General features: G+C 47.6%; 1 protein-coding gene and 1 non-coding gene across 7 annotated transcripts; one reads left to right on the forward strand and one right to left on the reverse strand.

Annotated features, from left to right (window-relative positions):
* Positions 1-13543: 13543 nt before the first annotated feature.
* Traf3ip1 (TRAF3 interacting protein 1) lies at positions 13544-50812 on the forward strand. 6 transcript variants are annotated; one of them, XM_032901642.1, is made up of 17 exons: positions 13544-13779; positions 16756-16824; positions 18626-18787; positions 19893-20030; positions 20124-20540; positions 24125-24196; positions 26345-26420; positions 30546-30662; positions 34738-34830; positions 36919-36939; positions 37985-38069; positions 38473-38556; positions 39270-39393; positions 39585-39621; positions 41994-42070; positions 47292-47515; positions 49007-50812. In XM_032901642.1, the coding sequence occupies exons 1-17, from the start codon at positions 13657-13659 to the stop codon at positions 49170-49172; spliced, it is 2085 nt and encodes a 694-aa protein (XP_032757533.1). In that variant the 5' UTR covers positions 13544-13656; the 3' UTR covers positions 49173-50812. The 6 variants fall into 6 exon arrangements, with proteins under 6 accessions (XP_032757533.1, XP_032757529.1, XP_032757534.1 ...); XM_032901638.1 differs by lacking the exon at positions 24125-24196 and having other exon boundaries at positions 30546-30641; positions 34768-34830; XM_032901643.1 differs by lacking the exons at positions 30546-30662; positions 34738-34830.
* LOC116899756 lies at positions 27750-27853 on the reverse strand. The gene has a single exon (XR_004387771.1). It is a non-coding gene; the product is annotated as a U6 spliceosomal RNA (small nuclear RNA).
* Positions 50813-60566: the final 9754 nt, after the last annotated feature.

Here is a 60566-nt window from a genome sequence, read left to right on the forward strand (position 1 = left end):
CCTTGGTGAGGGCTGAGGACCACACTCATCTGAGGCTTAAGGACAAATATTCAGAATGTAGTTAAGGATTGTGCTGGTTTAGTAAACCAGTGGCCGTAGGTTCTCCTCCAAGATCCGTGACTTCACTAGCCCTGAGGAGTCGGCTAGGTTTCCAGTGCCAGGCATGGCTTCCCTCTTGTGGAGTGAGTCTTAAGGTCAATTAGAGAGCTGTGGGTTATCACCCTAGTAATTAAGCTATATCACCTTGTTGCCAGTGCCTTTGTTTAGGCTGGGCCAGGTGTCTCTAGATCCTTAGTATCTTATTCAGACGATTAAAAAAAGCTCGTTCAGAGTAAAGTACCAAGAAGTTGTACTTAAAGAGACAGTAGAAAGTATTCTATGTGGGAGCTAAAATGCCCAAGAACGGTGGTTATTGTCCCAGACTTCTTTTATGGGGACTAAGAGGAGGAGGAGGGCAAGAAGAGGAAGAGGAAGAAGAGGAGGAGTTGGTGTCTAAAGGTTGCAGTGTAGGTGGTTCTCTGCGTTGACTGACAGGTTTAGATTATGTAAGTCTTTATTATACCTCTCCTTTCCCACAATGCATATGGTTGCAATCGTATGCACATCCAACATGCATAGGCATAAAGTAAAGCGGATGTTTCCCCCTAAAAGTTCATTCAGAAGATAGTTTGCTTTACTGCACATACACCCATAACTAGTTCACACTGGATCACCCTTCCCTTAAGTTCCCATGTGTCCTGGGTCATGTTTGAAAGGAAAGTAACCATGGGAGGGAAATTACCAAGAGGGAAGACCTAGTACACTGTTTGGATAGTGTGTGTGTGTGTGTGTGTGTGTGTGTGTGTGTGTGTGTGTTCTGTGCGTGTGCGCAGTTTGATGCTAACGGGAGGTACCAGGCTGGGCTGTGCATTATTTAAAAAGGGGTGCAGATATAGCTGGAGTCAAGTCTTTCCCCTCATTTTCCTGCTTTACCATTAAGTCACCTGTAGGTTTCAGAGTCCTCCTCAAGTAGGAGCTGGCTTAAAATAAGAACCATTCTCCTGTCTCCTCAAAAGTAAGCTTTGCTACATCTCAAAGTTTTGGTGCCTAAAGGTCCTGCCAGCTCTGGTAGGGCCTCCCTGCTGTGCTATGTCATGGCAGCTGGTGTTAGAGCAGGAACACACGAGGGAGAAGATCACGTGGTGAGACAGGAAGCTAGAGGAGGTAGAGGGGCCAGTCTTACTCTTTAAAATAACTCTCTTTAGAGACTAACTTGGGGTTCCTTAATTCATTTCAAGGGTAGAAACCCTAATGATTTAAGTGCTGACCACTGGGCTTCAGCTTTTAACTTAATTTTGTTTTGTTTTGTTTTGTTTTAAGACTCTGTGTGTGTGTGTGTGTGTGTGCATATGTGTGTGTGTGTGTGTGTGTGTGTGTGTGTGTTTGCCTGGTATGTGTCTGTGCACGATGTGCATGCAGTGCCCTTGGAGGCCAGAAGAGGGCATTGGATCCGAGGGGATTAGAGTTACAGACAGTTGTAGGCTGCCATGTGGGTACAGGGAATTGAATGTGGGTCCTCTACAAGAACAGCAAGTGTTCTTAACCATTTAGCCATCTCTCTACCTACTGGGTCCCACGTCTTAAGCAACACCTCCTCCTCCCAGTACCACTACACAAAGGGCCAAGCTTCTCACACATGAGGTCTTGGGGGGCGTGCTCAGACCATAGCCAAACCACAGAACCATTCTATCCAAAGTGTGTTTTTAATCTCTCTTTCTCTACTCCTTCCTTCCTATTTCTCCTGCTGCTCTTCAGCCTCTGCTTAGGTCAAATGCCAGGTCATATTTACACACACTCAGCCGTGAACTCTCCTTTAAACTATTCTGTGCTGTCTAGGATGGGACTTACCATCAGTTGGTGCTTACTCGGGCCTCCAAGTCTGGCTTCTCTTGCCTGAAACTGTCCATCTATAGCTAGGGGGGCTTCCTCTAGCCAAAGCCACCTCAGTGATACCTACAAGAGCCATGTCTGTGTCTATCCCTAGATACCCTAGCCTTTCAGATGTATTGCCCTGTGTGTGTGTGTGTGTGTGTGTGTGTGTGTGTGTGTGTGTGTGTGTGTGTGTGTGAAAGAGAGAGTGGGGAGAGCTAGTAAGTGCAAGGACTCCCAACGCCACTATCATTAAATGACTGACCCACTTTCTGTAACAATGTTTTTTTGTAGCAAGCCAGCCCTTTGTTCGGTTTGTATAGGAGCCCTGTGGCTGGTCTCCAGCAGTTCTGGGTGTGTTTTAGCTCCACGGAGCAGTCTTTGCAATTCAGAAGAAAGCTTCGGGGTGGCTCTCCAGTGACATCTCACCTTTTATCTTTCTGGAAAGTTTTGAAGACCAGTGGTTTCTTTTTTTTCAGATTTCAACGTCTCCGCAGGCACAAAGTCAACAGTGGACAATGGGAATACCCTGAAAGCGGAGCCCCCGGTTGCTAAAGGGTTCATTCTGGCCAGTTGGGAACCAGCTCCTGTCCCTACCTATCCCCTATGCAATCACCCTGCAGACAGCCAGTTCACCCTCAAACCCAGCAGAGCCCACAGTGACAACACGGGGACTAATCAGGGTAGACCAAGCATTGTGGAGGACCTTGTAAGTCTCGGCAAGTTGAATGCTTTTGCTTTTCTTTTTTTGTTTGTTTGCTTATAACATTTTACTGCACTCAATGAGAGCAGCCATTCCATGCTCCTCCCTCACGAGGACCCCCCCAAGAGTCCCCAGAACAAGGCTGGCCTCATTCAGCAGCATCTTCCATGGTGCAGACCTGTTTTTATTTTTTTCTCAATGCCAGCATTATGCCCAGCTCCATCTGTCCTAAATTTATAACAATTGCAAAGCACATATAAAATTTCACCTATTGGATTGAACAAAGAGAATGGCCTATATTGCTAAATGAATATTGAGAAAACATGCCTGGATCTCTGTCTCAGGAAAGACCAACTATGGGCGTCTCCTCCCCCTCTATGGGGTCATCTTAGAAGTGATGCTCCAATTGGCCAAGGTCAATAACTTCTGGAAAGCCCATGCTCTTGGGCCACACCTATCCAGTCCCAGAGGAGACCTGCTATCAGTTCTCACTGTTCTCCTCCACAAAATGGAATTGATGCTGGCAGCTCCTTTGAGGGTGTGTGTGTGTGTGTGGCAGGCATGTACCTGTGCGTTTGTATGAGTGCAGGTGTGCATGCACATATGGGTGTGTGCATGCAGAGGCCAGAGGTTGACATCGAGTCTCTTCTTCAATCACGCTTCGCTTTGTCTGACTAGCCAGGGTCTCTCACTAAACCTGGGCTAGCCACTTGAGCTACTGTAGCTAGCTGGTTTGCTCAGAGGATCCCCGACAGAAGGGCCACCACTTTTCTACTTTGTGTTCATGTGGATGCTAAGAATCCAGACCTCTGGTCCTCACACCTGTATGGCAAGAGCTTCGTCCACTGAGCATCTCTCCAACCTTGATTTTCTTCTTTTTAATTAAAAAAAAAAATCACCAAGCCAGGCAGTGGCACGTGCCTTTAATCCCAGCATTCCAGAGGCAGAGGCAAACTGATCTCTGTGAGTTCAAAGCCAGCCTGGACTAGTTCCAGGACATCCAGGGCTACACAAAGAAACCCTGTCTAGAAAAAAAAGAAAAAGTCACCATGGTAAAACATATAGCATGGGGGGCTGGAGAGATGGCTCAGCGGTTAAGAGCACTGATTGCTCTTCTAAAAGTCCTGAGTTCAATTCCCAGCAACCACATGGTGGCTCACAACCGTCTGTAATGAGATCTGATACTCTTTTCTGGTGTGTCTGGAAACAGCTACAGTGTACCCATAAAATAAAATAAATCTTAAAAAAAATTACAGCATGGAATTGGACATCCCTTCTTCTACTCTTAAGCACAGAGCGTTTTGTACAGCTGAGATTTGGTCTCACTAGCTGGGGACCAAACGCTAACAGCATCAGCCTGTCAGGACTGCCCACAGTCTAACTTCACCACCGTCCTAAGGGATGCGAGGTGGAATCCCATTATGGTTTGACTTCCTTTTCTTTCACACATTTATGCGTGTGTGCAACGATGGGTGAGCGCTTGCTGCGGGGCACATGTGGAGGTCACTGGGCAACTTTTGAGAGCCAGGTTTGTCCTTCCTTGCTGACCCTGATTGAGGCAGAGTCTGTCGTTCTTGTTTTTGCTGCTGTGCTGTCTACTCCAGACTAGCTGGCCTAGGAAGTCTCGTCTAGTCCTGGGAGTGCTGGGACGCATGCTACCGCATCTAGCTTTTTATGAGGTTCCTGGGAGTCAAACCCAGGTTGTGAGGCTTGTGCATGGTTTACCCACCGAATCGTCTCCCAGCTCCTTGATCCGCATTTCCCTGGTCACTAACACCGACCATCTTTCCGTGCACTTGGTCACTGGCACACCTTCTTTGGAGGAATATCTATTTGCACCCTTTGCCTCTTGTTATCTGGGGAGTTTTCGTGAGTTCTCTTATCCTGGTGTTCTGAGGATTAAATGAGACAATTCCTGACATTCTCACAGTGCGGCTTCTGCAACACGGTGGCTACTGCTGGCCAATAGTAAGATCTAAAACTGCCTTCGCGGCAAACACCACTCGACCAAAATGTAAGGTGGAAATTTCCAGCAATCTCCCACCCCTGCTCACTCTACCTTTCCAGGCTTCAAGGGGCCACCTGCTACTCACGTCACATTTCCCACTTCTTGGGGTTCGGGTTAGCACTATGTAGCTTGGCCTGTGCACATAACTGGGTCACACGGGGGAGCATGAAGTATTAGTTTAAGGTCTGATTTACCAGAGACAGAGTACATGGGAACTCTTGAAAACATGGTTAAACTTTATAAATCGTCTGAGAATGCTTCAGCCTATTCTTCTGCTCAGCACAGTATACACATGTGATAAGAAAAAGAAAAAGAAAAAGAAAAGAAAGAAAACTAAAGAATACCTGAGTTGCTTGTCCTGGGAGACTCATGGTGACTCCCATATCATCTGTCTCTGGAAGGCCACTTACCCAGGATAATATTTTTTTGTTGGATATTTTATGTGTTTACATTTCAAATCTTATCCCCTTTCCTGGTTCCCCCTCTCCCATGCTCCCTCCCCCTGCTTCTATGAAGATGATCCCACTCCCACCCACCCACTTCCTCCTCAACATCCTGGCATTCCCCTTCCCCGGGGGAAAGCATTCACAGGACCAAGGGCTTCTCCTCCTATTGATGCCAGACAAGGCCATCCTCTGCTACATATGTGACTGAAGCCATGGGTCCCTCCATGTGTACTCTTTGGTTGATGGTTTATTCCCTGGGAGCTCTGGGGGTCTGGTTGGTTGATATTGTTGTTCTTCCTATGCAGTTGCAAACCCCTTCGGCTCCCTCAGTCCTTTAACTCCTCCATTGGGGTCCCTGTGCTCAGTGTGATGGTTGGCTGCAAGCATCTTAATCTGTCAGTAAGGCTCTGGTAGAGCCTCTCAGGAGACAGCTATATCAGGCTCCTGTCAGCAAGCACTTCTTGGCATCAGCGATAATGATCGGGTTTGGTGGCTGCATATGGGATGGATCCCTGGTCAGGCAGTCTCTGGGTGGCCTTTCCTTCAGTCTCTGCTCCACTCTTTGTCCCTATATTCCAGGAAAGATTTTTGATGACTCTTTTCAGATGGGGACTGTCCTTGTCCCCAACCCCTGCTTCCTAGAGCTGCCCTCCCTGGCCTCACTGCTCTGACCTACCTACCAGACTCCTCCTCCTTTCCCTTTGCCCATGGACTTGGCTTTGAGCCTCCCAAACAACCCTGTGTATCAGTCCCAAACCATACTCTAAACACCCTTTCTTTAACTCTCTAGTCTTGGGATCAAATCAGTATCGTTGCGGAATGGGAACAACATTGGCAGAGATGCAGAAAATGACCCCCGAGGTGTTCAGTGCCAATGTGAAGCCAGTGCTATACGTAGGAAGCAAGCTAGAGTCCCATCTTTTTCATAGCTGGTGGCCATATGAGAATGCTCTGTCACCATGGTCAAGGTCTGTCCCTGAACTGTCAGGTCTGAAGGACTCCTACTTCGGTCAAAATCCACATCCAGCTGTCTGAGCCAATCCCCGTTGTAGTCTGTGTGGTTCTGAGTGTCGCTTGCCTGGTGTCTGCTGGTTGTGCCATACCAGCTGGGTTACCAGCAGCTCCTGTAGTATTTCATCTATTCTCTGTGCCAGGAAGGTCCCAGAGAGGTTCTGCTGGGACTTGACCCTAGTCATCTGTTGCATGAGGAGATTGGGCTGAATTCTGGAATAACCATCTACCGCTCACTGTCTTTGAGAAGGATTGCCTAGGGGTGGGGCACCTCAAGAGGATTTCTCTGATTTGGGAGAATCAGAGACATTTGCCTAGATATTACCTTCTCAGTCAAAGGGCCCCATGGCTTCTCAATTGGGGGTGTGGCCTTGGAGGTGAGAATTAAGCCTTCCTGGAACACCAGTCCCTGGGAATTAATTTCGTGTCTGATACTCAGCCAGTTCTGTTCTTTGGCTGCAAGAGTCTGTGCTGTCATGAAGGTCCTCAGCCTCCCTGTAGGCTTCTTCAACAGAATGGGAGCGTCTGAAGTCCTTCCAACTAGTGGCGATGGTGCCCCCTGCTGGTAAGACAACCTAACTTCAGCACAATGAAGGTCTCCTGCTCTTTCCACCCGTGGGAAACTGCCAGGTCTCCCGCTTGCTTCTTGCACCCTTGCTGATAAGCCTCATTTTAGGGTCTGCTTTCTGAGACCACTTCTGGTAGAAACTTCTGGAAAGTGGGCTTTAGCTCAACCAATTTCTTGAATACAGGGTACCTGGGGCAGTGGAACTGAGGCAGAGGACTTTGACCAGGTCTCCCCAGAGAGGATAGACTAGAATTCCACAGTCCTGACAGCCATGGGAGCAAGGGCTGGGATCTGATGGAGCATCTGGTGACATGTACAGCATCTGCGAGGCCACTGAAAGATTTCTTCTTTCGGCCCCTCACCCGTCTAGCCCTCTGATACGTCTATGGTGTCCTGACAAGACATTCAGGGTTCCAGCTGCCTCCTGGGAGCTTGCAATATGGACAGATGGGTTGGGACAGGTTGGGAGACAGCCAAGGTAGCTACTGACGCATCTGATCAGGGCTGTCTAGGTGGGACCACGGAGTCAGCAGGTCATGGAGGGTATGTGTATCCAGTCAGGAAAACTCCCTGTGGTCCTGGGGAGCCAAGGTTCGGGGGAATGTGTAGAGTACATGAAAAGACAGGAAGACTAGGAGCTCCCCAGGGTGTCTGAGGTTCCTCAGGTCTCAGTATTGGCCTGGGTGCATCTTCTGATTCTTGCTTGCCAAGATTTCTCACTCCAGCAGAGATCTTCAAGTTCACTGTGCCCTGATTGACCCGTATGCCTTGTCCTCGAAAATTACTGACTTTAGACACTGGTCAACTAAACTTTTCTGATAAACGTTGGCTTAGGACTTAAGCGGCAGAAGGGTTTTGACCTTTTATTTGAGAAATAGGATAACATATCTTTGTCCCTATCTCCCACAGAGAGAAGTGCTCTGTGATCATTAGTTTTAACCATTATCTGGGACAATCTACAGTTATCTGGGAAGAGAGTATGAGTGTGGAATTGTTTAAATCAGGTTGGTCTGTAGGGAAATTGATTACATTAATTGATACAGGAAGATCCAGCCTACCATGGGTGGCACCATTCCACAGGCAAGGGGTGCTGTATAAGGGTAGAGAAATGAGTTGAGTAGTGGTCTGTGTGTATTAATCCTTGCTCTTTGCACTTGACTGTGGACGGGTCACAGTCGAGTCATAGATGTGCCAACAGTTCTCTCAATCTCTGTGATCTCACTGCCATCACCTGGAACTGTGAGCCAACCCTTTCACCCATATCTTGCCTCTGCCTGAGTGTTTTATCATAGCAACAGAAAAATAAACCCAGGCATGTGCCAAAACAAATGATTCTGTATGTGTCCCCAAGGGTTTAAGTTACTCTCTCAGATCCCCAGTGAGTTGCACTGGGCCCTGACCCTGCCTTGGCCACCAGTGAGAGTCGAGTTGGGGTGGGGGTGGGTTCCTTTTCCTTTTAGGCTTCCACATGCATTGAGGTTGCAGGGCTCTCCCAAGCATCTTTTTTTTTTTGTTCTTTTTTTCGGAGCTGGGGATCGAACCCAGGGCCTTGCGCTTCCTAGGCAAGCGCTCTACCACTGAGCTAAATCCCCAACCCCTCTCCCAAGCATCTTAAGTGCAAATCCTTCGCTACCTGGTAAGGTAACTGAGGACTTCAAAGGCCAGACTTGTTTGCTGCTGCACAGCAAAAGGTTTCTGATGAAAGCTCTCTCTCTAATTCCAGTTTTTACGGCTGTGAACAGACACCGTGACCAAGGCAAGTCTTATAAAGGACAACATTTAATTGGGGCTGGCTTACAGGTTCAGAGGTTCAGTCCATTATCATCAAGGCGGGAGCAGAGCAGCATCCAGGCAGGCATGGTGCACGCAGGAGCTGAGAGTTCTATATATTCATCTGAAGGCTGCTAGTGGACGACTGGCTTTCAGGCAGCTAGAACAAGGGTCTTAAAGCCCACACCCACAAGGCCATACCTACTCCAACAAGGCCACACCTCCCAACAGTGCCACTCCCTGTGCCAAGCATATACAAACCACCGCAACTCTTAAACCCTGGAGCCATCCCTCCAGTCCAAACATGGTCTACTTTTGATGCTCAGAAAATGGCAAGGACGTATCTAAATGAAGATTAAGAATACAAAAAGCCTGGGCCCCTGATGGTTAAGGCTGACTCACAACCAAAGAGACCAGTGGAGGAACCGGCATGGCCTGGGTTTCTGTGCCAACAGACCCATGTCTCTCAGGCTGTAGATAGAGTTTGTTTACTTTTGTTGATCGGCCCATGAGCTGTTTATTTGCCCCCATCTCCCCATCTGGATTCTACAATGAACACAAGACTAGAAACAGCCACTGTGACCTTGGAACATGATCTGGAAAGTGGAAAGAGTGATCCCCCCACTGGCAGGTTTGGGCAAGTCTCAGAGACCAACTCTGCATAGGCCCTGAAACACAGCAAGGGCCAAATAAGCAATGGGTGTTTATTATGCAGTGTTCATTCATGCGTGAAGCATGCCACAAATATTTGCTGAGTTTCTGAAGCATGGGCAGTGTGTCCTGTGCTAACCTCTGAGTTTCTAAAGGGCTGGGTCTTGTCACTGTTTGAAGCCCTGCCTTTGGCCAGGGTCCTGGCATAGCCTCACTCTGTGTCCTGGAGGAGGTTGGCTTGGCTTGGCTGAACATACCTTTCCACTGCCTACCCAGTGTAAATGGGTTCCACTGGCTAGCTGTAGACCAGACCATGGGCCACACAGAGCCTATGGGGGAAGCTCTGGCTTACAGAGAGTATGACGACCTGAAGAGCTGCTATAACCACATGTTTGGGGGCTCAATTTTGCAAGCTAGGCATCTAAAGTCAAAGTGTTGATGGGGTTGGAATTATTCTGAGGAATGTCTCCTTAGCATCTATCTATCTATCTATCTATCTATCTATCTATCTATCTATCTATCTATCTATCTATCTATTTATCTATCTATCTATAATCTATATCTATATATCTAACCATATCTATATATCTATGTATCTATATGTCTATATATTATCTATATATCATCAAATACCTATATATCTATATCCATCTAACAATTCTACCTATCTACTATCTATCTATCTATCTATCTATCTATCTATCTATCTATCTATCTAATTTACCTTCTCCCTGTGACCTTACATGATCATCAATGTGTGTGTATGTGTCTGTGTGTGTGTGTGAATGTGTATGTGTGTGTCTGTATGTGTTTGTCTGTGTGTGTGAGTGTGTATGTGCGTGTGTCTGTGTGTGTGTGTCTGTATGTGTATGTCTGTATGTCTGTGTCTGTATGTGTGTGTGTGTCTGTATGTGTGTGTGTCTGTGTGTGTGTCTGTGTGTGTGAGTGTGTATGTGTGTATGTGTGTCTGTACGTGTATATGTCTCTCTGTGTGTGTGTGACTCTGTGTGTGTGTGTGTGTGTGTGTGTGTGTGTGTGTGTGTGTGTGTGTGTGCGCATCTACATCCTAATCTTAAGAGGATACCAATCAGACTGGATTTGGATTCAGGTCTACTCTAATGACCATTTAATGACAATCAACTTTTTAAAGTTCCTGTCTCCAAACCAAGGCACCTTCCAGGCCTTAAACTATGTAGATGTCTCCACATCTTAATTTTTAAATTTCAAGCACAATCCCCAAAGCCCCACAATACCCAAGTACCAAGCTTGGGTCATCTAGGAGAGCAGTAACTTCCCTTAGTCATGGAGGCTGAGATTCCTTTCTAGGCTATTATAGGCTGTATTAACTTTACAAATAAAGCTAACCAGGAGAGTAGTCAATCTAAGTAACTACTGACAGATAAATAGATAAGCAAACTGGGATATGGAAGAATATTATTCTGCCATAGAACAAGGAAATCAGCGTTGAGCATGAACCTAGAAAGCATTCCGTTAAGTGAAATAAGCCAGGCCCAGAGGACAAATATCACAGGACATCACTTACATGTGGAACTTAAAGTGGGACTCACAGAATCAGAGAGTAAATGGGCACTGGTAGGGGCTATAGGACGAGTCTGCCTTTCCGTTGCATAAGGTGAAAAGAGACCATGTTTATTTTATAGTATAGTGGCTATGGACCATAACAACACACTGTGTACCAAATTACCATCAAGAGACTAGATCTTACATAGCCTCATCAGAGAAAAGACACCTATGGGAGGCAGTGACAAGGGAATTACCCGAATTGAAACATTTTACCATGTACACAAATAACAAAAGGCCGTATTGTACTTTACAAAGCTATGCAGCTTTTGTTTGTGAAACCTACCCTAGTAAACAAAAATAAAAACAAATGCATGAATGACATAGTAAAAATAAAACAAATATACAAAATATAGCTTGCACTGAGAGAAAAGTGGCTAGCCATCTCTACACTTCAGCCCTCTTAGGAAGGCTGGACTCTTGCTCCTACCTGGCTCCTCCCTTCAGAAGTAAGCAAAGCTTGTGGCACCCCAAAATGCATTTTTGTAGTGAAGCCCTTGACTCTCGCCCAGAAAGGAGAGCTTTCCTCCTTCCCTGAAGAGAAGCTGTGGTCAGCAGAGCTTAAAGATGCTGGGATATGAATAGCTCAGAGGCCTTTGAGGGTGATGGGATCCAGACTCCAAAGTCCTGAAAAACGTCCAGGCAGAGCTTTGTGAGAGGGATATGCTTCTCCTCAGCGCTCTCTCTCTCTCTCTCTCTCTCTCTCTCTCTCTCTCTCTCTCTCTCTCTCTCTCTCTCTCTTCCTCCAGCTTCCACAAGACTGATATGAAGGTCAGCAATGGAGGTGTAAACATCTGGGACTGTACGTTAATAATGGGGACTTTGCTTTGTACCCCTAACTTAAATGACAGGCGAGGCCTCCCACTTGTGGGAGATGCCTGCTTGCTGCATGCCTGCTCCACAGACACACTTTTGGTTGCCACAACCAGGGCTGCAGACTTAGAGAACAAAAGCTGCAGGGTATTCAGTTTTGAATTTCAAATAAAAGAATGAAAAAAAAACTGCCATGAATTTCAAATAAAAGAATGAAAAAAAAACTGCCATAAATTTATGGTAAACTGTTTTACCTGAAATTCAGATGGAGTAGACATCCTGTAGGCTAGTAGACTAGTAGACAGGTAGTAGACTATCTCTAGGCTACATTTATCTTCTCTGTATGACTCCTGCTCCCTTCCTGCTTAACCAAATCCAGGCCCTTGCCCAAGCCTGACCCACATCCTGGGCTCTCAGCAGAAGTGAGGTTCAGCATCCTCAGTTCTTTGTCTCTGGAAATGTTTGCCTCCCAGCTGGGGGAGGTAGGGCCTGGAAGGCACTTTGCTTTGTGGCTTCTGTTTCCTGGGGTGAGTCACAGCCATCCTTATTTCGTTCATTCACTCAGAAACTGCTCGTATTGAAAGCCTCCCCTGCCAGGCTTTTGAGTCAGAAACCCCTTTTCCATTCTTCATCAGTTACCTTCTTCCATGAATGAGTCTTTACAGTTTTCTGCTTCATTTCAGAGGGTGATTTAGGCCCCTACTCTGCTGACCCCCCCAAGACTGATGGCTCCATGCTGGCCTCTGCATCCCAGATCCAGATATCTTTCTTGAAGCCAGGAATTGGTTACATCTTCTGGGACCTGCTTTCTTGGTGACCAGAATGTTGTCCACTCTTTCTTCAGTATGGAGGGGTGGTCTGGACCAGAGGCAGGGATGAGGCTCTGGAAGACGGAACTATACTCTTCAAAGTTGCTTCCCCTAGGTCAGTCCTCAGAGGGGTTGGTTGACAATACTTCCTGTCCTGGATTTTCTCAGAGACTTTGATACTCAGATAGGCTGGAGGCCTTCTGAGGGCCAGCACTCCAAAAGAGCAGCCAAGACGTGTATTCTGGGTCTCCACCATAGTCCACTTACTGTCCTGCCTCCACAGGCTGTGAGAGGATAAAGAATCACTTTCCCTTTGCTGTATGGTCTAAGCTCTAGGTCCTCAGTAGAATTTCTAAGGTCAGAGGTATCTTCCAAGTGATACCTGTGTTCCTGCTCCCATCTGGTCCAGCATCACAGACAAGCCGGTTGCTGACCACAACTTTTACTTCACACCTACAGCAGGATTCGGCCAAGAGTGAACTTTCTAGGGTAGGCGCTAGGTGGGTCTGTTCTTAGGGGCAGTGTTTAGAGACAGGACCTCTGCTCTCTGAACTCTGTCCACTCAGAGACCAACTCCAGCTGGGGCTCAGAGTGAGAGGGCTCTTAGGGAAGTTTCTGGCTCCCCGGGTGTGGCCATGGCAGGCAGATCAGGAGCAACGTCCTAATTGGGGTTCCACCAATTTGGGCGGAGGAGCTCAAGATCTCAGGCACAGCAGCAGCACCCGATCTTGAAGCGCCACCTCCTACATAGCCTCGGGTGTCGGCGTGGGTGGAGGTGGGGTGTGTGTGTGTGGAGCAGAAAACTGCAGCGTCTTAGCCTAAGGGCCTAGCTACTTCACAGCTTTGTGCCCGCCCTGGTGAACTAAGGACACAGAAAATGTGAAATGACACAGTCCTTCCCCTTGGCATTATTTTCAAGATTACCCAAGGCAGGGGTTACTAGGCAGGAAACAGGAATGAAGGGATGAATGGAGTCAAGTCCATTTTTCAAGTTTAAGTGAAGTGTTATTTTCCTAGTGGTTACTGTAAACGTTAGAAACAAATGATCGCTCTTTTCTCACACAGAATGGCCGGGTCTCTGTGCGGCACCCTACGGTGCGCGGGGCGGGCAGAGCCAGGTTCAGGTTCAAACAGCCACAGAGGTGGAGCGCGCTTGTCCTCCTGCGCAGCTAGAGAGGCCGGAGGGGATGGGCGGGGCCGGGCGCGCGTCCGTTGCCAAGGCCGCGCGGCCCTAGAGACCCGGTGCTGGTGGCACGCGCAGGCGCAGTGGCTAGCAGCGGTGCACTGTGGGATGGGAGACCGGCGCGCCGGGACAGCGGGCATCTCGGGGCACCGGGCAGAGGCGCGGTGCGCGAGGAGGGGCGCGAGCGGTCGCGGGCGGCAGCGCCATGAACGCGGCAGTGGTGCGGCGGACGCAGGAGGCTCTGGGCAAGGTTATCCGGAGGCCGCCGCTCACCGAGAAGCTGCTCAACAAGCCACCGTTCCGCTACCTGCACGACATCATCACTGAGGTAGGCGCCGACTAGTGCGGGTCAGGTCAGGATCCGGTTGAGATGGGGTGAGGGTAGGGGTAGGTGTGGGACGGGTTAAGGGTTCGAGTAGGGGCGGGACGTGTTGAGGATTGGAGTAGGGTATGGGACGGGGTGAGAGTCGGTGTCGAAGGTTAGGGTTAAGTGCGGGACCGAGTGAGTGTTGGGGTGAGGGTCCAGGTAGGGTAAGGATCGAGGTAGGATGCGCGTCTGAGTAGGATTCGTTTTGGGGTGAGACTCAGAATTAGGGTCGGGTCAAGATGAGGGACTAGGTAGCGTGAGGGTCGCGTTGAGGGACCGGGTAGTGTAAGGGACGTTGTAGGGTGACAATCAGGGTTCAGGTCAGAATGAGGATTAGTCTCAGATGAAGATGAGGATCAGGTCAGTGGTGAGATCTGTGTGACAGTCAGTCTCCGAGTGCCGAGTGCCGACTGGATTGAGAGAGTGGTGAGGGGTGGAGGTGCAGGTCCAGCTGAGGATCAGGGTCAGGGTTAGGCTCCAGTTGGAGTCAGGGTAGAGTAACTGGTGCTGGTCAAGTGGTTTGGGTGGAGATATAAGGCCTGGTTCAGGGTCTAGGTTTGGGGGTCAGGGGCTAGAGCCAGAAGCTGAGGCTGGGTGGTGGTGGAGGCCAGGGATGACATCGGTATGTGAGGGAGAGCCCTGGGGCAGAGTCTAGGCCCAGGGTCAAGTTGCTGTTAAGGAGCTGGAGTGTATGTTGGAGTTCTGAAATTGTGTTGTGCTTATACTTGAGGCCTGGGTAGGGTGTAGGTCTTTGTCTGGGGCCTGGGCAAGAGCTCTCAAAGGTGCCTTCCATGTTAGGTTCCCAGGCCCACTAGGTCTTGGGACTTCAAGGAGCATGTCTTCCATTTGTTAGTGAGTCTCCAGGGAGCTACATAACACTGTACAGTAGTCACAATTGTGTGGAGTCTGTTAGGGTTCTTGGTAACCCTAGAGTGTCACTGCAGGGGGTGAGCACAATTGGCATGGTATTCCAGAGGGTGCTGTGGAACTCGGGGTGTGGTTGGGACTTAGAACTGTCAGTCTCCAGAGCTCAAGGTTTCTCCTGGTGTTGACCCTCAGACTTTCTTGTCTCAGTAGGTTGAGCACTGTAGTCTACCTTTCTCTTTACTCATTTTGGCCTCCTACCTTACTTAGCTGGTAATGGGTACTTTCTCGGAACAGGGCCCCATGCCTGTCAATCTTAGGTGTGTCCAGAAATGCTCTGGAATCCACCCACATCCCAAGGGGCTCTGCTGCCTGGTAGCCTCCTCTCCCAGACTGGGAGGCATTTGTAGCCTATCCTGGAAGGTCTGAGGAAGGGACTGACCGTGTGGAGAGCCCTGTGAAACAGGCAGTTGCTACTCTTCAACAATGAAGGAGTGGAGAAGAGTTAGCCAACATGGCACTGACCTATCACAGTGGAAAATGCCAAGTCTGTGCTTTTATTCTGTTAGTACCATCAGCCCATGGCTTATTGGGAGCCTCATCCTCAAATCGCGCAGGAATGGAGTGGGGCTAGTGGGAAGGAAGAGGAATGTTGAAGTGGGAGTTGACTGTTGACCAGGTAGACAGGTGAGGAGCGAGGGAGGGCGCTTCTCTGTAGGCTTTAATGAATCTAGCCCGTCTGTTCTGGTATGAAGTATATAGCTGTCACCTCCTTGATAAGGGTGTCAGAGGTGACATACTTGGGAGTGTTTTCAGAACAAAGATAGAGTGCCTCCCTGAAGTTCTTTACTCTCCCTGATTATTGCATTCAAGTCTCTTTCATGAGTTAGCCACGGCTGGTTCTTCATTAAGCCTCCATTCAGACTTGAATGTCTCTTGTCACCGTTGCTGCTTACAATGTAAACTGCCAGCATCCTGGGAAAACCCGAGCAAAGTGAGTTTTCAGAAATGTTAGATAGGGATGCTCTGGTGGTCTGTGTGCCAGCCAGCTGTCTCTTCAAAATGACCCAGCACAAGCCCAGCCGAGCCCAGCAGTTCGTCTTTCTGTAGTTTGCTGTGAGATGGACTCTTCTAGATTAATTAATAACTAGAATGATGCAGCCAGAGTAGCTGTAGCCACATCCCTGAGGAGGTGACACTCACACGGGGATGTCTTGCTGCTGGTGTTTTTTAAAGCCTGCCTCCTGTACCCATGGTAACACGTTTCTATGTATTGCAAGTCTGGTCATAAAGTCCTTACTAAGCACCACATTCACATTCTTGGTGTCTTTTTTTTTTTTTTTAATTTATTTCTGTTACCTGTCTTACTGATTTTTTAGTAACTTGCACTTTTGAGAATCCAGGACCCTGGCTGGATGTAGGGGCATCGGTGGATCAGAAAATTATTGCCCTTCTGTAGTGGTAACTAGGGCTACAGGAAGAGGCCCTGTGGGAAGAGAACAAATATGTTTGGATGGGAGAATACTCCATTATGGTAGAAATGAGGGACTCTTCAGGAGCTTCTGGTTTCAGATACTCAGGCTAAGTAGCTCCTTTTCTTTCTGGAGTCCATTCCCGTGGCTTGGTCTGAGTACAGTGGGGAAGGGTTATGTGGTCAGGTCCTCTCAGGCCTAGTGTGACTGATTGTGGCGTCAGGTTCAGGGTCCTGCCACCCCACATGGCTTTCATCCGTCTAATGAAACCTGTTGGCCTGAACTTGGTGGTTGTTTTCTTTTGTTCGGTGTGTTCTTCCCAGCTTTTCCTTGCAGTCTCTGACCTCAGTGGGATGCTCTTCCAGTATCCCTTGGCCCTCCTTCCCCTACTGTGAACTTCCTAGCACTTGCTCAGTGATGGTAGTCTTGGCTGTCTCATAGCTGGCTGTTCTCTAGGCATCAAACCTTTGCTGAGGAAGGAGATGAAGATTAGAGCTGTAGGTGTGACTGGGTCCTGACCTCTCCTCAGTGGGGTTCAGTGGATGAGGTCAGTGAAGGGGCTACGGAGTGAGGTGAATGATGGTCCCTCTCTGTTTGGCAGGTGATTAGGATAACTGGCTTCATGAAGGGCCTCTACACAGATGCTGAGATGAAGTCAGATAACGTCAAGGTAGGTTCCCTTTCTCCACACTCTTGCTTTGCAGAATAGAGCCCATTTTATTCTGGGCTCTATTTATTTATTTATATGGCTGCACACTCCTGTGTGCCGTGTCTACGCTGATAGATGTGGAATCAAGGCTGGTGGATTCCTGAGTTATATGTACCTTCTCTTGTTTCATTTTCCCATTTGTGACAGTTGCATGCTATGCTAGATTTATCTACTGAAAAGCAGAATTAGGGGCTGTAGAGGTAGCTGGTAAAGTGCTTGCCACGCAGATGTGCAGACCTGGGTGGTATCCCCCAGCACCCATGTGAAAAGCTGGCTGACGTGTATACTGGTGATCCCAGAGCTGGAGAGGTACTCGTTGACCAGGTAGCCTAGGGAAATGGGTGAGCTTTAGGGCCCAGAGACGTTGTCTCAAAACACTGAATAGATGGTGTCCTGAGGTGAATCTCTGACCTTCGCATGAACAGGCACATGTATGTGTGCGCGTGTGAGTGTGTGCAATAATCCCACCTTTACAGCCACATGTATATGCATGCATATCCATCTATACACATATACATACAGAACATAAAGAAATGTGAAAAAAAGCAGTATTACAACCAGATGTGGAGATGCATAGCTATAAGCCCAGCACTCAGTGACTAATGCAGGGGGACTGCTGCAAGTTCAGTGAGTGCCTAGCCAGTCAAGTCTGCAAGACCCTACTCAAAAAGCAAAAGTACATCAGGATCAGTGGCTAGGAATGGTGATGCACTAGCTCTCGGGAGCCATGAGAGTCATGAGTTTGAAGCCAGCCTAGGCCACACAGACCATGTCTCAGAAGCAAAAGCCTGAACCAGATTGTTTATAGTTAATGCTATCCCATTTGTTCCATTGAAAGATTGGATGAGTAGATTTGGTTGTAAACAATGAAAGTTCATAAAGGTTATTGTCTTAGTTAGGGTTTTACTGCTGTGAACAGACACCATGACCAAGGCGAGTCTTATAAAGGACATTTAATTGGGGCTGGCTTACAGGTTCAGAGGTTCAGTCCATTATCATCAAGATGGGAGCATGGCAGCACCCAGGCAGTCATGGTGCAGGCGGAGCTGAGAGTTCTACATCTTCGTCTGAAGGAAACTAGAAACAGATTGGCATTCTTAGACAAGTAGGAGGAGGGTCTCCAAGCCCACCCCCACAGTGACACACTTCCTCCAACAAGGCCACACCTTCTAATAGTGCCACTCCCTGGGTCAAGCATATGCAAACTATGACAGTTATGAAAAGTCAGAAATTCTGAATTTGTCATACATCTAGAAATAGCTTTTCATATAAAAAGGCACCATTCTGGGTGAATATTGAATATACTGAGCCTATTGACTATATCGAATATATGAACTCCTCAAAGTATTTAAAATCAAAATTTTACTTTAAAACATCTTTATTTTTTGAAAATCTCACACATTTATGCAGTGTATTTGATCATATCTGTTCACCACTGCCTCCCTCCAGCTCTTCCGGTGTTCCCTACACTGTCTCCCTCCTGAGTTCTTGGCTTCCTTTTTAAGAACAAAGCAAAACTAAACTGTGTGTGTGTGTGTCCGTATGTATGTTACTGTGTGAGTGCGGTTTGTGGAGTCCAGAATAGGACGTCAGGGCCTCTAGAGCTGGAGGTACAGGTGCTTATGAGCCACCCGATGTGGTGCTGGGAACTGAAACTCGCGTCCTCTGTACGAGCACTGTACACTGTTAATTACAGTCAGAGCCATTTATCCAGCTGCAAGTATTTACTTTAATGTTAGTCTTTTCCATGGAAATATTTCAGGATAAAGATGCAAAGATTAGCTTCTTACAGAAGGCCATAGATGTGGTCATGATGGTGTCAGGAGAACCCTTGGCAGCAAAACCAGCTAGAATTGTGGCCGGGCACGAACCTGAAAGAACCAATGAGCTGCTTCAGTTGATTGGCAAGTGCTGCCTCAACAAGGTAGGTGGATGCCTGCCTTCCTGGTAGGCAGCTTGTCCTGGACTGGCAGAGCTGGTGTGGAATGCTTCCCTAGTTCCTGCATGTGAAGCCTGGGAAGCAGGGGTGTGAGCGGGAAGGCCAGTGCTGAGAGCTGCTCTGTCCCCTGGGTGGCTGTGAGGGATGCCGGAGCCAGAATCTGCTCTTGCTGGGGCTTGAGGTAGTTTTCTGTTGTGGAAATCCAGGTAACAGTTATCTCAGTTGGCACAGGTTTTGTAGTTTGAATACGTTAGTGATGTGCGGCCATCACTGTAATCTACCCTTCATTTGCAAGACTCACTCTCTGTACCCATTACCTCCCCCTCCTCCCACCCTAATACCAACCTTTCCCTCTCTGCTGCTGTAAGTCTGACTGACAGTCCATGTATGAGGCAGTATGTCACTAGCATGGTGTCCTCAGAGTTCATCCACAGTGTGCCACGGGTCAATTTTCTCCCCACTTGGTTAGCAATACTTTGCTGTGTCTGTAGACCACATTGTTTTTCTGTTCGTCTGTTAAGGGACATCTGTGTTGCTTCCACATTCTGGCTGTCATAAATCATGCCACTCAGAGCCCAGAGTGCCACTGTCCCTTTAGACCAGCTTTTAGTTCTTTTGGGGTAAACCCAGGAGTGCTGTGGTCATGCTGATTATTGTGTGTGTGATATTGGGAGGAGCACCACACTGTTTTCTGGAGCACGGCACGCTCTGCATCCCCAGTGGTTCACAGGTTCCACTGCTCCCTCATTATACCTGCAATTTTAGCATTTCTTTTGTAATAGCTGTCCTAAGTGATGTGTGCTCATTAGACCTGGGATTCTGTTTGATGACCTATGTAGTGCAGTGTGGGTTACTAGAGCCACATGCATGTCCACACTGACATTCGGATAGAGAGGAGACAGGATCATTAGCTTGGGTGTCATTAGTAATGGATCTCAAGCATTGTGCTTTGTCACTAACATTTTTGCTTACTAGTTTATCTCCAAATGTCCTTCATGGTAGGAAGAAATCTATTTAATGAGCTGTCCTTTAGTGTTCCATTCTCAGTGCCTGTACTCACTAACATCATCTTCCTTGCCTGGCCAACCAGCTCTCCAGTGATGAGGCTGTGAAGAGAGTCTTAGCTGGGGAGAAGGGGGACTCGAGAGGTCGGGTCCTGAGGACGTCGAAAGCACAAGAGCCCGACAACAAGAGTGTGAAGGAGGAAGAGTCCAGAACACAGAAAGAGGTGAGCTGTAGGACGCACGTCTTTGACACAGCAAGTCTGTAAACTAAAGTCAAATATTAAAAATGACTGTCATGTCCATATGCTTTTCTTCAGGAGAAACGAAGCTCTGAGGTGAAGGAGAGAAGCGCAAGTGCAGAGCACAAACAGAAGGAGGAACTGAAGGAAGACAGCAAGCCTCGGGAGAAGGAGAGAGACAAGGAGAAGGCAAAGGAGGCTGACAGAGACCGACACAGAGAACCCGACAGGGACAGAAACAGAGACGGAGAGCGAGAGAAAGTCAGAGCACGGGCCAAGCAGGACAGGGACAGAAACAACAAAGATCGGGACAGAGAGACTGAAAGGGACAGGGATAGGGACAGGAGGAGTGAGGGTGGGAAAGAAAAAGAGAGGCAGAAGGACCGAGACCGTGACAAGGGAAAAGACCGGGAACGGCGGAAATCGAAGAATGGAGAACATACCCGGGATCCTGACAGGGAGAAGAGCAGAGATGCAGACAAGTCAGAGAAAAAGGCATGATCATGATCAAGACTTCCTTTCCTCTTTAAGATTTACTCACTATTTTTATGTTTATGTGTGAGTGAATGAATATATGTGTACCATGTATGTGCAGGAGGCCCCGGAGGCCAGAAGAGGGAATCACACCTCCTGGTGCTGGAGTTAGAGGAGGCTCTGAGCTACTGTGTGGATGCTGGGAACTGAACTCAGGCCTCTGCAGGAGCAGCCAGTGCTCCTAACCCTGAGCCATCCCTCCAGCTCCGAGGCCTGTGCATGGAGAGTGTACTGTGCTCTGTAAATCAGCTTCTGCTCTACCTTTGTCTTGTAAAATACTGTTTATTTTTCTGCTTGTTTGTATGTGTCGATGCATGTCACGTATGCTAGAGACACGGGTGATTGTATGTGTGAATGCATGTCACGTATGCTAGAGACAAGGGTGATTGTGAGCTGCTTGATGTGTAGGCGCTGAGCCTGAACTCTGCTTTACCAGAGTTAGCAGGGACTCTTAACCACAGCACCAGCTCTTTAGCTCCTGAACCTATTGTCTTACTTAGGGCTTCTGTTGCTGCAACGAAACACCATGACCAAAATGCAAGTTGAGGACAAGAGTTTATCAGCTTACATTTCCGGATCATAGTCCATCATCGGGGGAAGTTAGGACAGGAACTCAAGCAGGGCAGGAACCTAGAGGCAGGAGCTGATACAGAGGCCATGGGGGATGCTGCTTACTGGCTTGCTTCCCATGGCTTGCTCAGCTTGCTTTCTTGTAGGAACCAGGGCCACCAGCCCAGGGACTACAATGGTGTGGGTCCTCCCCCTTGATCACTGAGAACTTGCCTTACAGCTGGGTCTCATGGAGGCATTTCCTCTCATTCTGATGACTCTAACTCATGTCAAGTTGACACATAAAATCAGCCAGGACATCTGTCATCCTTTTAATAGACTTTGGAAAACTTGGAATTGTGAATTGTGACTGTGTTTGATTCCTTGAAGTAATCCAAAGAGTTTCTTGCCAGGTGTCTGTTTGAAGAAATTTATTTATTTCTACTCTAATTGTTGTTATATATGGGTGCATGGAGTATGTAGGTGTGAGTGTGTGCGTGCCACAGTGTGGGGGCCAGAGCACAGCTTTGCAGAGTTGGTTCTCTCCTAACCTTTAGGCTGGTTCTGGACATCAAACTCCAGTTGCTGGGTTTGCATGGAAAATGTTTTTACTCCCTGAACCTCGTATTGGCCCAGTTCTTAAAAACTTTAAATGTTTTTGTCACTTATTAATAGTAGCTCAACCACTTAGCTCAGTATTCTTCAGTAAGTTTTCAGACATCTTTAGAATATCCTTAAGCACACATCTGGGTGGTACTTATGTTTACTGTTGAACTCCTGGCCTAATAGGGAACTGGCACATAGTAGGTATGCAGTAGACGTTAGGTGAAGCAGAGGGATTGTGGCGCTTCAGGTCTTGGGTCTTTGGATGGCTCTGAAGTGTTTAGAATACTGGAAGGTGGATCCAGGGAGGAGGCCAGTGAAACACTGCCGTCAAATGCCTTCTGTCCTCAGAGTTTGGCAGTCCCTGCCAGGCCTCTAGAGAAAGCATCAGCTGGGAGCAGGAGCCGTTTGTCGAGGCCTTGCTTTGTCTTGCCAGATTATTCAAAGGCTCTTCGCCTGCTATCCTTGTGCCATAGTCCACATACACAGCTGACAACAGTTGTGTGTGTGGTCTCTTTGGAGCATGGACATGACTCAAGGTCTCTCACATTGTAAGTGCCAGAAAACTCATCTTCCTGTAATTCCGGAACAATGGCATTTCGGGTAAAATTAAGGTTGGCCAGGGGTTTCTTTGGCTTCTCACTGCTTTCTGAGTCAGGTGACTGGGACTGGCCCTGTGCATGGGTTGCACACCAGTCACTTTTCCCATTGCTATGACAAATGTCGGCATGTCTTCCCAGTTGAGTTAAATCTAGGTGATCCTTCATTATGTGCAAAGGTTCCTCTCCCAGATGACTCTAGAGTCCAGTGGAGATCAACCATCCTAGGTCCAGACTCTTCCAGATGACCTGGTGGCCCAGTATGCACAGAGCATCCCAGGGAGGCTGAGAGCTACCAGCTCTGCAGCTGCTGGCCACAGGACAGCCGGGATCTGGGCTGGTTCTAAACCTACCTGCGGCAGTCTCTTGTTCTGTACTGCATCTCAGTGTGGCTGTTTGTGAGAGGAGTGGGCTCTGTAGGGATAGCCATGCAGGTGTTCTGACACTGCCGTTGTGGCTGTCAGCATGTCCCCCTCTCAGCACGGTGCACTGAGATTGCTGTGGTCTCATTGGTAGTTGGTTTAGCATTCTGCTGGGCACTTGGCTGTTTGCTATTAAGTCACGTTTTAACCTCCCACTCACATCCTGGAGTAACGTACTCAGTGTCATAATGTACCTGTGTCACAGTAACCTGGGTTCCTTTGCGAGTTTTAGAAATCATCTATATCTTATCATTGCCTCTTTTTAGTGGCCTAAGAAAACAGTTTTCATTGAGCTGTGTTTTAGAGGCACTAGTGTATTCTGATGTATTTTAGCTGTGTGAGGCAGTCCCTCGAGGGACAACCTTCCTCAGTTCTGACTCTAGATGAAGCATCACCTTGTCATGCTCACTGGAGCTGCTGATGCTGTGAATGCTAACAGAAAGGCAGTTCCAGAGAGGGGAGTTTGGATAAGAACCAAGTACAAGTGATAATTTGTTTCAAAGGATAGGCCCCCCTCAGTCAAGTGAAATTCAGTTCGCTGGGGTCTCTGGTTTTGTCTGTCTGGTTCTTCTGTTGTTGATCCCAGGGTACCTTTATTGAGCTCTGTGGGTCTGGGAAAACACCACTGAAGTTTACTGTAGCCACAAGTGCCTGCAGATGTGAGCTACTTCAAGACTCCTCACAAAGGACCTTCCTAGTGTTTGCTACAGTCTTGCCTGTCCCTAGTCCTGCTCTCTTACTGTCTAGGAGGAGGCAGAGCTGCCTGGTGGGAAGGAAGACAGGTGCAAGCATATGTGCAGTCAGCAGGGTTCCAGGGTGACATTAGAGCCTAGCCACGGGCTCAGCCTTTGCCCCTCTTGGGGCTGTGAGGCTGGCCTGAACTCGGCAGTCTTAGTGACCTCGTCCATACCTTCACCATGAACTTAATGATGACAGTCTGTCTCCTTTTGTCCAGATCTTTCAGAGAACTAATTTAAGGAATAAGATGGTATTTACAGTACTCATATGGTTCCCGACAATGTTTTCACTGTTGCTATGAAGAGTCTTTCCATTCTGAAGTTGTCCATTACTGGGAGACACTCAGAAAAGAGGAGTGAGCTTACAGTCACACCACATCTCACTTCTAATCTTGGGTAACTTGGCCCTACCTACTGCAGAGTGTTTCTAGGTGTCCTGCGACTCTCTTGGCGTTCTCTTGGGACTTCTGGGCAGAATGGCTGCCAGACCTGGAGTGATGATGCGCTCCTGTGTGAGAGATTATCTTGTTTGTTCCTCAGTGTATGTACAGTATCTTGGTAGTTTCCTTTCATTGTTAATATTATAGATTTTTAACAATTCCAAAGCGTAAAAAGGATTCTTCTTCTTTTTATAGTCAGCAAATTCAGGGGAGATATCTAAAAAGTTGTCAGAAGGATCTTTCAAAGATGTCAAAGCAGAGATGGAGGTAAAGTTTTAAAAAACAGTTGGTCTGTTGGTCCGTCTGTCTGCCTGCCTGTCTGTCTCTGTTTGCTTTTCTGTCACCATGATAAAACACTGACTAAACTAACCTAGGGGAGGTAAAGGCTTACTTGGCTTACACTTCCACATCACAGTCGGTCAAGGAAAGCCTGGAGGCAGGACCTGAAACAGAGACCATAAGGAGCACTGGCTCCTGCCCTGCTCTCAGGCTCTCAGTCCGCTGGTTTCCTGTAGTCTCTGCCTCCCTGCCAGATATGGCACTGCCCGTGGCAATCAACTGACGGAGGCAGTTTCTTTTCTTTTTTTCTTTTTTGAGATGGTGTTGCTCTATGTAGCCTTGGCTGTCCCAGAACTTGCTCTGCAGCCCAGTTTAATCTCAAACTCAGGTCTTGCCCGTCTCTGCTTCCTGAGTGCTGGGATTAGAGGTGTTTGTGGCAAGTTGATAATAGAAACCAGTATAGTGTGTGTGTGTGTGTGTGTGTGTGTGTGTGTGTGTGTGTGTGTGTGTGTGTGCGCGCGCGCGCGTGCGCAAATGTAACCGTTTGTCTGCCATGATGTTTGTATGTAGATTGGAAGGCATCCTTGGTATGAGTCCTCTGCTTCCAGCTTTTTTGAGACGGGGTCTTCGTTGTTTTTGTGGTGTCTACTTGAGGCTAAGGTTTAAGGTTTAAGTTTCCTGGAGTTCTCCTGTCTTCACCACCCGTCTCTGTAGGAACAGTGGGGCTGTAGATACTGTGCTGTGTTTGCAGCTCTTATGTGGATTCTGGAGTTTCAAACTCAGGTCCTTGAGCTTGAGTGGTGTTTTAGTTACTTTTCCGTTACTGTGATAAAAATCCCCTGACAAGCAATATAAGGGAGAAAGGGCGAGTATCAGTGAGTAGACAGCCAATGTGCTTGAGGGAACTGATCATAGTTTTCAGCTAAGTGAAATGGTGCCGGGAACAGTGAGGGCAGGGGCATCTTTCCATCTCATTGATCTACTGTGATCCCACAGACATACCCAGAAGCCCATTTCCCGGGCGATTGCACATCTATAAAGGTGGCAAATCGAGATGCAGGATCATTTGCAACTGTCACTTTTACCCACCGAGTCATCTTCCTAGTTTCTAAACAGTTTAAGAGATGTCCGTTTAAACCTGCATTGTAGCCGTGAGTGCTCTATCCTTTCTGATCTGCTGGGAGGAGAGCTGTCTCACAGATGCTCCGTTACAAAAGCTATCATATATTTGGCTTATTACCTGCTGGACAGGTGGAATGGTTTTCTGTGGGCATTTCCAGGGTTATGCCCAGCTTTGGGTGACAAGCATATATGTTTTTGTCATCTGGTAAGAGGGTCGGCTGGCTTCTGGGGAGAGGCAGGTGAGTCTGGGACCATGCAATATGTCTCCTTTGGCTGGTATGATCATGGCTACCCCGGGGAGGCTGCATTCATCATAAACACCACTGAAAAGTTGACACCAACTTCTGTAATTCATCTGGAAGTATTCAGAACCATCTGGTGCAGGTGGCTGGAGCAGGGCCTAGGAGGCTGTGGCGTTACGTGGGGATGGGAGTCTAGATCTGTGCCAGGCAAAGGGGGTGGTTGGGGGAGGAGAGTGAAGGAGGAAGAGGAGGGAATGCTTGAGAGGAGGGAGGGAAGGGTTGAAGGAGAGGACTGGTTTCTCTCTAGCTCTCTCTCTCTCTCTCTCTCTCTCTCTCTCTCTCTCTCTCTCTCTCTCTCTCTTTTTCTCTCAAATGCCCTAGAAGTTCTGACTTTCAGAGTTCTACAAATCCCATTGTAGTGCAGTGATGGGCTGCATCTCAGATACTAAACACCCTGAGGTGTTAAGCCAGTGAGGAATTGCCTACCACGTAGCACAATTCAACAAGCGTCTTGTCCTTGAGCCAGAGGACCGTGTAGCAACAGATGCAGGCTTAGCACAGCCTCATCACTGTTTCTCTTGGGAAGTGGTACAGACAGATCTCACTGCAGGGCAAGGAGGGGAGGTGTCCTCTACCTCCCACCTCAGGTGAGGGTGTGGTACAGTCCTTCAAGCCAAGGATATGTCCTGTTCATCCCCTTCCAGCAGAGCATGGGAAGTAACTCAGTTAGAGCTGATGTGCAATGTGCCAACTGATTCTTCTCTTCTTTAAGGCTGACATTTCTGTGGGAGCATCCAAGTCTTCAACGTTAAAAGCATCAAAACGGCGATCCAAGAATTCACTGGAAGGTACTGACTGCAAAACTGCCTGTGGGTGTAGCTGAGACGTAGGCTGGCCCTCCTGTGTCTGGCCAGGGTGTAGGAGATGGGAACTCTGGGGAGGAGTCAGCTCTGCAGCTGGAGATTGTGGCTTTTGCTCATGCTCACAGAGGGGCATGTGCACATGTGTGCGAGCTCGTACCACCCAGTGCAGGAGAACCTGGTGAAATCTAAAGGGCGGGTTGAAGTTCCTGCTCAGAATTACTTGTCAGTCATCTTGGTCTCACTGGCTCTTCCACTGTGGTAGAAAGAGTTTACCCTGCTGCAGACCAGACAGAGAGCTCACAGGCAGCTGCTGTGTCACTTAAAGAAGGAATCCTGTTGAGGGGCTGAGCTCTCAGGACAGGAGAGCCTTGGGGAGCTTTGTACAGTCGTTAGTGTTGGAGCCTTAAGTCACTGAATGCAAAGTGGCTTTTTACTACCAAGCAATAGTAGTTCGAGAAAAATCACCACCTCCTAACCTGTGACATCGTAAGCAGTAGGAGTATGGCACTCAGGACTGTTACGTTAGCAATCACCTCTCACCCAGCTTGCGATGCTGTGGTGACATTTTATGCCAAAAAGCCCTTTCTTTGTGAGAGACAGCCACAGAATAGTTGCCGACATGAGTTGAGGGAGATGTTAGGTCTCAGCCACAGGCTTCTGTGGACACCTCATCCCACTCCTTGCCAGTGCTTCAGGTCCCCGTGGGAATGTGATTCCTGGTGCGACAGCACTTCTCTCCGAGTACCTGTTCCAGCAACCTGAGCTCTGTGGAGAACGGAACAGGGTTTGTCTTCATGCAGCCCTCCTTAGGATGTCTGCAGGTTTAAACATTCTCCTCTCCTCCGGTTTCTTCTGTCTCCTTGGGTGTGGTTTCTGACCTGCCTGAGGGCTCTACGTTCCAGCTGCTTGTGGGTTTGGTGTTACATCTAGAGGTCTGAGAAGTGAAGACTGGTTTTATCCAGCATTTTTATTATTTAATCTTTTAAGTTAGTTACTTATTTTAATTTATGGTGTAGCTGGGGCTCTGGATTGTTCAGGATGGCATCCTGCTTTTCCTGGGCCTCTAGGACCCCGTGTTTTGTGTTAACTCCTGCCTCCTTCTATTCTTCTTTTAAAAGGAGTTTTATATAAACTGCTTTTTGTTTTGTTTTGATTTTAGAGACAAGGTCTTACTATGTAGCCCTGGCTGGCCTTGAACTCAGAGATACCTATGTCTCTGTCTCCTAAGGACGGGGATTAAAGGTGAACACATTAAAAGTGTGCCTGGGGTGTTTTATTTTGTTCTTTCTTCCTAATAATTTTTTTCTTTTTTTAAAAAATATGGCATGCTTCATGACTTTGCACGTCATCCTTGTGCAGGGCTCATGCTAATCTTCTCTGTATTGTTCCACTTCCACTTGCTCTTTCTATAAAGTAAGCAGGGTGACTTGTCAGGTCTTGACTTATCTATGTCTTCTGTAATTTGGAAAGTTGTGTGTGTGTGTGTGTGTGTGTGTGCGTGTGTGTGTGATGTGTGTGTGTGTGGTGTGTGTGTGTGATGTGTGTGTGTGTGATGTGTGTGTGTGTGATGTGTGTGTGTGTGTGTGTGTGTGTGTGATGTGTGTGTGATGTGTGTGTGATGTGTGTGTGGGATGTGTGTGTGTGTGTGTGTTTGTGTGCTTGTGTGTGTGTGATGTGTGTGTGTGATGTGTATGAGTGTGATGTGTATGTGTGTGATGTGTGAAATGGGAGGCGTGTGTGATGTGTGTGTGTGTGTGTGATGGTGTGTGTGTTGGTGTGTGTGATGTGTGTGTGTGTGTGTGTGTGTGATGTGTGTGTGTGTGTGTGTGTGTGTGTGTGTGTGTGTGTGATGTGTTGGTGTCTCTTAGTTGAGGTGATTGATGTTCCTTGTGTTGTTTAATTTTATTTACCTCCCTCACCCTGCTTTTTCTTGGTTGCTTTGTTTGAGACAGGGTCTTCCTATGTAGCCAGCTTCAAACACACTGTGTAGTTCAGCAGGCCTTGTCAACCTACTAAGAGCTGGGATTCCGTGCGTACATTATCACGCCCTTGCTTTCTAATATTTGCTAACTTGTAGATGCTGTGTGTGTGTGTGTGTGTGTGTGTGTGTGTGTGTGTGTGTATGTGTGTGTGTGTGTGGGTGTGGGTGTGTGTGGTGTGTGACACTGTCTTTCTTTCCCTCTTCCCTCTCTGTGACCCTCCTTTCTGTGATCCCCAAGTGAATTCACCATCAGGAAGAATCATGACTAAGCTTCACTGAGTTGGCAGCAGCTCAGTGGACTTCATCTTCCTATCTCACCAGCCAGCCACTGGGTCACTAGAGCCCTTCTCTCAGCAAGGCGGCACTGCACCAAACATTCTGCCTTTCTTGAGTGGGTCATCATTTGAGCAAATGTCCTGACTCTGAGGTGCCTAAGACATAGGGTGTGGGTGTTTGGTTCACATCATGAGCCTTGCGACCACTATAAAGAACAAGGGGTTTGGGTACCGTGTTTGGCATGGATAGACTCCTAGGCCCTTCTGGAATCACTATAGCCCTTAGAAGACTTTACAGGAGAATATGATGCTTACGTACTCAGAAGCAGTTCATTATGTCAGAACTTACTGAATTCATCTTAGTTCACTTGTTTGGTAAGTGCAGCCTTTGTAAGTTTAACACTTATTTTCATTGTGCAATTTCATGTCAGGAAGAAGGGACTCTAGAGCCAGTGAAAATAACCCTTCCCCTGAAAAAGAACGTAAGGCTTCCTACCGTAAAGCTAAGAAGGACCATAGCATGAAGCAGCTTGGTAAGATCTCATGAGCAGTAGTGAGGCTGGGGAGTGAGTGTCTGAGAATGGAACAAACTAGTCATTGTCTGGTCCTTGGCTTCTGGGTGATCTCTGACTATGGAGGGTGGCCACTCAGGGCTTGCCCCTTCATGACCTCAGGCCTCAGCCCCAGAGTGTCTCCCTAGGCTACAGTAGATGGGTCAGGACTGTGGGCTTTTGTCAGGACTGTCCCAGTCAGCTGCCAGGTCCTGCTCTAAGATAGCCATGGACTGAGGTTGCCCATTTGAACCTTCTTCTTGTTACTAGGCAGAATTCAAAGTGTAAAGAGATTGTTGGCGTGTAAACTTGTGTTTGTAGTAAGTCTTTTGAAGGAGAATAAACCCAAGAGAAGCGGGAGTGAGAGACTCAGGCAACAAGAGCCTCACTGAGACAGGCATCTGCTCAGCTGCCTGGGAAGAAAGAGGCCTGGACCAGGAGACCATGAGCTGCTGTAGGCTTGCCTGTATCCATGGCAAAAGCCCCACTGTAGACAAGAGTGGAGAAGGGGACAGTGTTGTAGGAGGGCCCATGTCAGCTGGCAGGGCTCCAAGAAACTGTCTTCTTGGCTGTGTGGACAGTAGGCATGAGTGGAAGGCCTTGGTGTAGTTTTCACAGGGCAGAGATGAGATTTAGCTCTGAAGGGGACATGGAGGCCGGAAGACTTAAGGAGCTTGTAGCACTGAGAGATGGCGGTGACTGAAGATAGAGGAGTAACTGCAGCTCGGCCCCAGAGCCACAATGGAAGCCGGGGAGAGTTAGGTAGATTCGTTATTACAGCGGGGGATTGAACGCCTCCAGTTAGGAAAGAAGGACTCGAAGGGAAGAACCTTCTGGGAGACTGGGGTGGAGGTGCTGTTGGAGGGTTAGGTGTCAGTGCCAAGACCTCTGGGACAGTCAAGTCTGACATACGCGAAGCAGGGGGGGTGTGCCTATCTGTGTGCATGTCAGAGACAGTCATGGAAGCAGGCGAGACCACAGCTGAACGCTCAGTCTGCAGGGACGGTTACAGTGTGGCCTTTAGATGGTCGTAAGCCCAGATGCCTGGAGGAGCAGAGAGCCTACCAAGACTCAGATTGGAAGGTGGGGGACAAGAGGAAAGTTGAAGAGGGCATGCATATTGGAGAGGAGAGGGGGGTCTTGTCCGGCCATCTGCGGGGTGTTCTGGGCAACTGAGAGTTGGGCACTGAGAGGACAGAAAGCTTGTTGGTGACCCTGGTAGGCCTTGTAAGCATCCTAACTAAAGCAGCCCAGATACAAACTCCTACAGCATTTTAATCTGCTGTTAACTGTTTTATGTCAGGAAGGAAAGAGGATAATATTTCAGCTAAGATTTTAGACTCCATAGTGTCGGGACTAAATGACGAACCAGATCAGGAAACGACAGCTCCAGAAATAGGTAAGAGAAATGCATCCTTCAGTTTGATTCCTCCCGGGTATGGTACAAAACAGTCCATGTCAGTGTCGATGCTAAGAGAGAAGCTGTTCTTCAGTTCAAACTCTTCACCATTTGACACAGACTATTTACGTGTCAGTATAGCCATGGATCATGGATCATTTGTACTCTAAGCACGAAGGTGGACTCTGTCCACCTTGATACTGACATTCGATAAGATAATGTGATGGTTACATTCTATACCCCATTAGCTCTACTTGGTTTCACTATAAACTCGCTACCATTAAGGCTTCAAAAAGTGGGTCATTGAGATCTTAACAGGTAAAAGACCTCACCAATCCTGAGTTTGATCCCTGGAACCCACATTGTAGAAAGAGAAAACCGGCTCCCAGAAGTCAATCTCTGACCTTTGACGTGTGCCATGGCCTACACAGACGCGCATGTGCACACGCCACACTGTGAATATAAAACTTCCTTTAAGAGCATGTCCACGGCTTGTGACTCTCAGCACAGTTACGCTGGAGAGGAAGAGAAGTGTGCAGGCTCACCCTCTCTGGGGGGCACTGCAGTCTGCTGCGGCCTTAACCACACTCTGTAAAACAGAAGCTTGAGCTGTACTCAAGGAAAAACATGAGGTCAACTTTGATTTTAGGAGAAAATAAAACTTTTGGGGGCTTAGCTTGCTTTGTATCTACCAGATTTTGTAGAGTTTGTTTTTCTTTTTGTGTGCATGGTCTGTGTCTGTGCACATGAGTACATGCGGAGGCAGAGGTCCACATGCAGTGTCTCCTGCAGTGTGTTTTATTTTGGGGAGAGCTTCTCACATCTATTTAGTTGAGACTCCTCATCCAAGACCGGTGGGTGAGTCCCACTCTTCTGCTTACCCACCTCCTGGCCTGGAGCAGCCTCTCAGGTCCTTCCTGAGCCAGGCCCTTGAGCCCGTGCGCTCTTCTTTGCACGTGGGCATGGAGATGCCTGCTCTGAGTGTGAGCAAGGTGCAACCTATTTACCGACAGCTTGGTGACACCATTAGTATAAGATAAATGGAAGTCACCCTGGGCTCATGCTGAACAGTCTGTAGACATAAGTTCTGTCCGTAAGGAGTGTGTACTGTACTGTTGAGTGTTCAGTAGATGAGAGTAAAACCCATGCCCTGGGAGTGGGAGCAGAGTGTCACTCCCATGTTGCCCCTAGTGGGGTGATTAGGGTTAGGCTCCTAGGCTGCCCCCGGGTCCTAGAGCTGATAGTGTGGGTTTAGGTAACTGTGGTGAGGAGCAGAGCCTGGGCTCCGGGTTGTCCCAGGTACCTCTTCCCTGACCCTTCTGCCATTGAGTCCTGATACTGTTGAGGTCTCAGCCAGGAGCTAGCCCTGTGTCTGCCCTAGCACTCTCACTGTCTCATAGCAGTTGTTCTGGAATTGAGAATTTACCATCAGCTATCAGTTCTTTAGTGTCTTACACGAGCATGGTTTCCAGATCCACTGTCCTGGTGTCAGCCAAAGCATCCTCTCCCTGTGACAGCCTTTCATTTCTAGTTCAAGTTCTTCAGAGAGGAGCCCATCATCCATATTCATCCACCCATCTACCCATCTGTCCATTTGTCCATCTGTCTATCCATCCATCCATCCATCCATCCATCCATCTACCCACCTACCCATCCACCCACCCATCCACTCATCCATCCATACACACACCCATCCATCTATCCATCCATTCACACACACACACACACACACACACACACACACACACACACACACCTATTTTTTCTTCTTTTTTTCATTTTTCTTTTTTGAGATAGGGTCTCACTATGTAGCCCAGGCTGGCTGTGGACTCAAGATCCTCTGCCTCTGTCTGCAGGCCCTGAGATGGCAGGTGTGCACCATCATGCCTGGCCTGTGTTTTCAGAGAAAGCAGCCATCTGTTGGCTGGCCAGTCCTACACTACTGATGGGCACTACTGTGGGTTTGCCTTGCCAGAGGAGAGAGTGTGGGTTTGTTTCCATTTCACTTTTCAGGTGCGGTGAGCTCAACAGGAGCCACCCATGTCTCCTGCACCATGAGTCCCTGCTTCCTGCATGTGCTGTGCTGTGCTGTGCTGTGCTGTGCTGTGCTGTGCTGTGCTGTGCTGTGCTGTAATGCGAGCTTGGGCCATGTACTGTGTGCTGGTCTGTGGTTGGACATCTCCTGACTTGTCTGTGCATGAAGCCATCACTCTATTTGCTCACTTGACCTCACTCATTTTGTTTAGTTGCTGTCATCAAAAATGCTGCAAAGCACAACGGTGCAGTTCCCAGTGTCCTGGCTCTCTGCTGCTTTACCTTAGCTGCGGAGTTTCAGGAACGATTACAGCATATGGTAAAAACATCTGCTAACTTTCTGTAAACACTTGAGCAGGCAGCTCCCAAACCCAACACACCAACACAGACATTCTCTAACAGTCACATTGGATGCTATCATTCTCTGTTTATTATTTGAAGTCCAAGCTGCGTTCTAATTATTTAAAAACTTTCCCACCGTGGTTATGCACTCAGATCTAACAGCATCCCTGCCTTACTAGCTGACATCTGTGTGAAGCTCTACCACAGCACCAGAGTAGTAAAGACTGCTTCAGAATATGGGGCAGTGTGGCTCTGGTGAAGTGCTAGCTGTGGAAGCCTGACTGGAAGTCAGTCCTCAGGACCCATGTGTAGGCAAATAACTGCACAGCGTTGTCTCCGACTTCCACATGCTTGCCCACACTCATGGGTCACATCCCTTCACCCAATACAAATAAAACCAAATAAAAAAATATGAAGAGGATGAGTAGAAGCCAATCAATGCTTGTCATCTCATCATGGGAGGAGGGGCGGAGCAGGAGGATCTGGGGTTCAAGGCCAAGCTTGGCTTCATGTTGTATTTAGGGGCAACTTGGGCTATCTGAAGCAAACTCTTATAAACAAAGCAAAATAATGCCCCTAACCCCCTCTCCCCAAAAAACTCCAAAACCCAAACAAAATCCAACAGAGCAAATCTAGTAGAATTTGAGAAGGGTAAAATTGTGTGCAATATCTGAACTCAGAGGTCAGCCCAGAGGTAGGATGCTGGGCTAGTCCATGTCACACACCACTCCCTAAAATCAATAAATTAATAAAGCCAGGCAGACAGATAGTGTGGTGGCTTCCCATGGCCAGACAGTAGTGAATTTTCACTTGCCAGGAGTCTGCTGGCTTTTGTAGAACATAAATGCTTGTCACTTGCAAGACCAGTGTGACAGCTTGGATTTGACACAAACTCCTGTTCCAGCACAGCATGCAGGAGGCTCCTTGCAGTTGGCAGTCCAGTCTGTAGCTGCCGAACCTGCTTGCCCTTAGATCCTAAGATCCATGCTCTCTCCTTGGCTGTGCTTTACAAAGCATTTGCAGTACAGTTACATCATTAGGCCAGCATTTTTATAAATTGAAGGAAAGTTCTTGATAAAGCCACACACCACTACTTTATGTATCTCTTCCTAACTTGAGTGGTCATTTAACAGTTAACGGCAGGTTATGGTGAGAATTATTTCTTTGAATGGTTTTAAGAAGTTACACGGTTGGGTTTTCAGGAAGCAGACTGTTTTCTTCCCTGGGCTCTTGAGTGATGAGTCACTTTTAGAGTTGAGCCCACTGCTGTACGTAGCCTGCCCTGTGAGAACCTCCTTTTTCCTTTTGCTTTTAATATTGGAAGTATTTTATTTTCTACACTTTATGAACTTTTTTCCACTTCTGAGACTTAAGCATTAGTAATCAGCAGAAAGTATTTGGGACTCTTTAATGTGTACCATATCAAAAGTATTGTCCTTTTTCTCTTTCCTTCCTGATGTGCCGGCTGTGTGAAGCTTAGCTTCAGGCCTGGCTGGTATAAGTAGTTCTAGGAATGGGGATGTGGGGCCCGTCTGTCTGCCTGGGGAGCTCCCTGAGGTCAGCTGGCCTGAGGCCCTGGCCAGGGTCCTGGTGCTGTCCTCCTGCCCCAAGCTACCCTTGTCATCCTTGGCATGTGGCAGTGCCGAGCCACCCTCTAGTCACAAGCCTTTCAGGGCACAGTCTTGTGCCCAGCTTTGAACTCTTTATGTCAGGATATGAGAAGCCAATACTAACTCAACTAGTATTTCAGATGATAACTCAGCTAGTCTGTGGCGGGAGAACGCTGAGCCAGAGCCAGCAGTAAAGCAGAAAGGTAAGAACGCCCTTCACACTTCTCGGTGGGGGGAGACTGAGCGGCAGGGAGGAAGGACCAGTGTCCTCTCAGGGTGTGGCCAGGCCTGAGGATACCCTGTTCTGGAAAGGGACTCACTCTTGTCTCTCCCATAAAGACCATTGCTTGATAGCACAGGCAAGACACTCTTGTGCCCTAGTGTGAAGTGGTGGCATTTGTGACCTTAGGGGTATCATAAATGATCTCTGAAGTAGCTTCTAAGGCCACTACTCAGAGACCTGCAGGTTACTCCTGCTCGGAGGACTTTAGACAGCCAAAAATATGGCTGCTGCGTGATTGTCTGTGGTGACTCCAGTCTCTGGATGAACATTTTTTTCAGCCTTTTCACCATACAGAGGACTATGGTAGAATACCCCTCAGGTGTTCCCAAAGCATGGGAGCCTCCCGCAGGCCGGCCTTATGCTGCTGGGGGCAGACAGGTGAGGGATGATGCTTGCCAACTAGTTTAAATACAGAGTGTTTGACAGTTACTATGTGTCAGGACCAAGGCCAGGAATGCATGGAAAAGTTGAGTGACATGTTGTCTGCCCTGGAGGTGGTACAGGAGCTGAGGTGAAGCTGCAGACATGGAGAAAACCCATTTGGCAGGAGATGCTGGGGGAGAGGGGGAGGGGGACTAAGGGTGACCTGGGAAACAGGAGAGCCTACCAGCCTTCCCGACAGGAGGTTGTCCCCAATGCAGCTCATGGCTAGGAAGAGTTGTGTTTGGCTGGCATGGTGTATTAGGAACATCAAAAGCGAGATGTGGATCGGGAGAGGAGAGGGCCCAGCCAGGTCCTTCGAGACTTCGTGTGGTTATGGTAAGGAGGTTTCAGTGCTTCAGTGTAGAGCACTGGAAACGGTGATGTTTATGATAATGGTGACATAGATTATGTTAGATCTCAAAAGATCTGTGTTCACCTAGGCTTGAAGATGAGAGCAGAGATGAACAGAGCCCAGCCCAGCCTGCAGGAGATAGCAGGTCTATGGGCAAGCAAGGGCCTGAGGATGCCCATGTGCCCTCTTCCTGGATTGAGTGGAGTCCCTCATGTCTGTTGCCTGGAGCACTGTTCTGGGTCCTTACTGCTGTTTTTGGTCCCCTAGAGTTTCATACTGACCTAATGTCTAGTCCGTGACCAATTTACCCACTCTGTGTTGTGACATTGGGGTTTCCTGGGGCCCACAGAGAAAGGATCCTAGATCATTTTTCTTTTCCATGGCCTTAAGAACTCCTGCCTCCTGCAGATTACTCTGTCTAGGAGCTCTGCTCTAGTGCTCATGAGAGGATGTCCTGTGGGAGTCTGCTCCTAGGTGCCAACACCCTTGTGTCCCCATGTGGGGCAAGTCTGCTCTCGTATGGAGACCTGTGAATGTGTACTGCTCTCCCCACCCCTCACCATGTTGTCCTTTTGTAAACATGTTCCTGGATGTTAAGTGAGTCACAGGATTGTGTGCCTCCTGTTTTGTTGTCTGGGAGTGCTGGGGTTGGAACCCAAGGTACGTCTGGATGTTTGGCAGGCTGTGCTACTCCCATATTCCCAGCCATGGTCTCGAATCCACCTTGTGGCACTTTTGTGCACAGAGTGCAGCACTTGAGAGCAAAGGACCCGGGCTGTGGGAAGCTGGTGGAGATGTAGTGTCAGTTCTGTAGGGTGGGCTGAGCACGCTGGCATTGCTGGTACTGCATGCTTCTTGTGGCTTTGTGACTTCAGTATTCACTACTTAGCTCTGTGGCTTATGTAGTTCTTCACAAGACTCTACTTTTTTTTTCTTTTCTTTTTTTTTTTTTTTGTTTATTTTTGAGACAGGTTTCTCCATGGGTAGCCCTGGTTGTCAGAAATCAGCCTGCCTCTGACTCCTGAGTGCTAGTGTGGGACCCCATGACCGGGCTAGTCTCGCTTTAATGTACAGTGTTTACGGTTTTGGTTGACTGTAACCAGTAGCAAGATGCTAGGGAAACGCCCAGAGGATCCCTGTCCCTAGCAGCTGTATTTTCCCTGATTGCTCAGGGAGTCACTGTGGTTCCCTTACATAAAGGCTAATTTCCTGATACTCTCTCTTCTTTTCTAGGTGACTCTCCCAGCGACGCAGGTGAGAGCAGTTCTGAGGTATTTGGTGTTGTCACGCATGTGCACATGTCAAGCAGGGTCTCAGCTCTGTGCTTAGAAAATGTCTGAGTGAAAGTCTTTTACTTTAAAGAAATATGTTGATTTGCTGTGTTTTAAGTTTCAATCTTGTATGTGGGTTATACGTTTCTGTGTTTGAACTTTGAAAAGATTACATTTCAGGGTTCTTTCTACTCATAATGTTTATTTCTAATGTTCAAATTCTAATTTATCTCTACTTTTTTTCTGAAGTATAAATTTATTTTACTTTAAATAGAATAAATTCCATTGTCTTAGTAATTTTATTTGTGACTTACTGGCTTGGCCTTTTTACTATAATGAAAAAAACAACTGTGTTTTAGCCAGGTGATTCCGCACATTTCTAATCTCAGCACTTGGGAGGTAGAGGCAGGGAGACCTCTGTGAGCGAGAGCCAGGCCATTCAGGGCTACGTAGCAAGAATTTGCTGTAAAATACAAGCAAAATTATGTACTAATTATAAAAACAATATGGCACCCAGCATAAGTGTAGATAATTTAGAAATGGAGCCCAGGGTGACAAAGCGAAAGGCATTTGATGATCCAACTGTTTATAACTGAAGCACACACACTCCTGGGGCCCCCATGTGTGTGACTGAAATCTGTCACTGCACAGTGTGGAAGAGTGCATCGTGTGAGTGGGCTAAAGCTTGCTGAGCGATTGTCACACTGTGTGTGTGTGTGTGTGTGTGTGTGTGTGTGTGTGTGTGTGTGTGTGCGCGCGCGCGCGCACTATCCTTTCCTCAGGTTCAGTTCGTTTGGATCCATCACCCTTTATTTCCTGATTGGTTGGCTGGTTCGCATTAGCAGAGCTTCAGTGTGTCTATATTCCTAAATGTCTGCCTTCAGTGATAGATGAAAAGAGTTCATTAAGTGTTCAATCACTTGATTGATGCCTTTTCAATGAATTTATATTTGAATTCATTGATATTTGTAGTTCAGTAAATTTATTTTTGTTACTATTGGATTCATTTTGAATTGTCATCTTTTCAGAAGGAGAAGCTGTACCTACTGGCCAAGATAAGCTGGAGGTGACAGAGAATGCAGAAGTCTCAAATGAGCTTCCCTCCAGCCTCAGGTGTGTCCTCTCCCGGGGTTTGGGAGTGTGGTCATGCCTAGGGCAAGCTGTGGGTTTCCTACCATCGCACCTGCTGCCCAGTCAACACTCGTGCTGAGTCCTAAGGAAGTATCTGTACAAAGTGAGAGAAAGCTACCTCTGTAGTTTTCTTGTACCAGAGTTACATGCCTGTGGCTGGGGCATTGTACAAATTGGGGAAGTTTCTAGTAGCGGGAAGGTCTGTCATGCTCTGATGAAGGGCAGAGGTGCTTGGTTAATGGTGCCGGTGTTCCTCTGCAAAGTGACTATCATGCCGACAGTGACGTGGGAGCGAACACTAGTTCTGGCCTGGCTGTTCGTTCTGTCCACTTTGAGATTTGTGTGTGTTTCATATTGTATTTTTTTTCTTCCAAAATTTATTTAGAAGAATACCTCGGCCTGGGAGTGCACGGCCAGCACCTCCCAGGGTCAAACGACAAGAGAGCACAGAAACACTGGCAGGGGACAGGTGAGGCTGCCTGGCCAGGAGGTTCTTGTTACACTGGAGCCACGTTCTCTAGTGCATGGACCATGGGATGCCGGGGTCTTGGGCCTGTGCAGAGAAACTTCGTAGGATGTAGTACTCAGTGCTGGAAAATGTTGCTTTGAAGAAAGATAGGGTTAGGTCACTGCCTTAAACCACAGAGAAGCATTTATTCCAGACTAGCAAAAGGGAAAAAATACATGTGTTCATGTATAGGATGCCTCAGAATGCATGGGCCATTACTGGGCTGTGTTTCCCTGACCTCTAGATAGAAGACTTTCAAAGCATGAAAAGTTGTACAAAAGTTAAACCACGGGTACCCCAAAGCTGAAACACCCCAGAGGTATTGGGCACGGTAGCTGGACCTGTGAAAGGGGAGGTCCTGGGTCCCGTGGCCTGCATGTGCCACCCTTGCTGTATCTTAGAGTCAATGCCAGCGAACAGGGCGGTCCCAAAGGCCTTTGTGGAGCAGAAGGGCCAGTAAGGCTGGGGTGGCCTGGAGCTCTGAACAGCATGGAGGCTGCTGTGTGGGAGGTGACATTCTCTCTGTTCCCACTGTTCCTGAGATTTCCCTTCACCTGTCTTGGGCAATGGCAGTTCAGCTCCTTTCTGAGAACTGCGGGGTTTCCAGACGCAAGGGGGTGATGACGACTGGTGGCTGATGGGTCACTTCTAACGAAATGACTCTTGTTGCTTAGGTCGGGAAGTGGTAAGACGGTCTCCACTGTGATCATCGACTCCCAGAACTCCGACAATGAGGACGATGAGCAGTTTGTGGTGGAAGCTGCCCCTCAGCTGTCAGAAATCGCAGAAATTGAAATGGTTAGTAAGACGTCTAAAGTGAGGACCTGAGCTTTTCCAGTTCACGTACATACAATTTTTCTAATTTTCCAGTTAGTTGTCTAGTTTATGTTTATTTTATTTATTTATTTGCTTATTTATTTATTTGCTTATTTTGAGGTAACAAAAGCATTGAAAGTTCAGCTTCCCTGATCTTTCTCCTTTCTGCCCAGGTGCCATCAGGGGACCTGGAGGATGAGGAGAAGCATGGTGAGTATAGAGCACTGCACTTGTGCATGTGTATACGTCCCTCTGTGAGTACTCTGAGGATGCTAGTGGCCATCCTCTGCCTAGTACCAGCTGGGTTCAGGGAGGGACACCGATGCTGCTGCCATGTGGGCCTGGAGGGCCACAGGACCTGAGATGAGGATGGGCTCTAGTCATAGTGGCGGTGTGTCTTATCTGCCCAAGACATTGTGTATGTACATGCCTGTGTACACACATGAACATGAGACCAGAATTTGTTGTAAAGCTCAGGCTCCATCTTCCTGCCTCAGCTTCCTACATACTGAATTAGTGGTATATGCCATGTCCAACTCAGTTCTGGTTTTTATTCATGTAACTGTTCCTATAGCTTTAAGGTTAAATGTTCATAGCCAGCTACATTAAGAGGTGTACGTTTGTTTTGTTTTGTTGTGTGAGGCAGGGTCCCATTGTGTGGCTCTGGCTGGCCTAGAGTTCACTGTGGAGACCCACTTTTGACCATTCTTTTGCTTCTGTCTTGTGAATGTTGAGATTATAAGTCTACACCACCCCACCCAGCGCTGAGGTATAAGACTTCTTGTTCTTCCTCCCTATATTCCTCTCCCCGATAGGTTCAGGTGGAAATATGAGAAATGATTCCATTTAAAAAATGTGAATATGTGAGTGTGTGTGAGTGTGTGTGAGTGTGGGTATGTGTGCGTGTGTGTGTGTGAGTGTGTGTGTGTGAGTGTGTGAATTTGATAGTCTGCTGGCTTGCACTCCAGCACAGAGGCAGACATGGCCTCTCTTCATAGCAGCATGCTGTACACCATGTACATAATATGTCATCACCCATCCACTCAGTCTCCCTGAGGCATTTCGTATAGAAGATACTTTTATTCATATGAGTACACTGTAGCTGTTTTCAGACACACTGGAAGAGGGCATTAGATCTCATTACAGATGGTTGTGAGCCACCATGTGGTTGCTGGGAATTGAACTCAGGACCTCTGGAAGAGCAGTCAGTGCTCTTAACCACTGAGCCATCTCTCCAGTCTAGAAGATACTTTTAAATGTAATTTCATTATTTGAGAATTTCGTGAAGTATATTTTGATCATATTTGTGCCCCCATTCCTCGTCCTTGCTCCTCCCAGATCCATCCAATTTCTCTCCACTTCCTCTCAATTTTATGTCCTTTGTAAAAAGAGGAAAAAAAAAGAAAAAAGAAAAAGAAAAAATAAGAAAAGAAAACCAAACAAAACAAAACAAAACAAAAAACCGCTATCTACTTCATTTGGGCTGCCTGTAGCTCCTGGGTATATGCTAGGACCATCCACTGGAGCTGACTGACCTAGCATGAGCCACACCCTTCAAAACCAAGTCTCTCCCTCCCCCAAAGCCACCGACTGTCCGAGAGGGTAGCTCACTAGAATGTTGACTGACATTCTGACACTGTTTCTCTCCGTTCCTCCCTATTATCTGGCTCTCACAGCTGTCTTCACCCCTGTTCCATGACGTTCCTGAGCCTTGGAGGGCAGGTTAGGGTGCAGTGGAGATGTCCCATCTATGGCTGAGCTTGCTGTTGCCATGTATTGCCTGTTCTTTGATTGGTTGTGAGTTGCACATTAACCACCGTCCACTGAACGAGGACACTTGTCTGATGAGGTCTGGGGCAGCACTGATCTGTGCGCACAGGGGTACAATGAGTGGGTAGTTTGATGCTGTGCCCATCTAGTAGAGTAGACGCTGTCTCCTGGGACTGGTGAGCTCCCCAAACATAAGTTTTGGGGCCAGATGTACAGAACTGTGTTTGACTTTCTTTTTGTAGAATGGGTCTCAAGTTCAATCAGAAAATGGCCGGTTGCCTGCATAACATTGATGCCACTGTAGCACCTATGGGTGGCACACTGGCCATTGCTGTAGTCAGCAGTGTAGTTTGCAGCTCGGTTACACTGATGGTAGCACACACCCCCTCCCCCCAGCAGCCTACACAGCATTGTAAGACGGTCTTTTTAAGGAGAAGATTGTTCATGAGCTCTTCATACCGTGGAGAATTCTAAACGAAGTTTAGTATTCTTGCCCAATCTAAAAGAGGCATCAGCACTATGAAACCATTATAATTGCTCTGTTTGCAGTGGGTAGTTTACATTTTGGGGTGTTAATCCACATTTCAATCTGTTTATTTCCAAAACTCCTATCTGTGACACTTTGGGACAAGCCTCTGCCAGCAGCAGGTGGCGCTGTGGTTTGCCTTGTCCTCGGTAGGAAGGCATTTTGATATGGAAAGAGGAAGGGTGAGAACTCCGCACTCTCTCATTCTGAGATGACATCCAAGAGTAAGAAGTTGCCTCTGGGGGCAGACAGTAAGCCTTAGCTGAAAATGACTGGTTTTTAACAGGTGGGCTCGTAAAAAAGATCTTGGAGACGAAGAAGGATTATGAGAAACTGCAGCAGTCTCCCAAGCCTGGTGAGAAGGTAAGAAGCAGGCCTCACATGGACATTTGAAAAATCCTTTAGATGTTACAATGTTCATTGATTTTAAATCAGTGATCCCGTTCACACCCTTCAGTGCTGTTCTTCATAGCGGAGGCACAGAGAATGTGTGGCCCTGCCCACGGAGTCCTGCTCCCCGCGGAGTCCTGCTCCCCGCTATCCAGGTGTTGTAGGGCAGCGACTGTTCAGGAGGCTGCTGTGCCTCCATTGTACAGCTTCCCACTGACCTGCTCATTCTTCCTGGCTTCTGTGCAGAGTGGACCGTTGACTCTGCGTCACAATGAATTAAGAGCTGGGAGTTTGTAAGCCTGAATCTTACTTTGAGTTCTATGTGTATGTTGCTCTTAAGGCCTTTCTTACTGGTGCGCTTTTTTTTTTTAATAATTGTTATAATGTAGGTAGGTCCTGTCTGTCATCAGCCTCCAGCAAGGTCAGAGGCAAACACATGAGGCTTCCACAAAAGAAGTGCTAAGTTGCACTTAGTAGGAGGATGGAACATTAAAATATGGTGAATGAGTTTTAGTGGCTTCGGTGGTTTCAGTGGGAATGTCCCTTGTCAGATCTGACGTTTGAGCACTTGGTCCTCAGTTGTTGGTTCTGTCTGGGGAGGTGTAGGTGGTGTGGGCGTGTCAGAGGATGTGCCTATTGGAGGCAAGCATTGGGAGTTTAAAAGACTCCTACCATTGTGAGTTTGCTCTGTTTGCTTCCTGCTTGGTGGTTCAAGATGTGAGCTCTCAGCTTCTTCTTCCTGCTGCCACGCCTTCACAGCATCATGGACGCTAACCCTGGACCTTTAGGCCCAATAAATTACCTTCCTTGGTCACCGCTTCTTGTCACAGCGATGGGGAAGTGACTCTGGATGGTATGTTTATGAGCAGCCTTTCCCTCTGAGGAGCATGCGGGTTTGAACTTGCTGGGTCCCATCATCACCCTTTCCCTTCCGTGTATGTTGTTATTAGTTGTGCTTTCCAGGATACAATGTACATATGGTAGATAGTGTTTGTCTATGTTGCGGTTGCATACATGATGTATATCTTGGGATCAAGGAGCTTGTGTCTTATTCTGTAAATATCTTTGCAGTCTGTTATTTGACTTTTTTTTAATCCTAAGGAAGTACTATTTTTAATTTTTTTTTTTTGGTTCTTTTTTTTCGGAGCTGGGGACCGAACCCAGGGCCTTGCGCTTCCTAGGCAAGTGCTCTACCACTGAGCTAAATCCCCAACCCCTTTAATTTTTAAAAAAATTGTTTTTTAGATTTATTCATTTATTATATATAAGTACACTGTAGCTGTCTTCAGACACACCAGAAGAGGGCACCAGATCTCTTTACAGATGGTTGTGAGCCACCATGTGGTTGCTGAGAATTGAACTCATGACCTCTGGAAGAGCAGTCAGGTGCTCTTAACCGCTGAGCCATCTCTCCAGCCCACTATTTTTAATTTTTAAAATTGCTTTGAAACTCCTCTTCTGTGATACAGACTTTAGCTCTTTTCTGCACACAGCACAGTGGGTCTGAGGTCAGTTCTACCTGCTGTAAGGTAGTCATGTTTTTTTTTTTTTTTTTAAATACCTGAAGCCATCTGCTTCACCCTTAGGTGTCTGGTCAGTCCAGACTCTCTACTGAGTGTGGTGATCCGGTTCCCTGACCCTGCAGAGCCAGCTCCAGTGACAACTGCCCTTCATACTTGGTGTGCGTCTGGACAGCATGTGTTTCTCCTTGCTTTAATCAATTGCGGTTTATGTCTGGAAATGTCACTCCCGCCCCTCTCCTTCCTTCTTCCCCACATTCTCTGTGCTGTCTCTGCCACTCCTGAGTCTTGGGTCGATTCATGTGGCCCCTGCAGTGAGATTCCCTTCATGCCTGGCGCGGCAGAAAAGTCTCGTAATTTAGCCGAGATCTCTATGAATTTAAGGCCATGCTTGATTTAGAGAGTGAATTCTGGAGTAGCCAGGGCTATACAGTGAGACCTTGTTAAAAGAAAAACAAAAACAAGCAAATAAACAACAAAAAACAAAATAAACAATAAAATAATTTCTTCATTTCCTCGGTTACTTTCCTACCTGTTGTATCTTCAAACACCTCCTGGTGACATACATAGCCTTCTCATGCTATGTTTTAATTAAGGCACAGTCTGCAGTGAATTCTGTTTAACTGCGTTCCCTATGGGAGGGATTTTGGTCTCTTGGTGATGAGGGTGGCTCCTCAGATTCTTACTTGACCACTAGGTGGCATGGTGCCATCAGCCATGTCTCAACTCTCAGGGAATGCTCTGAGCATCTGATGATGTCATACACACAAGCTGTTTTCTGTTGTTATTGTGGTTGTTGCTGTTTTGTTTTGGTTTTGACTCAGTTCATCTGTGGTTCTTATATTCTTTGAGTTGATAACTTAGGGACATTGTTTCCATTGACATTCTGGGGTGGGGGGAGAGAGGACATACTTACTGCTGTTTCCTCAATGACCTTAATAGCAATCATAATATAGTGGTAGTGGCAGTGGCAGTGGCAGTAATTATTATTATTGCCATTATTTCTTTCCTTCACAAAAGCTTAAAGAAGAAGACTATTAGTTTGGGGAAATTTGGGTTGTTTTATAAGGAAATAAGATAACTTTTTGTTTTAAGTACAGAACATGATCATAGTGTCATGTGACCTGTGCATTCCTACCTTGCCAGCATAGTCATTCAGGGGAAGGAGAATAGGCCTTAAAAATAATGCATGTGCAGGGCTCAGGTGAGCACAGCTGCGGCGGGTTGCGTGTCTGAGGCTGGGAGAGCCAAGTTGGTTCCTGTTGAAGGTGATACTGACATTGTTTCATTCACAAGTCATAGTAGTTAAAAAGCAAGGTTATGGTGAGCAGGGGCTGGAATGGACAGTGCCTGTGTCTCTGAGAGGACAGGCACAGAGGCTGGCTAGAGAGATCCAGTTGCTGAAACAGGATCCTGGAGTGTGACTGGCTGGTCTGTGCGGTTCCAATGATGCAATGAAAGACTTCTACTTAAAAAATCATGACCAAACCAACCCTCTGTCTCCTAAGCTATGCTGGGTGCACTCCTGTCAACCCAGTACTCAGGAGGTGGAAACAGAAGGTTTGGGAGTTCAAGATCGCTCTTGGCTATATAACAAGTTTGAGGCCAGTTGAGACACATCTCAGAACAAAACAAACATAGACCAACCAAAGACCGACATGTGCTTCTTACCAGCGCCTGCCTTCCCATTGCGTCATGGGCAGTTGTCACTAAGGCCTTTCTGCTGATGTCTGAGCTGAATGGTTTTAAATGCAGATGTATTAGCTTTCTTTGATGCTTACATGCCTTCTGTTGCTATTATTGGCTGGGATCAAACCAAAGCCCTTATTGTGTCTGCTGTGTCCCACCTATGACACTCCCTGCTCCCCAACCCTCATCCCTCCCAAAGCATGAGCAGCTTGTGGTGTGTTTTTTCCAGAGACCAGCAGCCATTTCACTCTCCGTCTGGAGCCCTGCTTTAGGGGAAGATCTGTTCCTGCCCACCGTGCAGGCCCCAGTTTGCTTATGTGACCCCAACATCTTAGTAGTGTGCACCCTGCTTGTCACTCTGCTCTAGTAGCAGTGCTATGACTACATGTGGCAGACCCACCTGCTGTCTCCATTTCTCACTGGGGGATTACAGTGTGCACTACCATGCCTAGCCTTTCCATTCCTTCACAAAAGCATTTTGTCCTGAGGTGATTGTGGGTCCCTCTGAGCTGTGGAGAAGCACTGGAGATGTGTAGAAACTGTCCTAGCTGGCCTCTGCACCCGGGCTAGTGACACTAGTGTAGGTAAGATCCAGCATGCTCCTCCTATCATAAGAATGCTGCTTCCCAGTCCCCCCTTTAAACAAAGCCTCTTCCTCCCCCACCTTTTGCTCCTGGCCATCACTAGTGTGCCCCACCTCTGTAATTCTGTCTTCTCAAGCTTGAGTATATAAGAGGACTTGTTTATGGCCTAGAAGGTTTTGTTGTTTTTTTTATTGTGATCTGTAATTTCAATTGTGATTGGTAATTTTCCAAGAGTTGTCTAGGTGATTCCGGATGTTTGGGCTGAATTAGTCTTCCATGATATACAAATACCACAGTTTATTTGACATGTCTGGGTTATTTCTAGCTTGTGGCTGTTTTAATACCTTTTCTTTTGTTTTTATTTGTATTGAGACAGATCTCAAGGGGGCTTCCAGCTGGCCGTGTGGCTGAGGGTAATCTTTACCTTCTGATCCTCCTGACTCTGCCTGCCAAGTGTTAGCGTTACCAGCATAAGCCACCATGTATAGCTTGGAACGAGTTTGGTTACAAAGGTCTCACCATTTCTGAGTAGATTTTTGTGTGAATGTACGTCTCAGTTTCCTAAGTGAATGCTTGGATGCACATTTGCTGGATCGTGTGTCTATTAGTCAGTATACACCTGAGGAAAACAGCTCGAAGGGAGGACGTTGTTTTGGCTCCCACTTACGGGGTTTCCCTGATGCTCCGTTAGCTCCGTTGCTCTGGGCCGTGGCGAGGCGGAGCATCGTGGTGGAGAGGGTGTACTGACAGCAGAGTGCAGCTGCTGACCATGCAGCTGAGGAGTGAAGGTCAGGGGCCAGATGCACCCTCAAAGGCAGTTCCCAGCGACGGAGTGATAGGACTTCCCCCAGTTAGGCCCACATCGTAGACAGTCCTTCAGCTGACGTTTCCAGAGGATGAAGTGAAAACGTTTGCTACCCAGTCACCCAAGCCTTCGGGAGACATTCTTGGACTCAGGACTACTCTGGAGTAGTCTTTAAAGTCATCCTAAACTGTCTCACCAGCAACTCCAGTCCACCCAGTTCCCACTGCCTGGCACCAGGCATTGCTGTCTAAACTGCACTGAGAGCCACTGCAGCTCTTGGACACACTGTCATGTGCTCACGATGACCAGATGTCACCGTCAGTGATGTGTCTGTGTCTCTCGTCCCTCTTCTGATTGGTTTGTCTATCGCTGTACTGAGCTTTTATGTTGTCTCTGAATTCTATTTACTGCACATGTCTTTATGCAGTGTATGATTTGCCAATATTTCCTTTGTCATCTCAGCTCCTTTCAAAGACTCTGCAGAGTACACATTGTCATTTCTGATGAGTTCATTATTTCCCTTCTGTGGGACCTGCTTGGGGCGCTGTCTCTAGTTGGTCCTTAAGACATTCTCTTCCTCCCTGCCATAACCAAAGGAGAGATCCCTTATCTTCGAGTCAGCATGGAAGAAGGAGAAGGACATCGTTTCCAAGGAGATAGAGAAGCTCCGTGTGTCCATCCAGACCCTGTGTAAGAGCGCACTTCCCCTGGGAAAGATCATGGACTACATTCAGGAGGACGTGGATGCCATGCAGAATGAGCTGCAGCTGTGGCACAGCGAGAACCGGCAGCATGCCGAGGCCCTGAGCAAGGAGCAGAGGTGGGGGCTGTGGCCAGGGTTTTTTTGGGGGGGGGGCTTCAGGAAGGGAGGGGTGGGAGGCGGGGCTTCAGGAAGGGAGGGGCGGGGCTTGAATGAGACACTGACGAACTCAGAATTGTGACTGAAAGGAATAGAATAGCCCCTGGAGACTGAGATTATTAGAGAGGTATCTTGTGTTTATATGACCAAACGTGTAGACTTTTTTCCTTCAGAACATGTGATTGATTGAATGATATATCCATAAGTCCATGTTTCATGAAAGCTGTTATATTGGGTCTACTCTTCCCTTCCTTCCTTCCTTCTGCTTTTTGCTTTTGTTTTGTTTTGCTTTGTTTTGTTTTTCGTGGCGGGGTCTCACAGTTTAGCCTGGCTAGCCTGGTGTTCACTCTGTAGACCAGGTTGGCCTTGAACTCACAGAGATCACCTACCTTGTGAACATGTCATTAATGGTATGGACCAGCATGCCCAGATGAAATTGTACTCTTTTTTTCCCCCCATGTTTTCAAAATAATTTTATAGTAGAATTATATCCCTTTTCCTATTACCCTTCCTCTAACCCCTCAGATTGATAGCAACTTTTATCATTGTTGCATACAGGTACATATATGTATGTGTATGCACAAATACATAAACACACCTCCTAAGTCCGCTTATGTTGTGTGTGTATGCTGACCGATTTTATTGAACAGCTAATTTGGGGGTTCTTTCTTACTAGTCTGTTATATTAAAAAGTTCTGCACATTTTAAAATATGTCACATGATGGAATGTAGGAAATCACCAATAGTATTGATGGTGATTGCAGCCCAGAGAGAGCCTCCCTTGTAAAACCTGATCCTGCTCTCCTGCAGCAAAGTGTGTGTGTCGGGTATGGGTGTCTTTGTGTTGTATTAAAAGCCTGAATGGAGAGTGATGTTTGGCTCCAGCATTTTGAGGTATATTCTGTGTTGGGTCCAGTGCTCAGCCCAGCAATGAGGAGGTCACCTGTCCTTGCTGAACACATGAGCCAGGGACCTGGGTAGAGGGAGTCTGTCTAAGCCCTGTGAGCCTTATACTGAGGAGGGTGTCTCCTGGTAAGGAGGCACTGGTTCAGGCTATGTTCAGTGTCTGTGGGACCTTAGCCGTCCACTTTCTTGCTGCCCCAGGGTCTCTTTTGTGTACTTTAAGGACTTCAAGCCTGTCACCGAGATGCTCCTTTTCACTTTATGTTTTAAGGGCTAGGGGAAGAGCTCTGGGAGAGTGCCTGCCTAGCATGTGAAGCCCTGGGCTCCCTCCCTGCTTCCGTAGGAAGTAAAGGAATAAGCCATCAGCACCTCAGGCTGGATTGTACTCTAGGCCTGCCAGCTGCAAGGGGTACCTGTTTGCCATTCTTAGGGGTCTGACACGTAAACCCTTGTCTTGGGGTGGAGCCAGCCCTTTGCTGTTCATGGCCTCTGGGCTGGAGTGAGAGGCACAGACAGAGCTGATGACACTCACTGGTTGTTGTCCACCAGCATCACAGACAGTGCGGTGGAGCCCCTGAAGGCTGAGCTGTCTGAGCTGGAACAACAGATCAAAGACCAGCAGGACAAGATCTGTGCGGTGAAGGCCAACATCCTGAAGAATGAGGAGAAGATCCAGAAAATGGTGCACAGTATCAACCTGTCATCACGAAGATGAGTGGCCAGCACTGCAGAGCTGGAACCATCCTCCTCATGATGGACAAGGGGCAGGAACCGCCCCACTGAGCCCTGTCTGCTAAGACGATGGCCTGCTGTGCCCTGACCCAGCTAAGGTCAGAGCTTTCAGTTTAGGCACTAAACTATTAAAAGGCTGTGTTTCCTCCTTCCAGCTGCGGTACTCACTGCTTACAAATAGCCCCAGCTCGCCTTTGTGGGAGGGCTTCTTTGTTTGTTTGTTTGTTTGGTTTTTTTTTTTTTTTTTTTTTTTTTTTTTTTTTTTTTTTTTTTTTTTTTTTGCAAATACGTTTTTTCTGCTGCAGCCTGTTTGACCCTATACCCTAGTTTTAGCAGGTAAGTTGTCTCATCCTACTGGGCAAACAGCAGACTTTTGTTTCTGCTTTTGTGCCTCCCAGAAGGACTTCATACTGGCACGGAGCAAAGGACAGCTATGTATTTTTGGTGGGTATTTTATAAATAGAATGAGGCCTGAAATGTTTAAATTGCCATTTCATTTCTACCTGAAGGGCGTCATTTCAGCCCATGTCCTTGTAAGGTGCCTGTCGCCTGTGTGGGGTTGCCGCCCTCTTACTGCACAGGCTTCTTTCTGCATCCTCTGCAGATTTGCTGTCTGCATTTCTATCCCTTAACGCTCATAGGCTGAGAAGGAGGATTTAGCATAGCCTCTATGGGCATTGTGTGATGGGAACCTGTCACAGGCTTACCACTGAGGCTTTCTGCAGCCCCCAGCAGCATCCAGCTCACTCCTGATGGATGAGCAGTCCCCCAAGCCACCTTAAGAGGACATTGTCGCATGAAGAGGTAGCATGGTCCTTCTCCGTGAAGGCGTGCTCCGAGAGTTGGGAGTGAGGAGAAACTGTGAGGAAGAGAGTACACCAATTTACAATTTGTGTTTATTTTCCTTTTTTAAAGATCCTTTTTTTTTTAAAAGTAAAGTTGTTTTTTTTAAAAATGGTTTTTACTCAGTTTTTCACCTTCTGTAAATACGTATTAAGGTCTTGAATTATCGTATAAAGGATCTCTCTGTGTTTGGAGATGTTCTTACTGGCATAAGGTCTGAGGTGTTCCTTACGTTTCTGGGTATTTATTATGTACACTACGTTGAACCCTGGGAAGTGTGAAGACTGCCTTAGCACGGTTTTGTGCCTCAAGGCTTAGCACAGGTGGCACAGCCAGTGTTTCTCAGTCAGTGGAAGGCAGCAGCCCAGTTCTCAGGGGGGCCTGGACATGGTGGAGATGTCGCTCAGCCTCTGAGTCTCTCCTGTCTGGAGCATACCACCCCACCCTGCCAAACAGATGCTTCCAAACAGTTTAGGAGAGGGAAGGATTGCTTGCCAACCAGCCTCTGTATGTTCATGATCTCTTTTCGACGGAATTCAAAAACTTAGCCATAACCCTAAGTGGACCCCATATATACCAAGTTAATATATATACATGTACATGTATATATATATATCCTTTTATGAATTTGTATATATGAATAGAATTTTTATGTTGAGAAAATTACATACATTGTATGTGAGTAAAATTTTATATGCTGTAGTCTATCAGATTGTATCATAAAGTTTTATTTTTCTTTTTTATGTAAATCATTAAAATAATCACCTATTTTTCCTATAAGTGTATGGATTGTCAAATTTAGTTGATACGGAAAAAATGTAAGCTTTTGGATTTTTAATTTTTCAGATGCATAACAGGGGAAATTGCTTCTTGCTCATACTGCGTGCGACACATTGCCTCTCTTGTCATTTTGACATCTCATGAGCCTGCTTATCCTTTGCCAGAGGTTTAAGGTTGTTTGTAAAGTCTTGAAGGCCTGTATGTGTACCTGTCTCTGCATTTTGGGATATACAGATTAAGCCCTGACCTTTTTTATATTCCGAGAGTGTACAGAAGCAGGATTCCTAGTTGTCTCCCGGCTGTGGTTTAGACGTTTCCCAGGAGTGCAGTCACACTTTAGGGATTTGACCTCAAAGATTCAGATGACATTAATCTGTGCTTAGAGGAAATGTGTAGAAGAACCATGGGGTAGAGGGAGGGAGATGGCCCAGTTAGAGTGTGAGCATCTGAGTGGGAACCCCCAGGACCCACATACAACTACCAGATGTGGTAGCACACATCTGTAATTGGAGAGCTCCTCCAGTAAGATGGCAGGCAGAGATAGGAGAACCCCCAGGAAGTGGACCAGCTAGCTTGGACTGTGCCGTAGAGAACAACAAGATCTTGCCTGAGATAAGGTGGAAGGTGAGGACTGAGAGCCAAGGTGGTCCTAGGTGGTCCTGACTCCCGCATGTGTGCCTGCACTCACACACACCCAGATACGTGGTGTAAAGCAGCTCAGGGCGAGCACTCAGACCTGACACTTGGGTAGTCATACAGTTGTCCATTCAGTGATCAACTTTACAAAGACGGCAGTGAGTAAACTCTGTGAGAACACAGGCGCCCTTCCCTGTTGTGACTCAGTGCCAAGAGCTTTGTGGGTGGGCATTAGTCAGTGTCGGCAAAGGACTCCGGTCCCAACTTGGTCTCCAAACTGCCCTGAACTACCCAAGTTCCCCAAGGTTTTGATGTGCACAAATAAGCCAAGCAAGTAAACAGGCAGGCAGGCAGCAAGCAAGCAGGCAGTAAGCAAGCAGGCAGGCAGGCAAGCAAGCAAGCAAACAAGCAAGCAGGCAGGCAAGCAAGCAAGCAAGCAAGCAAGCAGGCAAGCAAGCAAGCAAGCAAGCAGGCAAGCAAGCAAGCAAGCAAGCAAGCAAGCAGCAGGCAGTAAGCAAGCAAGCAAACAAGCAGGCAGGAAGCAAACAAGCAAGCAGGCAGTAAGCAAAAGCAAAGCAAGCAGGCAGTAAGCAAGCAAGCAAGCAAGCAGGCAGTAAGCAAGCAAGCAGGCAGGAAGCAAGCAAGCAGGCAGTAAGCAAGCAAGCAGGCAGGAAGCAAGCAAGCAGCAAGCAAGCAAGCAAGCAGGCGGGCAAGCAAACAAACAAACAAGCAGGCGGTAAAGCAACAAGCAAGCAAGCAAGCGGGCAGTAAGCAAGCAAGCAGGCGGTAAGCAAGCAAAGCAAAGCAAGTAAGCAAAGCAGGCAGGCAAGCAAACAAGCAGGCAGGCAGGCAAGCAAACAAGCAGGCAGGCAGGCAAGCAAACAAGCAGGCAAGCAAGCAAACAAGCAAGCAAGCAGCAAGCAAGCAAGCAAACAAGCAAGCAGGCAGGCAAGCAAGCAAACAAGCAAGCAGGCAGGCAAGCAAGCAAGCAAGCAGGCAGCAAGCAAACAAGCAGGCAAGCAAGCAAGCAAACAAGCAAGCAGGCAAGCAAGCAAGCAAGTAAGCAAGCAGCAGGCAAGCAAGCAAAGCAGGCAGGCAGCAAACAAGCAGGCAGGCAAACAAGCAAGCAAACAAGCAAGCAGGCAGGCAAGCAAGCAAGCAAACAAGCAAGCAGGCAGCAAGCAAGCAAGCAAGCAAGCAGGCAGCAAGCAAGCAAGCAAGCAGGGCAAGCAAGCAGGCAAGCAAGCAAGCAAACAAGCAAGCAGGCAAGCAAGCAAGCAAACAAGCAAGCAGGCAGGCAAGCAAGCAAGCAAACAAGCAGGCAGGCAGGCAAGCAAGCAAGCAAACAAGCAAGCAGCAAAGCGCTTAATATGGGTTTAAGCATTAAACTGGTTCAAGTAATTTTGAAACTTCCTATAAATCCTCCATGTAGGTCTTCAGCCCGCATTGCTGTGACAGAAGCATTTCTTCGGGAGCTTCACAGGCTGCTGCTTCCCAACCCACGAGAGCGCATGCTTAGAGGCCCAGTGCAGTAGGCTGTCCCCTCAAGAGAGCTCTCCCTGTAAAACTCAAGGCCTCGTTACCCCTTATTTCTATTTTGAAACCAGCCAAGGCATCCATCTTGCTGTTTAAATACTTTCTTGGACTCCTTAGCAGGAAGAAGGTTACAATGTCTACAGAGCAAGGAAGCTTCTGGAAAGAGTAGTATGGTTTCACTCTCCTTTGGACCCTGCTTGTTTGCTTTCTTGACCAGGAATGAGTGCCTCCTTATGCCTTCCATCTGTCTGTGGTTTGTGCTTACTGGCCTGTCTGTCCTCTGGCCTGGTGTGTGTGTCCCATCTCTCTCTAATGTGATGTGACTGCCCCTAACAGGGCTTAGCTCCCTATTTATTGAAAACAGGTATCACCACAGTTTAAGAAGCTGCTTTTTACTCTATTCTAGCAGTTTCCATTCCTAGGACCAGGAAACTAAACCATAGCTTCAGGATATCTCTTTTCTTACTGTATCTTGATTTTTTTTTCCCCTACTGTGACATAAAAAGTATTCTGTGTCAGAGCAAATTTTGTGTAGATAAATGAAGCATTAAACTCATGACAAGAGCTGGAGAGACTGCTCAGTGGTTAGGGACAAGGGCTGGAGGGACAGCTGTGGTTAAGAGCATCTGCAGGTTTTGCAGAGAAAGGACCTGGGTGCAGGTCCCAGAACCACATGGTGACTCACAAGTGTCTGTTTCAGGGGACCTGTGCTCTTCTTCTGCACTCCTTGGGTACACACTTGTACACATACATATAGGAAAACACTCATACACATAAAATATGTCTAAAAAACTTAAACATAGAATAAAAAGGAAGACAAGGAGTGCATCTACTCACCAAGGTCACAATTTTATAATAATCTTATATGCTTGTAAGGGCATGAACAAAGTAGTTAACTTATGTGTGGTATATGTGCATATGTGGTATATATACGTGTGTGTGTGTGTGTGTGTGTGTGTGTGTGTGTGTGTGTGCCCCTGCCTGTGTACAGAGACCAGAGAAGGATGTCGGGTGTTCCATACCCTGCCTTAACCTTTAAGACAGAGTCTCACAGAACCTGGATCACTCACCTCTGTTTTCTTATATTTTTGGTTGTGAGCCTAGCCTTTAATGGCTGAGCCATCGCTCCAGCCCTCGCCTCTTTTTTCTTTTCCAGCTAGGCTGGCTGGCCAGCAAGGCCCTGTCTGTGATCCTCCTGTCTCCACCCCTTCCCATCCCCCAGCACTGAGGTTGCAGCTCTGTGTGGCCGCACCTGTCTTTTTCTGTGTTTACTGGGGACCCAAACTCAGCTCTTCATGCCCGTACAACAGGCACTCTACCCACCGAGCCGTCTCCTCAGCCCTGGAAAGTAGGTAGGCAATGTGACTGAGGGACTGGAGGCAACTTTATTTTGTTTTAAGAATCCCCTTCGTGCACTCAGGTTCGGCATCTGTTGGTCTGGATTGAGTGTTTTGACTGTTAGGCCTGTCCTGGAACCTGGAGAACCAAAGATACAAGAGGTTAGAAAGAATGGTTCACAGCCATTGTGATGTTGGTATTGGTTATGGAAAAGAAGAAAGTGGAGTACAAAGAAGACATGTTAATATAATACTGATGTTAATATGATATATTAATATTATGTTAATGGAACATTGACTTGTGTGTGTCCTAAAGTTCAAAGGTTATTTTAGAACAACAGTTTGGGAGGTAGCCATTCTTCAAGGGTTTCAGTGATGACAGGTCACTGGACAAGAGTTGATTCTTTGACTCCACGGAAACCTAAGAAAATGGGACTCCATCTCAAACCTGTCCTTATCGCCTACTAACAGAAGAGGTCTCTTGTTGGGAAGAGGACAGTGCCCAGCATGAAGCCATGAAAGCATTGCCCCTTCACTCCCCTAAGAACAAATCAGAATCACAGGGTGCAGAACTGAGTCTAGATCTGAGAGGGCAAAGGGCAGAGCAGCCCCAGACCACCACACTGTGACCCACTCTGGGCTGTCAGCTGGCTGTTCTGGTCTTTGTGCCCTCAAGCTGGGATTTAAACTGAATAGATTTCCTATAGGAAACACACACACACACACAATCACACACATTCACACGCACGTGCGCACACATACACAATCACACTCTGCTGAAGTGCTTTTATGGACATTTCCCCTCAGAAATATTTCTCTCTGGAAAAATAAATTCACAGGATGTAATTAAAGCCATTATGTGTGTATGTTGGCTGAGCCTGTTCCTAAGTGCTTCACCAAACGCCACCGGCTCGAGAAGAGAAGGCAGGCTTTGTTCCTGTCTATCAACAATGATATTTATTAATTGCAGCACAGGGCGTTCTGAGCCTTTACGGTTTCAGAAATAGCCCAAGGAGTACCATCGGTTCCAACCCCAGGGTGGCCTCCATAGGAGCCTGGGCTTCCATAACAGCCCGCCTTCGGGCTTGCGTCCTTTGGCTTGGGGCCTGTGAAGAAATAAATTCTAAACATGAGAATAATTAACTTCGGAAAGAAAAAGTCCCCAAACTGTGCTTTTGGGTATCACAGCTACGAGCAGTTCTGTGCAGTGACTTCTTTGTTTTCTCCTGTCTTCCAAGTCCTCTGGGGGAGCCTTTTCTTCATGTCTGTCCTCGTAGGGGATCCAACGATTTGGCTCAGAAGGGGAATCAGTGTTGCTTTCTGGGACAGTGTGGGCGAGTGCTGAAACATAAGGGACTGGGTGGCCCGCTAGGCAGGCCACAGAGCCAACTGTCAAAGCTTTTGAGCTGGTGGCAAGATGACACTTTATGGGAGCATGTGACAGAGCAAAAGCACTCACTGCGTGGCCAGAAAGTAAAAGAATGAGAAGGGCTGGGTCTCACAGTCGCATGGTCTGATGTCACACTCCCAGTCACCCCATCCTCTGCCATTAAGCTCCACCTCCTGGGGTTCCCACCAACTTGCAATAGCACCACAGACTGGAGTCCAGGTCTTTAATATCTGTGTTTTTCGGGAATAAACTATACTAGGGGTCTATGCTGTTCCAAGTGACTTTAGTCTAAGGATCTTCCCTCACATTCGCAGACTCTTTGCGTAGTTGGCTTGCGCTCACAGGGACCAGTTCTCCTGGAGGCCTCTCTCCAATACTCCACCCATCCACAGGTTCCCCGGGACAGTTTTCTATGTTGATGGTCCCTGCTTTTCTGGGTCTCGTTGGCTCTGGCTGTCGAGTGGCGTTGATCCACTTATCCCCGTAAGCCCAAGCAAGTTCTCATGAGAAACACACACTCATCTCAGCAGGGGGAGGACAGAGTGTCTGCAGGAGATAGATAGCTTCTGGGCAGCTGTGAGGTGGGGTGAGGTGAGATAAACACCTAGGATCACATGGGTGGAGCCCAGGGTCCTGCTGGTCAGATGGGACACCTGGCAGACTGAAGAAACAGTTCCTGGGAGTGTGTGAGGAGGCAATGACGTCATATTTGTGTCTATGGCGGGGACATGGGGAGAGGCGTAGCTGGGCTTCCCTAGGGAAGGGCCTTTAGTATCTGGCTAAGGGGCAGAGGCTGGCCTTAAAAGATCATTACCAGGTTTGTGAGTCCAACTGGCAGAAACCAGATGTCACCTGGCAGTGAGGAGGAAGGAGGGGTCCGGGCTGCCGGGAGCCGTCCTGGCTTACCCTGTGCAGCTGGCTTAGCCTGTGCAGCTGTACTTCCGTGTTCTGGAGCCCCTCGGTTGTAGACTGGCTTCCAGACCTGGGCTTGGACTCACTTTGGATCCTCCACCGTCTGAGTAGCCATTCTAGTCCTCTTCCACTTCGGGCTGAGATTGTGTCAGCTCTGAGTCTCTCAGTACCAGTGCACAGGAAGCACCATGCCTAGGCAGGAGTTGTCTCTGCCCCAGGAGCTCTTTCAGACTCGGCTCAGGTGAGGATTCTTCACCGCAGAAAAGAATTTTAGTAAGAGTCACTACAAAGCAAATTTCGTGTTTATTTAGAAAAAATCTTCCCAACAACAGAAACATGGGAATTAGAGAGACCTAAACTGGGACGGAGGCATGGCTTAGTGGAGAAGAGTTTTGCTGCCTTCAGAGGACCTGAGTTTGGTTCCCAAGCACCCATCTGAGGGGCTCACAACCACCTGCTACTCTAGCTCCAAGGGAACCTACACTGTCTTCTGGTGTCCTTGGGTACTGCACAAATGTGGCAAATTAAAAGCACATAAATCAAAAAATAATTTTTAAAAAGGGAAACATGTAAGAGGACAGTAGCACCCACTCTGGCGTGGGCGTGGGCTTAAGAGAGAGCCACATTGCAGTGTCTTCAACTGTGCACAGATTTTGGCTTTTGAAGTTAAATCATTTAAAGGACTTAAATATTAGGTAAAAATGTTTAAGCTAGGGGTGGCGGTTCATACCTGTAATGGCAGCACTTGAGGGACTGAGGCAGGAGATTTGCCATGAGCCTGGGACCATCAGAATGAAGGGAGGAGAAAGGGAGGGAGGGAGAGGTTTGGGGCTGACTGACTGATCTGAGGAGCTCCTATGCTGGGACCCAAAGCCCTGTCACCAGAAGAGGCAGCTACTGGATGCCCCCCTGGAAAAGGTGAATTTCACGGTTCAGACTTTTATTGCAGGCTATGTGTACATGTGCGCATTCCTGGTGTTTGCTCTTCTTTTCTTCAAGTGACACAGAACTACAGGCACGGGCAGGGAGACCCTGGGAATTTCTTTCCAGTAGTTGCCAGCTTCTGGCTCTTCTGTGAATCTGTGAGCAGTGGGCTTTCGCTCCAGGTAGCCGAGGACCAGCTTGGGAGCTGTGACATTGGCTACAGGGCTGCCGCCTTTGATGGCACAGGCTTGCTGTGGTTTGTGTACCTGGAACTTTGGGGTTCTAGCTTTGGAAGGCTGGGACCACATGTTCTGGTTATCGGGGCTTGGACGCTTACACTTTGAGGGTTGGAAGCCTGACTTGCTTGTTTCTTGTGTGCAGGGCTGTGAGCATGGAGGGAGGCGCTGTTGGTGATTTTTATTTGAATCAAATAAAATAACCCTTAGCCAAGGGTTATGACAGGAATAGCCACAGGTACATGGTACTCATGTGGAATTTCGGGTCACCACCACCCCAGTGAAGCGCCACTACAGTCACAGGGAAGGAACTGACACATGTGGAGAGATTGCCCCCTTTGGGCACCAGCAGGATTCGGACTCTGACTCCCAGAGTTTAACAAGTTGACTCCAGGGCTTGGGTACCGATTTCTGTGGAACAAGCTGGGGCTGGAAAAGATGATTCTGGGCAAGGATCAGGTCTTCAGGACTCACTGGTGGAACCTGAAGAGTCTTTCTGCGTCCACCGAGGGTGGAGAAGAGGGGATGAGGCTGGCCTTGGAACAGATACCCCAACAACGCCCAGGGCTTGGCACCAGGAGAGACGCCCATTCCAGGCCCCCGTTGACTTTGCTACCCACTTCTCAGAGGTAGCTTCATGGGCTGTGGAGGGTCAGCACACGTGACGTGGGGGCAGCGTCCTACCCTGTATACTGCTGGGGACTCAGCCTTGCAGTCCCATGTCGCTGCTGTGTTTGTGAAGAGCGAGCCCCTGGCTGCTTGCAATGTGATGGGAGGTGCCCTGGCTCCTTCCTGGGTAGGGTTTTTATCTTTTTTTTCCCCCAAAAGAGGATTTTTCTGTTTCTGGGGGTAATGATAGTGTGGGCCAGTGAGAATGTGACCTTCCACTTGCCCAATTCCAGGCACTGAGGATGCCGCCATGCGATTTGGGAATGGGAGACCACCTTTTCTTCATGAACCCAGGGCTGCCTGCTTCATTCTTTACAAGAGCAGGCAGCCTCCCCAGGGAGGCAGCAGAGGCAGATGACAAGCATGAAGGTGTAGAAGGAAGACTCAAGCCCTGTCACCTCCATGCAAAGGCTGTAAAGAAATAGGGCAGCGACTTGGGCTCCCTGGGACTAGGGAAGGTGGCACAGCCAAAACTGGCTGCGCGTGCTGTAGTCACCAGAAACTTTGAGAACCTGACTCAGGCCAGACTCTCCTGATCAAAATCTCATCTAAAATGTTTTCTTTTCATACAACGTATTTTGACCATATTTTCCCCTCCCCCACCCACCCTTCCTTCCTTCCTTCCTTCCTTCTTTTCACCTTAAGCCAAAACAACAACAAAATACACAAAAAAATACAGTCCAGAGTCTCTTTAAAAACAAAACAACAAGGACAACAAAAACCAAATTGTGCTGAGAGCATAGTGAGTGACTCACACCTTTAATCCCAGCACTTGGAAGGCAGAGGCAGGCTGCTGATCTCTGTGCGTTGCCCATTGGAGGCTAGCCTGGTCTACACAATGGGTTCTGGAACACCGGGAACTACATAGTGAGATCTTGTCTTGAAAAGGAAATAGATAAAATATAAAATTAACCACCTTAACCTTATAGTTTAGCCATTTTAAACTTATAGTTATGACTAGAAGTAAACACAGTGTAATCAACCCCAAACCTTTCCAAATGGAACAGTTTCCATTAAAATACTGACTTCTGAGGCTGGAGAGATGATGCACGGTGGAGCAGGGTTCAGTTCCCAGCACCCAGCGCCCAGGTCACCACTGTCTGTCACTCAACCCAGCTCCAGGCTATCTAATCTGGCCTCTGAGACACCTTTACACACTCGGTGCTCCCGGCATGCACACACACACTTTAAATAAATAGAAAAATAATCTTGCCAGGTGTGGTGGTGTACTTTCCCAGCACCTGGGAAGCAAAGGCAGGTGGACCTCAATTCGTTAAGGTGAGACTCACTTACATATGAGCCCCGGGCCAGCCAAGGGCTACATAAATAAGATCCTGTCTCTATTTGCGCCATCCCCTCACCTCCCCCAAAAAACTTTGAAAAAGTACTCACTTCCTATTTCTTCTGAGATAGGATAGAAAAGGAAATTATGGAGATGTGAGGAGAAAGAGGAGCCCTTTACCCAGGAACTTGGTTGAAGTCACTTGCCAACAGAGAAACAGGGATCCCAGCACGATTAACTGCTCAAAGTCTTCTTCCTTCCACACTTCCACACCTGTAATTTTCCAGGACTCTCACTAGAAACTTACAGGAAAAGGACAGGTACAAGACTCATGCAGCCAGTGACTCCTAGCTTTATTTTGTCAGATTATAATTCCATCCAAGGTATGTCTGAAGCCACCCCATAATCTCATGCACACACACACACACACACACACACACACACACACACACACACACACACACACCCCTTTTGAGATCTAAGTTGAGAACCATCGAAATGGTGTATATGGTAGCTCCATAAGGGTTGTGGAGGTATTCTTGGGCAAGCCTTTCTTAGTTCCTTTCTTCTAAGTCTTGTGGTCAGAGTCTAATGTTAAACTTTTAAATAAAACCTCAACATTGTTTCCATTAGTCTTAACAGTTTTTCTTTTTCTTTTTTTTCTGAGTAAAAACCATGAGTCTAGTTAGGCCTGAGTTTTGGTCACAATGAAGTTCTCAGTCTAGGGTGACAGCATGGAGTTTTATCTCTGTTCCCTCACCAGTGACACTCCCTTTTCTGGCAGCAAACTGGCACCTACTAATTCCACTCTGTTTCTACAAAGTTGACTCCT

Source organism: Rattus rattus, chromosome 4 (genome assembly GCF_011064425.1).
Source record: "Rattus rattus isolate New Zealand chromosome 4, Rrattus_CSIRO_v1, whole genome shotgun sequence".
In the NCBI taxonomy this organism is placed as follows: domain Eukaryota; kingdom Metazoa; phylum Chordata; class Mammalia; order Rodentia; family Muridae; genus Rattus; species Rattus rattus.

Bases quoted from the DNA above. Each gene is read 5' to 3' on its own strand.
- Traf3ip1 (XM_032901642.1), top strand. From the start codon at position 13,657: ATGAACGCGGCAGTGGTGCGGCGGACGCAGGAGGCTCTGGGCAAGGTT. The intron at 30,663-34,737 runs GTTTGATTCCTC...TCAGGATATGAG, and splicing joins TAAGAGAAATGCATCCTTCA to AAGCCAATACTAACTCAACT. The intron at 38,070-38,472 runs GTGTGTCCTCTC...AAATTTATTTAG, and splicing joins GAGCTTCCCTCCAGCCTCAG to AAGAATACCTCGGCCTGGGA.